General features: G+C 41.6%; 1 long non-coding RNA gene across 1 annotated transcript; it reads right to left on the reverse strand.

The window, feature by feature from the left end:
- Positions 1-2,033: 2,033 nt before the first annotated feature.
- Positions 2,034-56,530, reverse strand: LOC120100608 (uncharacterized). The gene is made up of 4 exons (XR_015678277.1): positions 56,331-56,530; positions 52,296-52,430; positions 3,214-3,394; positions 2,034-2,294 (listed from the first exon to the last, which is right to left on the reverse strand). It is a non-coding gene; the product is annotated as an uncharacterized LOC120100608 (long non-coding RNA).
- Between the last annotated feature and the right edge of the window lie 15,559 nt (positions 56,531-72,089).

The following is a 72,089-nucleotide window of genomic DNA, read 5'->3' on the forward strand; positions in this document are numbered from 1 at the left end:
TTAATAATCCCTTAACTCTAACACCTTTTACTCCACTCTGGATAATTTTCTAACTGCCAATTCTGAGCAGATATCAGCTTAAAGGGTCTTTTCTTTTGTGTGCCAGTGTTTCTTCATTCAGGGACTGTGATGGCTGGTTTTTGTCAGCTCAACACAAACCTAGGCTTATCTGGGAAGACTGGATCTTAATTGAGAAAATGCCCCCATAAGACTAGCCCATAGGCGAGTCTGCAGAGTTACCTTGATTAATGATTGATATGGAAGGGCTCTATCCATTGTGGTGAGTGGTACCATCCCTGGCAGATGATTCAGGATGGTATAAAAAAGCAGACTAAGCAAGCCTTGAGGAGCCAGTAAACAGCATTCCTCCTTGGCCTCTCACTGGTTCTTGCCTCTGGGTTGCTGCTTTGAGTTCCCGACCTGACTTCTTTGAATGATATACTATGAGTGTAGGGTGAAATAAATCCTTTCCTCCCTAAGTTGCTCTTGGTCATGGTGTTTCTCATGGCAATAGAAACTAATTAAGAGAGGAATTCAACCTTTTCCTAACACATGTGATGCCAGCCCATTTAGACGAGGAGAAAGCCACATTATGGAATCTGTGTGATTGTGATTGTTAAATCTATTTTCCAGAGTATGATCTTCCTAAACTGTTTTGATGGAAACTTCTGAATAAAGCTTGTTCTAAAATATACGAGTTATCACATATAAAGATGAGAAATGTTGGTTCTAAATAGCTCCCAACTCTGTTTGCAAAACAATCCCTGTGCCTGTTAGTCTTCATCCTTTTGCTTGATATATTTTTAGTTACAATAACAGTACACATCTATCTTCTGTTTTGTCTTTGTTTTGGCAATAGGAGATAAAAGGAATGATTGTAATCAAAACAGAAGTCTTTTGAATATAATCATATCTAAAACATCATTCATAAAGTCACACAACTTAGTGGAAAAAGAAAGAAAACATGATCTTACCTGTGGAGCTTTATTATCAAGCCACATTAGCAAGATATTTTATCCATCATATATATATATATATATATATATATGTATATATATATATATATATTTATATCTGGGTTGAAAGAGGTTAGTGTCTGTTTACACATGTTTACACAGACACTGGGGTGTCTTGCTAGTTCTGAGGAGCCCAGCTGCAGCAGCCTTGGATATCTTGTCCTCTCTGTTATTCTCTTCCCTGCTTAATTCCTTAATTTCTCAGGGACCGAATGACCAGCCAGGCCCAGGAAGGTGATTTCCTGTAACTGATGCCAGGCCCTTCATTTGCCAATATCCCCTAGGAGGCTGCAGCTCGTCTAGTGTAAGACAAAGCAGAGAGGCTCTGTTCCATGACTGTGGAATGTACGCTTTTAGGTAAGTCTTAAAGCAACTTTAGGATTCTGTCTTCCCTTTGTGTTTGTAAAAGGAACCCATTCACCTTGCAATTTCAGGGTGTCTTGTCATCATCCATCAACAGAATAGTAACATTGGTGATATGTTCATACAGTAAGGACTTACCAGCTACCCCAGAGAGCCACCTGGCAAACACACTACTTACTCTTGGGCATTGTATAGTTGTCCTTTGGCAGCAGGAAGGTTATGCTTGGTGATTGTACCAAGTTATGGTCGTCAATAGTTCATTTGGTTTCAACACAGGCCCTCTCTCTCCTTCAAGGACAGAGCACGTTTCTCAGGAGGCCACAGAACTCGTAAGAGAATACAGAACAGAGGTCTGAGAAGAAGATGAGCTAGCAGATGTCGATTTGTGAACTCACATTTAGAAGTATGTCAGATGCTTGAGTGCTTAACACACAAAACTTTCTCTCATGGGTTTTCAGAATGGCGAGGGTAGTGGGCCTCCAAGAGCTCCAGTCCTGAAGAGTTACTTTTGGCAATAACGCCATGACTTGCCTTGACTCCTTCCTCAAGTCCTTAAACTTCAAGGGGGCCTTGGATTATTGATGGAACTGGACTGACAGAGATGGTAGTGATGCTGCCACTCCTGATTTAATCCTGGAAAGATTATGTGTTTCAGTTTTGGAAAAAGAGGCCTTTATTAGGGCGAGGAAACAGACACACACAGCAGACACACAGAGAGACCCTCTGCAAAGCAGAGGGTGACTTGGGAAGCTGAAGTCTGGCCCCTTCCTTGATGGCTGAGGTCCTGAAAAAAGTCTTTTAGGAGTCTTCTTCCCATAGTTTAAGGATGGTCAGTTTAACAAAAGTCAGCATGGTTGTATAACAATTATGATCTTGCTTTGAATTTGTTGAGTCACAAAGAACCTGTGTTAGCACCTGTCAAGATGAAAAGGAATTATGTTCCCAAATATTAATATAAATATTGGGTCAAATAAATAAAATGCCCATTCATGTAACTTACACTATAAATCAGTTTACCATCACCTTTAGAAACTAATTATCTTCACATTCCCTTGGACCTTTAAATTGGGTTCTTACAAAATGGTGGTATAATACCATACTCTTTTTTCTTTTTTTACCACCTTGGTTAATTGTAAATATTGGATAACAATCATCTTAAAAACAGTCATTTAAAAAACCTAGATCTTGGGCATATAGTTTGGTATTTAGTAGGCCTGTTTAAAAAATAAAAAAAATTACTAAGGTGCATTTATTTGGGGCGTTGTAGTTCATGTTACATTTAAATTTTATTCTGTTTTTCTGTATAATCCAGCAGAAGGCTATGGGGCTAGTGGACATAGTAATAATTACATCATTGAAGCCTTGTGACTGGTCTGGGGCAGTCTTAGTGTTATGTCTATTATTTGGTGAAAATATTAACAGGCCCCCTTTGATGTTCAAGCTATCATGGTTTAGATAAGAAACTATATGGTCACCCTTGAAAGGATGTCATTAACCACTCATTCCAGTCAGATACTAACTTCACGCATGGTGCTCTTTCTATGGTACCACTTTCTGGGTGGTGCTTCTGCCATCCCCGTCTTTATGCTCTTGGCCTGGACACAGATGGTGTAACCCAGGAAAGATAGAGCATTACCCCTTGCCTGGCTTGCTCTATACCTCATTCTTCCACTTGGGGGGGGGGTCAAAAAACCTTTTCAACAAGAAGTTTTCAAGATTTAAAGTAGATATCCCAGTTTTAAACACTCTAGGAGAGGACACCCCTTCTGCCTTTTGGCAAGCTCTGAACACAGGACAAGGATAAGAAAATCCAGAGGGCATCCAAGTCTCTTACTTAGGGCATTAAGCAGGAACCTGTGATGGGCTGTGGTTGTCCCCTCTTAGTGAGGACAGAGAGTGTCCCCTCTGTCGGGCTTGGAGCCCTTGCAGATCTCCAAATAAGTGTGTAGTTATGGCTGTAACCCCTTCTTGCTCATCTCCACAGCACCATCGGGTCTCTCCAATTCCACATGTATCTGAAATGAAGCAAAGAGAGGTGCTGGATGAGAGCACAGAATCCCAATCCCCCAGTGTTAGTAAAGAACACAGCTTAAGTGGTTATCAAAGGATGACTCTAGAACCATGGTCACATCTTATAGCTAAGCACTCCAAATAACCAACCCCTATCTATTTTCCTCAAAAAGCTAAATTTTCTTTCTTATCTCTTTTGAGCTTCTCATGAGTAAAATGTGAAAGTAGTCTTAATGTCCTTTATCATCAGTTTCACTGGCGTCCACTAGTCACTGCTGAATGCGCACCTGTTTTCTTACAATACCAGGATATGGTATTGTCCCAGAAGTCACATCATTTCTGTCCTGGAGGTAGTAGTTATTCTCATAGCAAGTGCATATTGGACAAATTAGTCATTCTGGAAGGCCATCCTGCTTACTCCCATCTACAGGTTTCCAGGTTTGGTTAGCCTCATACTGATACTCAGGTTAAATTGACTCTTGAACATTACTGGTAATTAACCGGGGATCTAGCTTCCTCAGCATCTGTATTCCCCAGGATCTCGAGAATTATAGAATGCACTGCATAGGAACTGAAGTCTCCCCTTTGAGGCCATTACTGAACAAATCCCAGAATCTGGATGCTGTGGAGAACAGCCTTGAAGGTGGCAGGAAAAGACAAATGGCTTTGCCTGTGAACTGACAGTTCCAAATGCCAGTAAATATCAGCACACAGACACCTCTTCTATGACCTATGCAGTCAGTCATGAGTTTGCTGGGGATAGAATGAAGTCTCTAAGCAAGGTTGCTCATGCCAGTCGCTGAGGTAAGATGAACGTCACTACTGGTTGTGTGGAGGGTCTGGAAGCCCCTCTTGGATTCATCTCCCTTCGACTATTGCCACATTTATTCATTACTATTAAGGCCTTTATGATATCTTCTCTCCAAGAAGGAGCTGGAGGTCAAACTTTTTCTCATATACACCCATCCGTATGTAGTTGAGTTGGGAAGAGCTAGGAAGGAAATGCGTTCCGACCTAGACTGATGGTCACCTTTGATCTCTTCTTTGTTGCCCTGGTGAATCCACTGGTCATCATTCCCTCTACACATATTGTGAATTCCTTTCAGAGTTTTCTAAAATTCAGACGTAGTCAACCCTCTCACCCTCAACCCATCAGAAGTTCACAAACACTTTGGAGTCAGAAGGAGGGGTTTAGGTCTTCAGGAAGTCTTTACTCATTTATAAATTATGAATGAATACACGGTAGCCATGGGCCAAGACACATATCACACAGAATATTCTCCTTTATATCCTTATGTTTTTACCTAGCATAATTAACACTAGTTTATAAATATATGTATGTCTTGGCATTGTTTTTGAAGGTGTGTGTGTGTCTGTCTGTGTGTGTGTGTCTGTGTGTCTGTCTGTCTGTGCAGATGTGTGCATGTGTGTGAGAGAGAAAATGGTTAATGTTTTATTATATTTATCGACTACTCCCACACACTTTTGAATTGACCATCCTATACACTTTGTGTCCACTGATTAATTTCTTGAAATCATTCCCTAGAAGTGGTATTTTCTTAGTGAAATGGTCACATGACAGCAGCAGTATCTGGGCTATTCTGCAGGCTGCACAGTCTCCCTACAGTGAACGAGAATATAATCTTCCAGATTTGCCTTTAGATGGTCTCTAATGACACACAGCTGAGGCTCGGAACTGTTGAAGCATGCTTCTGAGTTTCAGAGTGTCAAGCAAGACAGGACAGCAAACTGTTTGTAGCTCCAAATTCAGTTTTCGAATTTGCTTTTCAGCAAAACATAATGCCAGCTGTGTCTCAGTAATTACCAGGAAGGGCTGTCCTTAGTCTTCTGTGTATTTGTAAGCCAAAGGAAGAGCTTTCATATATTTAAAAAGAATGATTACTATGGTTTGGTTGAGTGAGGGTGGAGACAGGGTGACATTCAAAGGGCCTCCTGTTTTGAAGAAGACCAGAGAGAGGATAAAGTAGTGACTTGTCGTGGGGGGCGTACATATTCCCCAACTACTATTGCAGTGTAGGTAACCAATGCCCTCCGTGGTGATATCTGTCCTCTTGGCCTTTCTCTTGTTGAGGGGCATCCTCTTCTTAATGTTCTTAAGGCATCTAATGACACTTCAGCTTGAGACTTGTGAAACATGTCTTCTTTCCTGCACATCAATTGTACAGACCCACTATACTTACTCTCAATGCGTGGGAGACATATATAAGCCAGGAAGCCTGTGCTGAATCCCATCCCTTCAAATGTGGAAATGTGGTACTTTCCATAGCCACAGGGCCTGTCAGGGCTCGACATTGAACGCAGGAACTTCAGACTTCATTCATAGACAGCAACGTAAGGACAGATTTGAGAACCAGTCACTTGGCCTTCTGTGCTGTGCCTCTTCGAGTCCTACTTACTAGAGATGCACATTGAGATTCAGGGCTGAAGAGGCAGAGGTGGCCACAAACATTCTCTATTAAAAATACATAGTTTTTGGTTTTGTTTAAATGGCTATTATTTTGATCCTACTGTCTCTTTCAGACATGCCTAATGACTTCACCAAGTAAAGAACTTTCTGGGCTGAGCTGTTGCTGACGGAGAGGTAATGCAGATCTGAACTGGTCAGCAGCCTGATCAGAGGTTACAGCTATCCCCTAGGTACCAGAGTGAGAGTAAGGCAAATCTGAGGTACATAATCTCACACTCAGGGCACAGATACCACAGTGAGTGGCTCTGCATTGGTGAGTTTAGTTAAACTGGAAACATGTTCCCCAAAAATTCTTTTCCCTGTTGGGTTCTGATCAGCCTTAAAATCTATTTCTACAAGCTGGGAGTGATGGTGCATGCCTTTGATTTCAGTTCTCAGGCAGCAGAGACAGGCTTGGCCTATATACTGAGTTCCAGGATAGTTGAGACCACATGGTAACTGCCTCCCTCTATCTCACCATCGGGAGGGGGACATAAATAGCCAGCCATGTTTATGCGGAAAACTGGCGTAGGCTCAGGCACTACCAAAACACACAGTCACAATCAGGGATGTGCTGGTTCTTGGCACAGTGGAGCATCTGGGACTCAGAAACCTCTGCAATTTCTCCAAGTCTTGAGCCAGATAAGGGTTTAGACTGCGGATGGAGGGTGTTGGCTCCTGTCATAGGTCACCCACACTGTGGAAGCTGACAGCTTGGTGGTGGCAACAGACTCATGCTCATTCTGGGTTGTCCTCTTGAATTCCAACTTACTCACATGAGGTTAAGCCTGTCCTTGCTCTCCACTTCCTGCCCATCTTTCCTTCCTAACGGCCCACCCTGCTGACTTCAAGCCAGTACCACACGAAGAAGCGACAGCTGTACACAAATCAGCTACCACCTCCCACAGTTGCATGAGGTCCATCTCTACTCTGAAACTCTTGTCGTTCAATGGGTCTGCTTTTCTGATTGGACGCTGTCAGATATTGATTATGGAGATGGTAAGAGCAAAATTGTAGCTTCCTGTTTATCACGTTATCTCCAGAACCTAGAACTATACTTGGGAGTTAGAAAACCACTAAATAGGTGTCTATGAATAGGAAGTTTTCAAAAGGGAGAGTTATGGGACTTGGTGATTACTCTGATATGTGTGTGTGTGTGTGTGTGTGTGTGTGTCTTACCCAGGTAAAAACATTGTTTATACCTAGATAGGGAATCTAGAAAGGGAATTATTTGAGGAGTACACTCCAAGCAAGGTTCTGCTCAGATGATTCAGAGTTGAGTGGTCACATGGTAGCTTTTGTTCATTCATGTTTGTTATTATTATTTTTTCTCACTTGTATATTACGTGGTGTGTATGCATGTTTGCATTGCGTCAGTGCACATGTGTGTTTGCATGGAGTGCATGTGCAGCCATTAAGTTTACTCTGGATGGTCTTCCTTGATCCCTTTCTACTTTATTTAATGGGGCAAGGCATGTTGCTGAATGCAAGGCTCATTAATTTCTGCTGTCTAGCCAGCAAGCTTGCCCTGGAGATCTCTGCTTCAGTTCCTTCAGTCCTGGGATTCCTGAAGACTACCTTGCCAGCCTGGTCTTTATGTAGGTTCTGGAGATCAGAACTCTGGTTCTCACTTGCAGGACAAGCACTTTGCTCTCTGAATTAATTCTGTATCCTATCAGGAGTTCTTAAAGTGACAGGTTGGAGCCTGAATCATATAACTTTTCGGAAGTGTACTGTTACTCTAAGAAGACAATTGGTTATATTTTGGATGTATTAGATTTGAGAGGACTATGAGATATTAAGTTCACCTCATATCTCAGGATAAAGGTCTGGAAATGAAGACTTAGTTCTGGAAACCATCTGCTTAAAAACAATACTTGAAGCAACACGTAGGATTACAACAGTTTAAATGCAATCAAGGGAACAGACTGGAGCCTTAGAGGCCAACACAATTTAAGTCTGGTGGCAGAGGAGAAGTCTTCAAGGAACACTGAAAAACAGTGGTCAGTGGTAGGAGAGGCAAGCTGTAGGAGTGTGACTGAGAGAGGAAATGACTTCAAGAAAGTCATACTGGGAAATATTAAAACATTCAAAGATTAGAGATATCCCCAGACAAGGTAATGCCTGTGACACACTAGGTGAGGAAATAGAGTGCTGTGGATTGAGGAGTAGACAGGAGATGGCAAAATGATGCTGGAGAATGGAAGTGTGTCTAAAGGTGGTTGTGAAAAGAAGAGATGAAGGGGCAGAAGGGGTAGAATACAAGCTTCAGTGAATGGTTGGACAACATCTAAAGAAAGATATCCTGAGTGGTAATAAAGGTTGAATGGGGACTTGAGAATGGCAAGTGAATGGCTGAGAGGAACAGTTACTGGATAAGCTAAGGAAGAAGCAGAAACCAGTAGGCAGAAACAGTCTGTGAAAGCATTCCATGTCTGTCAGGTAGCAATAAACACGGAGATAACCCTGAAGCCCCGAAGGTGAAGGATGAAAAGGAGAGGTTGTCTTTCTCCAAAGATGGACATCTTAAGGGAATCTGGGGTTGTTTATTCACTCAACATTCAATAGCAGATGTCTATGCTAACAACCCAGAGTATTGGTTAGGACATGACTAGGGGAGACATCTACTGACCCAGCATTCTCAGTTGCTTGTCTCTTTGCTGTAACCTAATTCCAGACAAGAAGTAGCTTAGGGGAAGGAGGATTTATTTTAGCTCACAGTTTCATGGAGGGGGAGGCACAGTGGCTGGCGCTCTGTAGGAACTGTTTGTATGATTCGTGGCATTTCCTGGAAGCACAGGTTGTTCAGAAAGTAGGTTGGTTGTAAATTTCACAACCTACCAGTGACCCACGTCCTTTATTGAGGATCTATCTCTGAAGGTTCCATAACGTCTCTGAACACCATCACCACCAGTGTTTAAACAACAACAGCTTGTGAGGGCTACTTTACATTTAAACCATAGTAATGTGAGAGAGAAAATGTGTTTAATGGATAAGCATACCCTCTGGATGAATCTGTATTTGCTCACTGTTTTTAGTCTTGACTGCACATGAGGATTTTTGTTGTTTGATTTCTTAAGGTGCCATGCTAGTTCTAGCCAGCCTGATTCTATCTGAGCCTCTGTGGGTAGCACATGACTGCCCGTGGTTGTCAAAGCTCCTCAGGGATCTCTAATATGCAGTCAAGTGGATAAAGAACAAATGATCGAGGAGATGTTGGCATAGGGGGATTGCTTTGCTGATGCTGACAAGAGAGATGAATGTCATTTTGGCTGGTACTAAGGGCACCTGCATTTAGCATCAGGGACCTCACGAGGCAGAATAATGCCTAGGAAGGCTGCAAGATCTAGAGCAGAGTTTCTCAATCTTCCCAGTGCTGGGCTCATTTAATACAGCCCCTCATGTTGTGGTGACTCCCAACCATAGAATTATCTCAGTAACACTTTATAACTGTAATTTTGTACTGTTAAGGACTATAATGCAAATATTTAATTTGTAGGATCTCTGATAAGCAATCCCCAAAAGGGTCAAGACCCATAGGTTAAGAGCCACTGGTCTAGAATGTTCAACTGTTTGTAGTTGAAACTCTTGGCTGGAAGTGAGGCAGGGCCTGGGAGGGAGCATCTTAACATTGTCAGCAATTGGACACCTACCTAGGAGGGTAATGGATAGGACAGGAGGCACCCTGGTATGATTTTCTACTGGGTGGTTACCATAACTTTCTGTGTGGCTTGAGAAACTGTACCTGTCTTCAATGGGAAACAGGAAAGAGGTTGAGTTTAGGAAAGCATGCTGTGTTAGGAATGAAGGAAGGAACTAGAACCTGGGAGATAAAAAAGCTTTGGGCAACTCTGATACTTGTCATGAAGTAACTAAAAGACTAACAGGTAAAATAGCAACAAGGTTCACTTTGCTTAGTTCCAGTGTATAGACCAAAGTCTTGCTATTTAAGATATTTCCTCTCCCCTGAAGGAAGACATCTTTGAAAACCCACGTCTACTAAGCATTTGAAGTAGGACGTGTTCTTTTAGAGACGATCAAAGGACTGAATAGAAAAGTTCTTAAATGCTCTTATAAAATTATATTTGCACTTTATATAATAGTATGATTATATTTAAGATTCTCTAGTTAAAATTTCTAGGAAATTCTTTGATGTAACCATTAGGATAACTAAATAAAAGAAAACTAAAGGTTCCCTTCATGTGCATTAAAACTATTTCTGGCAAAATGAACTTTTAGTTTTTTTTAAAAAAATCTAGTGTTACAGAGGGAGGTATAGAGAGCAATATTAAAGTATTCAAGCTTTGTAAGTAAAGATTTTATATAAGTAAAGATTTTATAAGTAAAGATTGAGGACTTGCTTCTTTCAATGTGTATATTTATAGTTTAGCACATTAATAAAAATGTTTATGATTTCTGACATTTTTGGAATAATCTATTAGGCAATACTCCCTGTGTGTTATAGAAGTGGGTCAGTATTTTTACCAGAGGATGAATTTAGGCATGAAGAAATCTTTGGACTGGAAGAAGGTCATAGCTGAAGTCATCACTGTAGCCAAGAATAGCCAGCTGTCAAAAGTATGCATTTGCTCAGTCATCGCAACCCAGAGCCAGGTATGAAAAATATACCTTTTTTTTCCCAGAAGTTGGGATGTAGCTGGAGGGGGATCATAAGTTCAAGATTACTTTCAGCTACAAAGTGAGTTCAAGACCATCTTGGGAGACAGAGGTTCTGTTTGGGAAACCAAACCAAACCAAACAAGCAAAATCAACAACATAGAGGTGACTATAGAAGGTTACAAGAAGGATAATCACTAGATACTTGCATGGAATTAAGTGGGAAAATACTGATAGTCCCTTCCTTCCAGAGCTGCAAAGATTGTGTGATTGTAACTGAGAGAGTTTGGTTGCTAGTAATGTTGATCTTGAATTGGGAGCGAGTAGAGAAAAGGCAGTTCATGGCACATTTCGGTACTTAAAAATGCATAACGTATCCAGCCCATGGTTGTGATGGTGGTGGTGATGGTGGTGATTGCCTATTCTAAACTTTCAGCGTAAATAGAAACCAACAAAAAGAGAAGAGAGCTAAGGGTCCCCCTGATGAGGATCTGGATGCGACCGCTGTTGCTGGTACAGAGAGCAGAGGAGGCAATGGACCCTACTCTATGAAAGTGGTAATGTGCTTTCAAGCTCTTGAGAACAATAATTGGTAAGTCACCAGGAAGTATGAGTGGAGCACACCCCAAGACATCTAAAACTTGGGAAATAGAAAATTTCTTCTTACAGTAAAGAGTAGATACAGCAATGATATCAGGGGCTGTCGAGGAAAGGTGGATTTCTTTTCAGTATACTGTTATTTATTTGTTTGGTACATAAGTATAAGCCTAATCTAAACTGAATTTTTCTAGACTTTATAGGTGGACTTACATCTATTTTTTTAATCAAAAAATCAAAATGTGTCTTGAATTATGAAACTGAAAGTAACATAGCAAATATCCTTGTCCGGGAGGATCCTGGGACGTCAGATGAGGTGCCCATAGAGACCCATGCAATCCCAGGTCATTAAACTATGGAGGCCAGTGCATCTCTAAGTTATGGCTGCAACCTGTGAGCACCCCTCCCCATGTGAAGGGATGCTTCTTTCAATAGATTATTTCTTTATTCATGTGCATTGTTGGTGGATAGGCAAATGATAGAAATCTAAAGCTGAGGAATTAGGTTATGGTGAAAGCATTCCTGCTACACTCCAATGTAGGCTTAGAGTTTTCAAAACCTACTTCATTTAGGGTCCTTTAATGCTTCAACTTCCCTTCTAGTCCACTGGCCGAAGGTAGGGGAGAAAGATGGCTAATAGGACAAAGGAGGTTGTGGACCTGTTTAGAAGTAGCTCTTTGGGGGTGATTCCAATCTCCACTATCAGCATATCAGCAGTACAGTACAAAACATGAATTAATAGCAGTCTAGTAAAACCTCATGGCTCCCCCGTTCTGCACAACCCCACAGGAGCAGCCAGAATACCACGAAATTCTTTGGTGCTTTTATCTCTAAAGTCATGACAAACTAAGATCAGCAAAGTGTTGCAAGGTGGACCAGTGCAAGAGAATTGTTCACTGTCTGTCAGGCTATACTTACACTCTTTCCAAACCTCACAGACCCTCTCAAGTGTCTGCCTTACCAAAACATCCTCTCACATGTCTGCTTCAGCAAAATATCTTCTCTTAAGATAGCATCCACAAAAACATCACATGAAATAATTGAGTCTCCAAAGAAACCAGAATTTTCCACTTGAGTCCAGGATCCTGTGGTAGGAATTGGATTGGCAAATAAAGGTGAGAAACAAGAGATGATGCCTCTAGAAAGATCTTCCCACTAAGTCTGGTTTTCAGAAGGACTGTTAAAAAGCCCACTTGCCTCCAGATATACCAAATATAATAAACACAAGGAGCTTATGTGAAGATACTGTTTTGGGGAATACTGTATATCGAAGTGATGAGATATGACTACACACATATTAGAGAAGCTGAATCTTTTAAAAAGCAAACTAGAGGACACTAAATGCTGATGAGAATGCAGAACAACAGTGACTTTTACTGGTTAATGACTTGAAAGATTTTTCAAAGTTTAAAAGCACTGGATGCTTTTCTAGAGGACCTGAGTTCAATTGCAGCATCCGTATGGAGGCACAAAACTATCTGTTACTCCAATCTCAGTGTACCCAATATTCTTATGGCCTCCTGGGGCACTTCACACACCGTGTATATAGACCTATATGCAGACAAACACTCATACACATAAAAAATATAGAACTCCTGTCCCACTCCTGTGTATCTATCCAAAGGAAATGAAATCAGTAAATCAGAGAGACATGTGTACACTCATGTTTGTTGTAGCACCAGGAAACAGAAGTGACCTAAACACTCATCAGTGACCTAATGGATGGGTAAAGAAAACGTAGTACATATGCACAATAAAATACTGCTTAGCCATGAAAGTTAATGGAATCCTGACATTTGTATGGACATGTATGGAGGTCGAGATTATTTTGTGAAGTGAAGTAAGTCAGGGATAGAAAGACAAACACCATGTGATCTTACAGTGTCATGTATATGTGAACTATGAGGTGTTGATCTCATAGGTCTGGGTAGAAGAATGGTGGTCACCATTTGCTGGGCCTGATAGAGGGGAAGAGGAGAGGTCGGTCAATGGGTACTGGGCTTCAGTTGGATAGGAATAGGGAGCTCTAGAAAGCTATTGTACCATAGGGTTACACAGATCGACATTACATACATCTCAAAAGCTATAAGAAAGGAGGTTAAGTGCTTTCCTGTTGAATACTCCAACCAGAATGGCTATGTTCAAGAAACAAGATGGTAGAATTATGTGAGGATATTACTTACTGATGGTGGGAATGTAAATGTCTGCAGTCACGATGGAAACAAGAGTGGAGGTTTCTTTAAAAAGTAAAAGTAGATTTACCATAGGATCCAGTTATACCACTCAACACGTACCCAAGGACTCTGTATCCTGTATCCTACTTCAGAGACACTTGCATGTCCACACTTGCTGATGCACTCTTCATGATAGCAAGGGAGCGGAGTTGGCAGACAAATCCACCAACAGATGAATGGGTAGCAAAAATGTGGCACATTTACACAATGGGGTATTATTCACCTGTAAAAATTGTTATGAAGTTCTCAGGAAAATGAGTAGAACCGGAAAATGTGTTTTAAGTGAGATCACTCAAGTCAGAAAGACAAAACCTGTATGCGCCCTCTTACTTGCAGATCCCACCTTCTAGGTTGTTGATACATGTAATTATGTGGGAGTGAGTGTGGTAGAGGTCATGAAACCAGAAAGGGGCTCCTGAGGTGGAAAAGAGGCTTTAAGGAAGGGGGATGGGAGGGTAATATACACAGTTGCACGATAGTGTGGGGTGGAAAGGGAAGCACTAGGGGTGAAAGGGAACACGTGGTGAGGAAATGGAGAGTTGGGCTTGGATCCAGCAGAACTAAGTCATAAGAAAACCTGGTACTATGTGCCAATTAAACAAGTAAAAGTAACTTTGAGAATAAACGATGTTTGAAGAACTATATGTTTTTAAGTGCATTAGACATGTACACATATGTATATACCAACTTAGATGGTATGCACAACTAAGATTGTACACATCACCATATACATATATCTATACATATATGTACGCATATATGGTGATATACATATATGTACATATGCATATGGTGATGTATCACACTATATCCCATTAATATGTAGAATTTTTGAAAGTTCTTCCTATGCCAACATTTTCATTAATTTACTGAAGTCAATTACACAAATATAAGACTCTGGCAAGTTTGTGTGTGTGTGTGTTGTGTGTGTTTGTGTGTGTGTGTGTGTGTGTGTGTGTGTGTGTGTGTGTTGTGTAGACTGGGTACAAAAAGTGTTCTGATGTTTATAGGTCAGGCAGAGGGCAACCTCTGAGGGGAGGAGCCAGCACTCTCCTGAGCATGCTCAGTTCAGGGTCATGCTTTGTACCATGACACATGTTCAAAGACAGTGACTGGAAGCACTTCTGGGATGGAGAATTTAGTTTTATAGGGATATTATAATGAGCAAGGACAGTAGTCATCCCTTAAAGAGGCTGGCTTCTCACATAGAAATTAAAATGTAAGGTGTACCATATCTAGGATTTGTGGGTAGGGGCACAACATTGTGTGTGATAATCTGTTCTACAGGTAATTATGATGCAGTGGAGAACCCAACCAAGGAGCTGCTGGAGGAACGAATGTTAATGCTCTCGGTAGCATAAAACTCATGTATACTGAGTACCAGAATGCTTCCAGGGGAGCCTCTGGAATGTTTTCTAAGTTGATTAGTAACTTAGGATGGTCTGCAGAAGGTTGTTGTTATTGTTGTTGTTTTGTTTTGTTTTAACCACAACATACTGAAATAACTTAGTAACATAATCAGTTTTTAGAATGTTTTGGATCTCAGAGCCTTGTCACAGCATTCTGCTGTGTCAATAGCTCCGTGACCTTGTAATGAGGGGACGAGGGATTCTGTCATAGGTGGCAACGGTTTCAAGTTAAACGGAAGTCACCACATTTCCTTGGCTGCTTACAAGTTAGTGTTTCTGAAATAAAGGTGCTCCTTGAAGTTGAGTATATACTTGATGTAATGGGTTTCTCTCCACTGTGCCAAAATGACTTGTGGGTAACATGTCTTACAATGCACAGTATGCGACAGGGGGAGTCTGGCATGAAAGGAGAGGAATGGCCTCTGAAGCTACTGAGGGCAGTAAAGGAAGCAATTTTAGTTTTTCATTAAGCTTGGAAGAGGACATAATATTTTGCTGTTATCTAAGTTCAAGTGCTTCCAAGCAACTCAATAGCACTGAATCCTGGCCCTGTCTCAGCCTGGCGTCTCAGAACCCCTGTGGGACTTAGAGATCAGAAAATTTTAAAAGGAGCTGTGGGATTTTAATGTGCATCCAACCACAAATCTGCTAAGAATGACTGGTCTATAAGTTGGCTTTAGACCTTTGAGTACAAACTCGTGTGTAAGAGTTGGCCAGTGATAACACCCTTGCCTCCCATCCTTCACTTCCATGGGCACAGCTTTCAAAGTGTCACTTTTCCTAATCATGGTCATTTATTCTGGCATCTGCAGATGTCTGTAGCTGGAATGATATGGCCACCTGAGGTCATCCTTCCTCACCTCTTAGGGACTTGCCGAATGACTGTCAGATTCTCTTTCCTGTTCTTATTCTTTCAATGAACTTCATTTAGAAATTGTGCAGCATATAGAAACAAATACCTGAAAGCCACAGCCAGAAAATATGCAGAGAGCGAGGCCTTGGAACACCCACTCTAAAAGAGTTGAGTCCATCAAATCTGTCCCCCAGCCGCAGGGAGCCTGTGCATGAGGAGTCAGAAAGGGTTTCTGAGCTGGAGGGCATGGAGGACAACTCATAAATGTAGCAGGCCCGAGATACACTTAAGAACGGAGACTGAGGCAGCGTTCACAGGGCCTGCCTGGCTTTGCACCAGATGGGGTCCCAGAACTCTAAGGAGAAGTACAAAGTTACCCAGATCCTTAGTCCAGAAGCTATCTCCAATTGATAATCACTTGCAAATAAAAGTTTATTTTCTTCCAAGGGAGTCTCACTGAAGAAACAAACCACCATTAAGGGTAGACCCCATGCCTAGCAATAGATGGCAAACACAAAATAAACTCAACTTGTTTGGATGTGCTTTGTCTGACAATGTTGAGTCAGAGCTTTTTTAAAACTGTATGTTTTTTAAAATATATATTATGGCTTCCAGTTTTGCCTTTTTATGGGATTTCCATTTATGGCAAATGTGCGTGTCCCTAAGTCTATATGTGCTTCTTGTGCTTTTCTGTTTTTGTCTCTTTGTTTTCTTCTGTTTGGTTGTTTTTGTTTTTTATTGTATTTTATTTTATTATTATTCCTTAGATGCCTGTTTGTTTTCTAAAGAGAAACAGAAAGGGTGTGGTTCTGACAGGAAGGGAGGTGGAGAGACAAGGGAAGAGTAGGGAGAGGGGAAACAAAAAATTATGTATTTTAAGCTCATATATTTTCCTACAAATTATTAACTTCATTTTACTTTAAAGTAGATTAGAGTTTATATATATATATATGTATATATATATGTGTGTGTGTGTGTGTGTGTGTGTGTGTGTGTGTATACCCATTCATCTATTGACAGACAACTAGATTGATTTTTAATTCTCCGCTATAGTAAATGAAGTATCAGCAATTAAGGGAATATATTTCTGTAGTAGAACAGAGCATTGATTATATGCCAGAAGTGGCATAGATGAGTCCTATGGTGGTTCTATTTTTTTTTTAATCTTTATTAACTTGAGTATTTCTTATTTACATTTCGATTGTTATTCCCCTTCCCGGTATCTGGGCCAACATTCCCCAACCCCTCCCCCTCCTCTTTTATATGGGCTTCCCCTCCCCAGCCTCCACCCATTACCGCCCTCCCCCAACAATCACCTTCACTGGGGGTTCAGTCTTGGCAGGACCAAGGGCTTCCCCTTCCACTGGTGCTCTTACTAGGATATGCATTGCTACCTATGAGGTCAGAGTCCAGCGTCAGTCCATGTATAGTCTTTGGGTAGTGGCTTAGTCCCTGGAAGCTCTGGTTGGTTGGTATTGTTTTACCTATGGGGTCTCGAGCCCCTTCAAGCTCTTCCAGTCCTTTCTCTGATTCCTTCAACTGGGGTCCCATTCTCAGTTCAGTGGTTTGCTGCTGGCATAAGCCTATGTATTTGCTGTATTCCAGCTGGGTCTCTCAGGAGAGATCTACATCCGGCTCCTGTCAGCCTGCACTTCTTTGCTTCATCCATCTTATCTAGTTTGATGGCTGTATATGTATGGGCCACATGTGGGACAGGCTCTGAATGGGTGTTCCTTTTGCCTCTGTTCTAAACTTTGCCTCTCTATTCCCTGCCAAGGGTATTCTTGTTCCCCTTTTAAAGAAGGAGTGAAGCATTCACATTTTGATCATCCGTCTTGAGTTTCATGTGTTCTAGGCATCTAGGGTAATTCAAGCATTTGGGCTAATAGCTACTTATCATTGAGTGCACACCATGTGTGTTTTTCTGTGATTGGGTTAGCTCACTTAGGATGATATTTTCCTGTTCCATCCATTTGCCTATGAATTTTACAAAGTCATTGTTTTTGATAGCTGAGTAATATTCCATTGTGTAGATGTGCCATGTTTTCTGTATCCATTCCTCTGTTGAAGGGCATCTGGGTTCTTTCTAGCTTCTGGCTATTATAAATAAGGCTGCGATGAACATAGTGGAGCACGTGTCTTTTTTATATGTTGAGGCATCTTTTGGGTATATGCCCAAGAGTGGTATAGCTGGGTCCTCAGGTAGTTCAATGTCCAATTTTCTGAGGAACCTCCAGACTGATTTCCAGAATGGTTGTACCAGTCTGCAATCCTACCAACAATGGAGGAGTGTTCCTCTTTCTCCACATCCTCACCAGCATCTGCTGTGGCCAGAGTTTTTGATTTTAGCCATTCTGACTGGTGTGAGGTGGAATCTCAGAGTTGTTTTGATTTGCATTTCCCTTATGACTAAAGATGTTGAACATTTCTTTAGGTGTTTTTCAGCCATATGGCATTCCTCAGCTGTGAATTCTTTGTTTATCTCTGAACCCCATTTTTAATAGGGTTATTTGTCTCCCTGCGGTCTAACTTCTTGAGTTTTTGTATATTTTGGATATGAGCCCTCTATCAGTTGTAGGGTTGATAAAGATCTTTTCCCATTCTGTTGGTTGCCGTTTTGTTCTAACAACAGTGTCCTTACAGAAGCTTTGTAGTTTTAAGAGATTCCATTTGTTGATTCAAGATCTTAGAGCATAAGCCATTGGTGTCTTGTTCAGGAAATTTTCTCCAGTGCCCATGTGTTCGAGATGCTTCCTCACTTTTTCTTCTATTAGTTTTAGTGTAACTGGTTTGATGTAGAGGTCCTTGATCCACTTAGACTTAAGCTTTGTACAAGTTGATAAGCATGGATCGATATGCATTCTTCTACATGCTGACCTCCAGTTGAACCAGCACCATTTGCTGAAAATGCTATCTTTTTTCCATTGGATGGTTTTGGCTCAAGTGCCCATAGGTGTGTGGGTTCATTTCTGGATCTTCAATTCTATTCCACTGGTCTATCTGTCTGTCTCTGTACCAATACCATACAGTTTTTATCACTATTGCTCTGTAATACTGCTTGAGGTCAGGGATAGTGATCCCCCCAGAAGTCCTTTTATTGTTGAGGATAGTTTTAGCTATCCTGGGTTTTCTGTTATTCCAGATGAATTTGCAAATTGTTCTAACTCTCTGAAGAATTGGATTGGTATTTTGATGGGGATTGCATTGAATCTGTAGATCGCTTTTGGTAAAATGGCCATTTTTACTATATTAATCCTGTCAATCCATGGCATGGGAGATCTTTCCATCTTCTGAGGTCTTCCTCAATTTCTTTCTTCAGTGTCTTGAAGTTCTTATTGTACAGATCTTTTACTTGCTTGGTTAAAGTCACACTGAGATACTTTATATTATTTGGGTCTATTATGAAGGGTGTCGTTTCCCTAATTTCTTTCTCGGCTTGTTTCTCTTTTGTGTAGAGGAAGGCTACTGATTTATTTGAGTTAATTTTATACCCAGCCACTTTGCTGAAGTTGTTTATCAGCTTTAGTAGTTCTCTGGTGGAACTTTTGGGATCACTTAAATATACTATCATATCATCTGCAAATAGTGATATTTTGACTTCTTCTTTTCCGATCTGTATCCCCTTGACCTCCTTTTGTTGTCTGATTGCTCTGGCTAGAACTTCAAGAACTATATTGAATAAGTAGGGAGAGAGTGGGCAGCCATGTCTAGTCCCTGATTTTAGTGGGATTGCTTCAAGTTTCTCTCCATTTAGTTTAATGTTAGCAACTGGTTTGCTGTATATGGCTTTTACTATGTTTAGGTATGGGCCTTGAATTCCTATTCTTTCCAGGACTTTTATCATGAAGGGGTGTTGAATTTTGTCAAATGCTTTCTCAGCATCTAATGAAATGATCATGTGGTTTTGTTCTTTCAGTCTGTTTATATAATGGATCATGTTGATGGTTTTCCGTATATTAAACCATCCCTGTATGCCTGGGATGAAGCCTACTTGATCATGGTGGATGATTGTTTTGATGTGCTCTTGGATTCGGTTTGCAGGAATTTTATTGAGTATTTTTGCGTCGATATTCATAAGGGATATTGGTCTGAAGTTCTCTTTCTTTGTTGGGTCTTTGTGTGGTTTAGGTATAAGAGTAATTGTGGCTTCCTAGAAGGAATTCGGTAGTGCTCCATCTGTTTCAATTTTGTGGAATAGTTTGGATAATATTGGTATGAGGTCTTCTATGAAGGTCTGATAGAATTCTGCACTAAACCCGTCTGGACCTGGGTGGGCTCTTTTTGGTTGGGAGACCTTTAATGACTGCTTCTATTTCCTTAGGAGTTATGGGGTTGTTTAACTGGTTTATCTGTTCCTGATTTAACTTCGGTACCTGGTATCTGTCTAGGAAATTGTCCATTTCCTGCAGATTTTCAAGTTTTGTTGAATATAGGGTTTTATAGTAAGATCTGATGATTTTTTGAATTTCCTCTGAATCTGTAGTTATGTCTCCCTTTTCATTTCTGATTTTGTTAATTTGGACACACTCTCTGGGTCCTCTCGTTAGTCTGGCTAAGGGTTTATCTATTTTGTTGATTTTCTCAAAGAACCAACTTTGGTTCTGTTGATTCTTTCTATGGTCCTTTTTGTTTCTACTTGGTTGATTTCAGCTCTGAGTTTGATTATTTCCTGTCTTCTACTCCTCCTGGGTGCATTTGCTTCTTTTTGTTCTAGGGCTTTTAGGTGTGCTGTCAAGCTGCTGACATATGCTCTTTCCTGTTTCTTTCTGCAGGCACTCAGCGCTATGAGTTTTCCTCTTAGCACAGCTTTCATTGTGTCCCATAAGTTTGGGTATGTTGTACCTTCATTTTCATTAAATTCTAAAAAGTCTTTAATTTCTTTCTTCATTTCTTCCTTGACCAGGTTATCATTGAGTAGAGCATTGTTCAATTTCCACGTATATGTGGGCATTCTTCCCTTATTGTTATTGATGACCAGTTTTAGGCTGTGGTGGTCTGATAGCAGGCATGGGATTATTTCTATCTTTCTGTACCTGTTGAGGCCCATTTTTTGACCAACTATATGGTCAATTTTGGAGAAAGTACCATGAGGAGCTGAGAAGAAGGTATATCCTTTTGCTCTAGGATAGAATGTTCTATAAATATCTGTTAAGTACATTTGGCTCATGACTTCTCTTAGTCTGTCCTCGTCTCTGTTTAATTTCTGTTTCCATGATCTGTCCATTGATGAGAGTGGGGTGTTGAAATCTCCTACTATTATTGTGTGAGGTGCAATGTGTGTTTTGAGCTTTAGTAAGGTTTCTTTTACATATGTAGGTGCCCTTGTATTTGGGGCATAGATATTTAGGATTGAGAGTTCATCTTGGTGGATTTTTCCTTTGATGAATATGAAGTGTCCTTCCTTATCTTTTTTGATGACTTTTAGTTGAAAATTGATTTTATTTGATATTAGAATGGCTACTCCAGCTTGCTTCTTCAGACCATTTGCTTGGAAAGTTGTTTTCCATCCTTTCACTCTGAGGTAGTGTCTGTCTTTATCTCTGAGGTGTGTTTCCTGTAGGCAGCAGAATGCAGGGTCCTCGTTGCGTATCCAGTTTGTTAATCTGTCTTTTTATTGGGGAGTTGAGGCCATTGATGTTGAGAGATATTAAGGAATAGTGATTATTGCTTCCCGTTATATTCATATTTGGATGTGAGGTTATGTTTGAGTGGTTTTCTTCTCTTTGTTTTGTTGCCAAGACGATTAGTTTCTTGCTTCTTCTAGGGTATAGCTTGCCTCCTTATGTTGGGCTTTACCATTTATTATCCTTTGTAGTGCTGGCTTTGTGGAAAGGTATTGTGTAAATTTGGTTTTGTCATGGAATATCTTGGTTTCTCCATCTATGTTAATTGAGAGTTTTGCAGGATACAGTAACCTGGGCTGGCATTTGTGTTCTCTTAGGGTCTGTATGACATCAGTCCAGGATCTTCTGGCCTTCATAGTTTCTGGAGAAAAGTCTGTTGTGATTCTGATAGGTCTCCCTTTATATGTTACTTGACCTTTTTCTGTTACTGCTTTTAATATTCTTTCTTTATTTTGTGCATTTGGTGTTTTGACTATTATGTGACGGGAGGTGTTTCTTTTCTGGTCCAATCTATTTGGAGTTCTGTAGGCTTCTTGTATGCGTATGGGTATCTCTCTTTTTAGGTTAGGGAAGTTTTCTTCTATGATTTTGCTGAAGATATTTACTGGTCATTTGAGCTGGGAGTCTTCACTCTCTTCTACACCTATTATCCTTAGGTTTGATCTTCTCATTGAGTCCTGGATTTCCTGTATGTTTTGGACCAGTAGCTTTTTCCGCTTTACATTATCTTTGACAGTTGAGTCAATGATTTCTATGGAATCTTCTGCTCCCGAGATTCTCTCTTCCATCTCTTGTATTCTGTTGGTGAAGCTTGTATCTATAGCTCCTTGTCTCTTCCTTTGGTTTTCTATATCCAGGGTTGTTTCCATGTGTTCTTTCTTGATTGCTTCTATTTCCATTTTAATTCCTTCAACTGTTTGATTGTGTTTTCCTGGAATATTTTCAGGGATTTTTGTGATTCCTCTCTGTAGGCTTCTACTTGTTCTCTAAGGGAGTTCTTAACGTCTTTCTTGAAGTCCTCCAGCATCATGATCAAATATGATTTTGAAAATAGATCTTGCTTTCCTGGTGTGTTTGGATATTCCATGTTTGTTTTGGTGGGAGAATTGGGCTCCGATGATGCCATGTAGTCTTGGTTTCTGTTGCTTGGGTTCCTGCGCTTGCCTCTTGCCATCAGATTATCTCTAGTGTTACTTTGTTCTGCTATTTCTGACAGTGGCTAGACTGTCCTATAAGCCTGTGTGTCACGAGTGCTGTAGACCTGTTTTCCTGTTTTCTTTCAGCCAGTTATGGGGACAGAGTGTTCTGCTTTGGGGCGTGTAGTTTTTCCTCTCTACAGGTCTTCAGCTGTTCCTGTGGGCCTGTGTCTTGAGTTCACCAGGCAGGTCACTTGCAGCAGAAAAGTTGGTCTTACCTGTGGTCCCGAGGCTCAAGTTTGCTTGTGGGGTGTTGCTTATGAGCTCTCCGCAGCGGCAGCAACCAGGAAGATCTGTGCCGCCCTTTCCGGGAGCTTCTGTGCACCAGGGTTCCAGATGGTGTTTGGTGTATTCCTCTGGCATCCGAGATGTGTGCAGAGTGCAGTCTCTTCTGGTTTCCCAGGCGTGTCTGCTTCTCTGAAGGTTTAGCTCTCCCTCCCATGGGATTTGGGTGCAGAGAACTGTTTATCCGGTCTGTTCCTTCAGATTATGGCGGTGTCTCAGGTGCAGCGGTCCTCCTGCTCCTGGGCCCTCCTCTGCGGGAACCCAGAGGCTGTATACATTTTCCTCTTGGGCCAGGGATGTGGGCAGGGGTGGGCAGTGTTGGTGGTCTCTTCCGCTCTGCAGCCTCAGGAGTGCCCACCTGATCAGGCGGTGAGGTCTCTCTCCCACGGGGTCTGGGAGCAGAGAGTTGCTGCGTGCCGGGATCCGTGGGTTTCTTCATGTCTTTCTTGAAGTCCTCCATTATCATGATCAAATGTGATTTTAAATCTAGGTGTGTTTGGATATTCAGTGTTTGCTTTGGTGGGAGTATTGGGCTCCGATGATGCCATGTAGTCTTTGTTTCTGTTGCTTGGGTTCCTGCGCTTGCCTCTCACCATCAGGTTGTCTCTGCTGTTACCTTGTTCTGCCATTTCTGATAGTGGCTAGATAATCCTATAGGCCTGTGTGTCAGGAGTGCTGTAGATCTGTTTTCCTGTTTTCTTTCAGCCAGTTATGGGAGCAGAGTGTTCTGCTTTTGGACGTGTCGTCTTTCCTGTGTACTGGTGTTCAGCTGTTCCTGTGGGCCTGTGTCCTGAGTCCTCCAGGCTGGTTGCTTGGAGCCAAAAAGTTGGTCTTACCTGTGGTCCCTTGGCTGAAGTTGCTCATGGCAGGCTGCTTTGGAGCTCTCTGTGAGGGTGGCAACCAGGATTGCCTGAGTCACCTTTTCTGGGGCCCCCGTGCATTTTGTCAGAAATGCTGGCAAAGTGTAGTCTCTTCTGGCTTCCCAGGCGTGTCTCAAGGCTGGTCTTTAAAAACAAAAACAACAGAAAGTCCACACACACATGGAAGCTGAACAATGCTCTACTCAATGACAACTTGATCAAGAATGAAAGGAAGAAAGAAAGAAAGAAATTAAAGACTTCTTAGAATTTAATGAAAATGAAGACACAAGAAATCCAAATCTATGGGATACAATGAAGCAGTACTAAGAGAAAATCTCATAGCTCTGAGGGCCTCCAAAAATAAACTGGAGAGAGCTTATACTAACAGCTTGACAACACACCTGAAAGCTCTAGACCAAAAAGAAGCAAATAACACACAAGAGGAGTGGACAGCAAGAAATAATCAAACTCAGAGCTGAAATCAACCAAGTACAAATAAAAAGGACCATAGAAAGAATCAACAGAACCAAAAGTTGGTCTTTGAGAAGATCAACAAGATAGATAAACCCTTAGCCAGAGTAACGAGAGGACACAGAGAGTGTATCCAAATTAACAAAATCAGAAATGAAAAGGGAGACATAACAACAGAAACTGAGGAAATTAAAAAAAATTATTAGATCCTACTACAAAAGCCTCTACTCAACAAAACTTGAAAATCTGGATAAAATGGACAGTTTTCTAGACAGATACCAGGTACCAAAGTTAAATCAGGAGAAGATATATGATCTAAACAGTCCCATAACTCCTAAAGAAATATAAGCAGTGATTAAAAGACTCCCAGCCAAAAGAAGCCCAGGTCCAGATGAGTTTAGTACAGAATTCTATCAGACCTTCAAAGAACAAATAATACCGGTACTCTTCAAACTATTTCACAAAATAGCAACAGAAGGAACACTACCCAATTCATTCTGTGAAACCACAATTGCACTTATACCTAAACCACACAAAGACCCTACAAAGAAAGGGAACTTCAGATCAATTTCCCTCATAAATATCGATGCAAAATACTCAATAAAATTCTCACAAACTGAATCCAAGAACACATCAAAATGATTATTCACCATGATCTAGTGGGCTTCATTCCAGGGATGCAGGGATGGCTCAATATTAGAAATATATAACATAATTCACTATATAAACACATAAAAGAAAAAATCATATAATCATCTCATTAGATGCTGAGAAAGCATTTGACAAAATTCAACACCCCTTCATAATAAAAGTCTTAGAAAGATTAGGAACTCACTACCAATACTTAAACATACTAAAAGCAATATACAACAAACCAGTAGCCAACATCAAACTAAATGGAGAAAAACTTGAAGCAATCCCATGAAAATTAGGGACTAGACAAGGCTGCCCACTCTCTCCCTACCCATTATGTATAATACTTGAAATTCTAGCCAGAGCAATTAGAGAACAAAAAGAGGCCAAAGGGAAAAAATTAAAAAGGAAGTCAAAATATCATTATTTGCAGATGATAGGATACTGTACTTAATGATCCCAAAAATTTCACCTGAGAACTACTAAGTCTGATAAACAACTTCAGCAAAGTGGCTGGGCATAAAATTAACTCAAACAAGTCAGTAGCCTTCCTCTAAAGGATAAACAGGGTGAGAAAGAAATTAAGGAAATGATACCCTTCAAAATAGTCACAAATAATGTAAAATACCTTGGTGTGACTCTACCCAAGCAAGTGAAAGATGTGTATGACAAGAACTTCAAGACTCTGAAGAAAGAAATCAAAGAAGATCTAAGAAAATGGGAACAGCACCCGTGTCCATGAATTGGCTGGATTAATACAGTGAAAATGGACGTCTTGCTGAAAGCAATCTACAGATTCAATGTACTCCCCATCAAAATTCCAACTCAATTTCTCATAGAATTAGAAAGAGCAACTTACAATTTCATTTGGAATAACAGAAAACCCAGGAGAGAGAAAAATATTCTCAACAATAAAACACTTCTGGGGAAATCACCATCCCTGACCTTAAGCTGTATTACAGAGCAATAGTGATAAAACAAACAAACAAATAAACAAAAAAAACCAAACAAACTGCATGGTATTGATACAGAGACAGGCAGCTTGATCAATGAAATAGAATTGAAGATCCAGAAATGAACCCACATACCCATGGTCACTTGATCTTTGACAAAGGAGCCAAAACCATCCAATGGAAAAAAAGATAGCATTTTCAACAAATAGTGCTGGTTCAACTGGAGGTCAGCATATAGAAGAATGCAAATCGATCCATTTTTATAGTCCTGTAAAAAGCTCAAGTCCAAGTGAATCAAGGACCTCCACATAAAACCAGTTACACTGAAACTAATAGAAAAGAAAGTGGGAAAGAGCCTCAAACACATAGGCATGGGGGAAATTTCCTGAAGAGAGCACCAATGGCTTATGCTCTAAGATGTAGAACTGGCAAATTGGACCTCATAAAATTGCAAATCTTCTGTAAGGCAAAGGACACTGACAATAGGACAAAATGGCAACCAACAGATTGGGAAAAGATTTTTGCCAATCCTACATCCAATAGAGGGCTAATATCCATAAATATAAAGAACTCAAGAAGTTAGACTCCAGAGAATCAAATAGCCCTATTAAAAATGGGGTACAGAGCTAAACAAATAATTCCCAACTGAGGAATATCAAATGGCCACAAATCACCTATAGAAAATCACCTAAAGAAATGTTCAACATCCTTAGTCAACAGGGAAATGCAAATCAAAACAACCCTGAGATTCCACCTCACACCGGTCAGAATGGCTAAGATCAAAAACTCAGGTCACAACAGGTGCTGGCAAGGATGTGGAAAAAGAGGAACACTTCTCCATTGTTGGTGGGATTACAAGCTGGTACAATCACTCTTGAAATCAGTCTGGCGGTTCCTCAGAAAATTTGATATAGTACTATCTGAGGACACAGCTGCACCACTCCTGGGCATATACCCAAAAGATGCTCTAACATATAACAAGGACACATGCTCCACTATGTTCATAGGTACTTTATATATAATAGCCAGAAGCTGGAAAGAACCCAGATGTCTTTCAAAAGAGGAATGGATACAGAAAATGTGGTACATCTACACTATGGAGTACTACCCAACTTTTAAAAACAATGACTTCATGAAAGTCATAGGCAAATGGATGGAACTAGAAAATATCATCCTGAGTGACGTAACCCAATCACAAAAGGCATACATGGTATACACTCACTGATAAGTGGATATTAGCTTGAAATATCCAAGATACAATTCACAGACCATATGAAGCTCAAGAAGAAGGACGACCAAAATGTGGATGCTTCAGTCCTTCTTAGAAGGGGGAACAAAATACTCACCAGAGGAAATAAAGGGACAATGAGTGGAGGAGAGACTGAAGGAAAGACCATCCTGAGACTGCCCCACCTGGGGATTCATCCCATATGCAGTCACCAAACCTAGTCACTGCTGCTGATGGCAAGAAGTGCTTGCTGACAGGAGCCTGATATGGATGTCTCCTGAGAGGCTCTGCCAGAGCCCTACTGATACAGATGAGGATGCTTGCAGCTAACCATTGGACTGAGCACAGGGACCCCAATGGAGGAGTTAGAGAAAGGACTGAAGGAGCTGAAGAGGTTTGCATCCCCATAGGAAAAATCACATTATCAACACACCACACCCCTCAGAGCTCCTGGGGACAAAACCATCAACTAAAGAGTACATATGGAGGGACCCATGGCTCTAGCTGCATATGTAGCAGAGGATGGCATTGTCTGGCATTAATAGGAAGAGAAGCCCTTGGTCTTGTGAAGGCTCTTTTTCCCAGTGCAGGGGAATGCCAGGGTGTTGAAGTGGGAGTGGGTGGGTGGGAGGGGGAGCATCCTCATAGAAGTAGGGGAAGGGGGTATGGGAGAGGGGGGAGCAGGGAAAAGGGATAACATTTGAAATGTAAATACCTAATTATCCAAGAAAAAAAGAAAAAAGATACATATACATAAGTAATATCAAGAAGAAAGACTAGTCAACCTTCACTAGGCAGATTGAGCTCTATGGAGTTGGTTCCTGAAAGGTCTAACTGTCAGAAGCTGGCTTTGTATGTTATAAGCTATCTCAGTAATTAACAAAGTTGCCCTTTGTTCTCATAGCATAAGGATGGAGGTCAAACTAGTGGGATGACTGAACAGTGCCATCAGTTCTTCCTGTTCCTTCTTTATTAAATTTTTATTTATTTGTTATTTATACTGTATATTTATATATATTTATATTATATTATTATTTATACTATATTTCTATTGTATTTGTTCATGCATGCAAGTGTCTATGGAGGTCAGAAAGGCACTGGGGTAACAGGAGACTGTGAGTCACCTGGTGCTGGGAACTGAACTCCAGGCCTCTGCAAGAGCAAGAAGCCCTCCTAACCACTGAGCAATTTCCCAAGACCCTCTTTTTACACACTTTTAATTTAATTTTTGTGCTTTGGCAGTTTCATAATTTCATTTGTATATATAGTGAATTTTCATCATTTTGACCCAATTATCTTCTCTCATCTACTTCCCTCTCCTGTGAAAATCATCTTCTTCCAACAAAGTCTCCCTCCTGCTTTGCTGACTGAGCGTGTGTGTGTGTGTGTGTGTGTGTGTGTGTGTGTGTACACACACCTGAATATATGCGTGAACTTGTATGTATGTATATATATATGTATATAATGTATATATATATGTATGTGAGTGTGTTTGTGTTAGTGTATGTGTGTGTGTGTTTGTGAGCATATGTGTGTGTATGAGTGTATGTGAGTATGAATGTGTGAGTGTGTGTGAGTGCATGTGTGCATGCATGTGTGCACGCACGTGTGTATATGGTGTGTGCATGTGTGTATGTGCAAGTATGTATGTGTAGCTGAGTGTGGCTGAGTATGCATGTGAATAGGTGTGTTATTATGTATGTGAGTGTGTGTGAGAGTGTATATGGTGTGTGTGCATGTGCACGTGTGTGTGAGTGTGTTGTGAGTGTGTGTGCATATGTGTGAGTGTGTTTATGTGTGTGAGTGTTTGTATGTATGTGTGTTTGTGTGTGTTTTTCTCTGTGTTTGTATCTGACTGTATGTTTGTGTGTGTTTGTGTGGGGGAATGTGTGTGTTTCTGTATGTGTGGCTGTGTTTGAGATACTGAGTATAATTGTGTTTACAATCACAGGTTATTAATTTCATCTTTGGCATGTGGTTCCCAGTCTTAGGATTGCCTATAGTCACGCGATAGTTGCTTAATCTCCAGTTTAACAATCTTTTACATTCAATAGAAAAAAGGAGGAGGGAAAGAATGGAAGGAAGGAAGGACACTAAAGAGGACATGGTGTAACTTTCATCACAAAGGCAAAAGTTTTCTAGAAATCTCCAGGAGGTAAGCCAAATCTTTGTCACATAGATATCCTGAAGGAAGAAGCTGCAATATCTAAATTAATGTCCTAAGTAGAGCTGGGATTCTGCCAAGAGTAAAGAACAGGAGACAAATATGTATCTGAGGCACGGGAAATTTTGGTTGCAGAAGCAAGCAGCATGCGAAGTGAGGAGGATGCGGACTCCTGTGTGAGCATGCTTTGAGGAAGAGGAAGAGGGCTCAGCACCGTCTGTCCTAACACTGTCTCACACAGGACTGTTGACCCGCACTGGGTATCTCTACTCTCTGTTCCCCTCCATGCCAACACTCCCTACCCTAGGCCAGGTTCAAGAATCTTCTTCCCTTCCCTTTCCCAAGCTCTGTCATCCTTCTGCCCCCAAAGACAGGAAACGCTGATGTGGGTAAGTAAATGAATAGGAATTTGTACTAGACACCTTGTGCTGCAGTCAAGACATTTTAAAAGGTTGCTCTCCTCCACTTCCCTGCATGCAAATGTGAGTATCTACGCCTATCCCGTTTTCCTTTCCCCTCGCATGACTCTACTCATAAAATGTTTTTCCTTGTGGCTTTCCTCAGGGACATCCCAATTCAGAAAGAATCTAGGCTGTCCTTTGTTTCACCCTGTCTTGGTGTCCTGATGGCAGAGACTTGGCAAGAACTGGTGCCTTGGGCCTTACATCCATTTCAGCCAAGTCAAGATTCAAAATCTGAGCAATCAAGCTGGAATTCTGGCCAATATAATAATGTTGCTGCTTTGGACACTAAGGTTTAGAACAGTTAGTCACGTAACAAGTTAACCAACCAAGTGTTTTCCTTAGAGTCAGTTTTCCCCCAACAACTGTATAATGAGATGCTAAGGTATGACAGCTAGGTGTGGGCGTGGGTGGAAACAAGTCCAGAGAGGCAGCAAGGGCTCTAATGACCGAAGACTCTGAAGGAGCTAGTGTTGAAGACATCGCCTCCCTGTGCTGGGATTGGTTGAGGAAGCAGACTGCGCCATTGTGGAACCCCAACTTTAGATCTCAGTCCAAATGCCACCACCTCAGCTGTTGGCTCTTGTGTGAAGGGGGGTTAACAGAAAACAAGATCAGCAAGACAGAGGAAAATTATGGAGAAATCTGGAAATCCAAGGCAACGAGGAGACAGACAGCCACGATACAGTATTCTGAGTTACTCTAGTATTCTGTCTGTACTTCACTGTTCTACAGAGTGTGTCTGCAGAAACATTATCACAAAGGAATGGTCTTAAACTCACCATAGACAGTGATACCTGGAGAGGAGATACAAAAGGCCACCAGAGAACTCTGAACAAGGTTTGTGTTTGCTGTAACTACGGTCACTAAATCAGCACATCTGAGACCAGCTGGCTACCTGTCAGTGCTCCCTCTCCTTCCTCCTAGGTCCACAGCTACGCTATACTTCAGCCTCCTTCCCTGTTTAATAGCACCACGTGACTGAGTTTTGGTCCATGGAATAAAGGCAAATATAACATAGTCCTATATCTGGTCCATTCAAACCTTCATGATCTTCTCCATTCTCTGTCTCTCCTAGTCAAAAAGCTGAATAGGAAAAAAAATTAATAATATACCAAGATGACAGAAGCACAAGACAGACTTAACATCTCCAAAAATCTCCACAGAAAGCTGTCAGCTGAGTACAAACTCCTTTGATGGGGTTTATAAGAGCAAGAATTAACCTTCTGCTTAATTAAATAATAGCATATATTTAGATATTATATAATATAAATAAATCATATTAAATAACTGGGATTTATTGGTATATCTGTTTACACAACAAGCATTATTTTTACCTAAATAATGCAAGCATACATCTTTCAATCTAATGGTTATTAATATTTTAGTGGTTCTCAAGCACACTAAAGTACACACAAGCCAAACAACTGTGACAGAGTTCAGCGCACGTGGGGTGAGACTCAGAAAGATGAAACAAAGTTCAAGAACGGAGACAAGAGAAATGGCAAGATCCCAGAGTACGCTGGTAAGGCCCCGCCTGTGGTTGCATAATCCCAAGAACCTGCACGGAGTAAACATGCTTAGTTGGATTAAAGAGGTTAAGAATGCAAAGGAAATAGCCCTCATCCTGTGTGTGCTTCGTGGAGCACTATGTGTGCTTCGTGGAGCACTATGTGTGCTTCGTGGAGCACTATGTGTGCTTCGTGGAGCACTAAACTGGGTTGAGAGCCACCGGCTTCTTGATGAACGCTGAAAACCATGTGGTAGAGTTGGATCGCTCCAATAACCTCAGCAGCCCCTACACACTTCCTTCTGCTAAAGACAAAGTGTCTGGCCCATTCTTCCCCTTCCTGCTAGTGACTTCATCTCTCAGAGGTGCAGGAAACCACAAGGGGACTGAAGTCCTGGGCCTGACTCTGAAAAGTAAGAATGTGGTTGGTGATCGGATGTCACAGGAAGTGACGTGTCGATTGAAGTCTGCAGCAGAAGAAAGAAACCTGTAAAGTGTTGGTCACACAAGTGTGGGCTCAGTGATTTCAGAGAAAAGTTAAAGATGGCTGGATATTCTGAAGACAACTTCAGAACTGAAGGTTTCACAGGTTTTTAAAATATGAAATTCTAGGTATCCTATTTATGGAAAGATATGTGGAGAAGCATTTGAAGAAATCAGTAATATTTCACAAAAGCCCTATATTACCTTAGACTTAAAAGTTTCCGGTGAAGAAGGGAGGGAGGAAGGAGAGAGGGAGGGAAAGAGAGAGGGGAAGAGGGAGGGAGATGCACAAAATCAAGAATCAATATCTACCTACAAGTATAGGCTTGGGAGAGTACAAGTGGCACATGTTTTCCTTAATTCTGTAAAAATTCTATCAGGAGATCCAACTTTTCCATTTACTCCACAATTCTAAGGCAATCAATGCTCAACTAAGTGCTGTTCCTATGCTATCGTGATTACTGCTCAGAACGTGGATGCATTGTTACACGGTACAAGTTAGTGCCACCTCAGTAGGTGATAGGAACAGACACTCCACTTCTGCTTCCAGAGTTTCCATCATAAAGAATAAAATATCAAGCATGGGAGGAGCGAGTTCACATGATGATAGGGAGGGAAGAGACACAGGAGAGGTTTTTGGTTGTCCTGCCGTGTGTTTGTTTCCTTGGATGGTTTGGTATAGAGTGTTTTGCTGTTTTATTTGTTTTGTTTTCTGAACCAGGAATGGAACATGGAACCCAGGGCCTTGCACTCTACCACTGAGCCAAATTAGTGTTTGGATTCAAAACTGGTTCAAGAAAGTGGACCAGCACACACTTGACAATGTCTCCCCTCGACCCCACTAAAATACAATGAGTGTCTAAAAATATAGTCCAAGTAAATTCCTGAGCCCTACTTTATAACTTCAAAATAGGGCTTGCTCATTGAAAACCTTCTGGTGAGGTTGGGAGTATGTTTCCCCTGGGCCCACAATAGCCTCTTCCCATCACCATCTGTGTTCTCTGCCTCTAAGTAATCAATTTTCTCCTCCTTTCCCTCCTCCAATCCTTTCTCCTCCTGTCTCTACTACCTCTTTCCCCTTTCTTCCCTGTTTATATGTGTCCATTACCTTTCATTCCACTATCTCCGATTTCTAATACCCCTCTACATAATAAGAAATGAACAAAATAATGATGATAATGATAATTAAAATAATAATATTTAATATAATAATAATAATAATATGAGAACAAAGAAAATCCTTCCAAGGTTTGAGGTGCAGCCATTATTCCTTAAGAGTCAGGCTTGAGGATGGCAGGTAGCACAATCACCATTGGGCGGGGCACCACCAGCAATCAGGACAGTGTAAAACACTGCAGACACTGTCAGGTAAGATCAAACTGTTTTGCTGGGCTTCGGTATTCAGCGTGGAAGGTTAAAAATCCATTTTCCAGACTGATAGCGTGTGTGACTGGCTGGATTGATTGAACACAGCAACGAGCAAACAGTAACAGCGACAGATTCAATTAGAGACGGCAGCTTGTGACGTTTATGATGACCCAAGCCATCCAAACTCCATCTGTCTCCTGCACACAGCAGACAGACAAAATAAATTAAAAAAAGAAAGAAAGAAATTCTGGCTGTGTATCCTCGAGTCTTTAATGGTAGCATTAATCTTTGCCATTCCCTTGGTGTTTGCTATTGTTTCTGGCTCATAAAATTGTCTTCCCTACCACAATAAAGAATAAACTACAGGTGCAACCGAATATGTTGCTGATTGTTCAATATATATCTCGAAATGCTCAATTCGCATCCTATGGATGGAACTGTGGCCTCACTAAGCTCACCATGACAAAGCTCCAGAGGTATCTAGTGCCTGTCAACCAAGATGGTCTATGTTACACAGCGCCGACTCCAGATGTCAGCTTCTTACTAAAACAAGGACTGCTTCCTGTTCACATTGCATGTCTGTCACAGACTGAGTATGACAGCCGTCTGCACTGCCTTCACACCAGGATTCAGGCCGCCGCCGCCATGAGGACAATCTTATGGAAAAGATCCATCAAGAATGCAGCATCTGGAGGCTCTTTCCCAGGGTGACATAGTGCACTCCTGATCCGCCCACTTATCATCAGCTACAATGACCAGAGCGGCAGCTAATGTGGCCTAGCAGAATCCTTCCATCTTGAAGATAACTGAATGAAGTTCACTGCCTTGTCTCCAGACTAGTGGAACACAGTGACATTTGGGGATCTAAGAAATTAATGTCAGCTTGGGGACAGTTATAGTACTTACAGAAGAATCTAAAGAAAAAAATATGTATATATATGTATATATATATATATATATATATATATATATATATATATATGTAGAGGACTTATAATGCATAGCTTTAAAAAATGCCAAAGGATTCTTCTCTCAGAAGCCAAGCCTCTCCTTCTAGTCAAGGGTCCCTGATGTAAGATCAGGTTCAAGTCTAGAAATGGAATGGTGTAAACCCCATCTATGACTAAGTCTCTACTAACAGACCTAGATGATTTCTATCTTTTTGTTATATAAATGTCTTGAGGGTGTTATGATCTATTAATTATCTAAGAAATATCTGCTGCCAAGCTCTTCTGATTACCACTAATTTGCATCACTTTGTCAGCGACTGCTGTCACCGCCCCCATCACTCTGAAATCGATCAGCCGCGTGTACACTGAGGACCTCATTTATGTAGCGACATCTGCAGCTGCTGACCCTAGCCTTCAAAGCTACACTGAAAAGCTTCCCAACAAAATACTGGATCCCCATCTGATGTGATTACAAGTGTAATAAAGGTCGAACACCGCTTAAAGAAATGTTCAACATCCTTAGTCATCAGGGAAATGCAAATCAAAACAACCCTGAGATTCCACCTCACACCAGTCAGAATGTCTAAGATCAAAAACTCAGGTGACAGAGGATGCTGGCGAGGATATGGAGAAAGAAGAACAATCCTCCACTGTTGGTGGGATTAAAGACTGATACAATCACTCTGGAAATCAGTCTGGAGGTTCCTCAGAAAATTGGACATAGTATTACTTGAGTACCCAGCTATACCATTCCTGGGCATATACCCAAAAGACGCTCCAACATACAACAAGGACACATGCTCCACTATATTCATAGCAGCCTTATTTATAATAGGCACAAGCCGGAAAGAACCCAGATGTCCTTCAACAGAGGAATGGATATAGAAAATGTGGTACATCTACACCATGGAGTTAGCTATTAAAAACAATGACTTCATGAAATTCACAGGCAAATGAATGGAACTGGAAAATAATCATCCTGAGTAAGGTAGTCCCATCACAAAAGAACACACAGGGTATGTACACACTGATTAGATATTGGCCAAAACGAAGCTCAGAGTACCCACAAACTCACACACCATATGAAACCCAAGACGGAAAAGAGCACACCACAGTGTGGCTGCTACAGTCCCACTCAGAAGAGGGGAGAAGAGGGGAGAAAGTAAAAGTAAAAGTAAAAGTAAAAGTAAGAGAGAGAGAGAGAGAGAGAGAGAGAGAGAGAGAGAGAGAGAGAGAGAGATCTGGGAAGAGGGGGACGGGAGGGGGATAGATGAGCCAGTTCAGATATAGGAGGAGATGGGGGAGAAGTACAGAGGGTCAGGAATTTGAAAGTAGGTGTGTAGCAGTGGGAGAGGGACAACTGGGGTTAGCCACTAGAAAGTCACAGATGCCAGGGACCCAAAAGATACCCAGAACCCAACGGGGAGGACATTAGCTGAAATGCCCAACAAAGGGGAGAAAGAACCTGTAGAGACCATATCCAGTGGATAGGCACAGCCCTCAGTTGAGGGATGAGGCCACCCACCCACCTCAAAAATATTAATCCAGAATTCCTCCTGTGAAAAGGAAATGCAGGGACAAAGAGTTGAGCAAAGACTGAAGGAAAGGCCATCCAGACACTGCCCCACCTGGGGATCCATCCCATATGCAGACACCAAACCCAGATGCTATTGCTGATGCCAAGAAATGATTACTGACAGGAGGCCAGTATAGCTGTCCCCTGAAAGGCTCTGCCAGAACTGAACCAATACAGTCATGACTGTACACAGCCAAACATCATACTGAGCACGAGGACCCCAACAGAGGAGTTAGTGAAAGGACTATAGGAGTTGAAGGGGTTTGCAACCCTGTAGGAAGGACAACAATGTCAACCAACCAGACACCCCCAAATTCCCAAGGACTAAACCACCAACCAAAGAGTACATGTACGGGAACCCATGGCTCTGGGTATGTAGCAGAGGATTGCCTTATCTGGCATCACTAGGAGGGGAGTCTGTTGATCCTGTGGAGGCTTGATGTCCCAGGGTAGCAGAATGCTAGGGTGCTGAGACAGGAGTGGGTGGATGGGTGGGGGAGCACCCGCATAGAGGCAGGGGGGTGGAGGGAATAGGGGGCTTGTGGAGGGGAAACTGGGAAGGGGATAACATTTGAAATGTAAATAAATAAAATAACCAATAAAAAGAAAAGTTGACTGGATTGAGTATACCATATCCCAAATACTTGAATCCAGAGTGTTTGGGATTTAGGATTTGGGAATATTTGAAAATGCATAGTGAACCAATTGGATTATGAGATGAAGTCTGAACACAGTATTCATTTATGGTGAATACAATTAGCCCAAACATAATTTTATGTATTCCTAGTGCTACTTAATTTTGATATAATCCATCATACTGGATCAATTGTGGAATTCTCCACTAAGGCTCATTTTTGTGCTAAAATTGTTTTGGATTCTGGAGCATTTTGGATTTGGAGGTTTTGGAATAAGAATACTTATTATCCTTTGAAACTTTGATAAGACATAAAAGGAGTGTATTGTTTTCTAGGACTGCCATAAATAATTATGAGCCAGGTGGCTAAAACAAAGAGATTTACCTTCATAATTACAGTGCCGGGATGTAGAAATGAAATTTCAACATGATTACTTTCTCCTGAGGCCTCACTCCTTGGCTTACAAGTGGATGTCTCTCATTGTGTCTCCAAGTGATCTCTCTGTATGGCCACCCTGATATTTTCCCTCTTCCACTACCAGGTCTGTTAGAACAAGGTCCCACCTTTTATGGCATTGTTTAACCTTGATGACCTATTTAGAAACTATTTAAATCAAATTAATGACCTTTAATTTAAATACTCTCAAAGGCTTTGTCTTCATGTCTAGCCACATTGAGGATTGTGAATTCAAAATATGAATGTGGGGAGGACAATCAGTTTATAATAATTGTGTTTCTTAGATAACAGCTTGACTTTCACTGACAGTCTAGTAAATTCAACCTGCTTTAGAGTTCTCCAATGTGCAAGATCCGTTATTTTGGTCACATATTTAGTTACATTTGGTACTTAGAGCTATTAAGAATTCTGTTACTCCAAAAGATACTATTTAGAAGTTAGTCACAGAAACTCTGCGGTTTTCTGATACGTTTTCAAGCTCTGAGGTCATTGTTCCCTTTTCCAAGCTTTCCAATTCATAGAAATATCCTTCCTACCCTCAGTCCCTGTAGACTTCCCTACAACAGTATCTAAATGTTAAAGCACCTCTTGTCTTTCAAACAGTTCCTTTCCACTAAGTAATAATTTTGTAACTGTTTTGCCATGAGCTGCTAACACTTCAGAAATCACCCATACTTTAGCTCTTCTCCTCACCAACAACTTAGCCTTCCTTCCATTTTTGAGACTTTGTTGAACACTCTTCTAGGTGATGTTTCCTAGAAGGAAATGATTTCATGCACTGGTGTGAAGTTGTTAAAATTGCTAAAAAGTCATACCCAGAAATCAGGAAACCATATAGATGGCCATAAAGCCTCAGCTACTTGTGATGAAAATGTAATATGAGAGGTGAAGAAGTCCATGTTAGTCTGTCACTACTTCCGATGGAAGAAGATGAATCCCTATTTCACTTCCTCCTAACCCTGCTCTGAGTGCCTTTCCATGTTCCACTCCAAATAAGGACGCTGCTGGCAAAGGATTCTGGGAAATACCTCCCTAGTCTTCCAGCCTCTCTCATACAGGAGGAGATCTTGAAAGGTACTAGAGTGGAACAGACATACAAGCATTTATTCCCAGAAATTACTGGAAGTAGCTTCCACAAAAGTGAAGGATTAAATAAAAGAAAAAGAGATCACGGAATCCTAAATCTAAGAGTTCAAAACATAAGAGAAATTAAAAGAATTTTCCAAAATGTTGACAAAAAAGAATTCCTGTTGTGGCAGATGCTCAGAGGGTACCCAGTCTGGGTTAGAAGAGAGGATGATGGGAAAGGAACATAAGATGAACAGAACACAAGTGGGTACAACCCTGAATTTCTTGGGAGGATTTTGATCCAAAGGAGATCTTAGAAAGACAAGGAAGGGGCACTCGAACAGCAGATCCCTTGCAGTCCAGTCACTGCCTGGACCTGAAGGGAACCGGTCAACACTTCTCTGCATCCAAATCACGTGGGAGGGAGAGCTAAACCTTCAAGGAGGCAGACAGGCCTGGGAAGCCAGAAGAGACTACACTCTGCCCACATTTCTGACTCCAGAGGAAAATATCTAACGCCACCTGGGACCCTAGTGCACAGGGGCCCTGTGAAAAGGCAGTACAGGCCCTCCTGGTTGCAGCCCTCATGGAGAGCACAAAAGCAGCCCCCCATGAGCAACTTGAGCTACGGGACCACAGGTAAGACCAACTTTTCTGATCCAAGCGACTTGCCTGGTGGACTCAGGACACATGCCCACAGGAACAGCTGAAGACCAGTAGACAGGAAAGACGATACGCCTGAAAGTAGAAAACTCTGTTCCCATAACTGGCTGAAAGAAAACAAGAAAACAGGTCTACAGCACTCCTGACACACAGGCCTATAGGATGATCTAGCCACTGTCAGAAATGGCAGAACAAGGTAACACCAGAGACAACCTGATGGCAAGAGGCAAGCGCAGGAACCCAAGCAATAGAAAACAAGACTACATGGAATCATCGGAGCCCAATTCTCCCACCAAAGCAAACACACCAGGAAAGCAAGACCTAGATTTAAAATCATATTTGATCATGATGATGGAGGACTTCAAGACAGACATGAAGAACTAACTCCCTTAGAGAAACACAGGAAAACATAAATAAAGAGAAGCCTATAGAGAGGAATCACAAAAACCTGAAAGAATTCCAGGAAAACACAATCAAACAGGTGAAGGAATTAAAAATGGAAATAGAAGCAATAAAGAAAGGACACAGGGAAACAACCCTGGATATAGAAAACCAAAGGAAGAGACAAGGAGCCGTAGATACAAGCATCACCAACAGAATGCAAGAGATAGAAGAGAGAAACCCAGGAGCAGAAGATTCCATAGAAATCATTGACACAACAGTCAAAGATAATGTAAAACAGAAAAAGCTACTGGTCCAAAACATACAGGAAATCCAGGACTCAATGAGAAGATCAAACCTAAGGATAATAGGTATAGAAGAAAGTGAAGACTCCCAGCTCAAAGGACCAGTAAATATCTTCAACAAAATCATAGAAGAAAACTTCCCTAACCTAAAGAAAGAGATGCCCGTAAACATACAAGAAGCCTACAGAACTCCAAATAGATTGGACCAGAAAAGAAACTCCTCCTGTCACATAATAGTCAAAACACCAAATGCACAAAATAAAGAAAGAATATTAAAAGCAGTAACAGAAAAAGGTCAAGTAACATATAAAGGCAGACCTAGCAGAATCACACCAGACTTCTCACCAGAGATTATGAAAGCCAGAAGATCCTGGACAGATGTCATACAGACCCTAAGAGAACACAAATGCCAGCCCAGGTTACTGTATACTGCAAAAATCTCAATTAACATAGATGGAGAAACCAAGATATTCCATGACAAAACCAAATTTACACAATATCTTTCTACAAATCCAGCACTACAAAGGATAATAAATGGTAAAGCCCAACATAAGGAGGCAAGCTACACCCTAGGAAAAGCAAGAAACTAATCATCTTGGCAACAAAACAAAGAGAAGAAAAGCAAACATAATCTCACACCCAAACATGAATATAACAGGAAGCAATAATCACTATTCCTTAATATCTCTCAATATCAATGGTCTCAACTCCCCAATAAGAAGACATAGATTAACAAACTGGATATGCAACGAGGACCCTGCATTCTGCTGCTTACAGGAAACACACCTCAGAGACAAAGACAGACACTACCTCAGAGTGAAAGGCTGGAAAACAACTTTCCAAGCAAATGGTCTGAAGAAGCAAGCTGGAGTAGCCATTCTAATAGCGAATAAAATCGATTTCCAACTAAAAGTCATCAAAAAAAGATAAGGAAGGACACTTCATATTCATCAAAGGAAAAATACACCAAGATGAACTTTCAATCCTAAATATTTATGCTCCAAATACAAGGGCACCTACATACATGAAAGAAACCTTACTAAAGTTCAAAACACACATTGCACCTCACACAATAATAATAGGCGATTTCAACACCCCACTCTCATCAATGGACAGATCATGGAAACAGAAATTAAACAGAGACATAGAAAGACTAAGAGAAGTCATGAACCAAATGGATTTAACAGATATTTATAGAACATTCTATCCTAAAACAAAGGGATATAACTTCTTCTCACCACCTCATGGTACTTTTTCCAAAATTGACCATATAATTGGTAATAAAACAGGCCTCAACAGATGCAGAAAGATAGAAATAATCCCATGTGTCCTTTCAGACCACCACAGGGTAAAGCTGGTCTTCAATAACAATAAGGGAAGAACACCCACATATACATGGAAGTTGAACAATGCTCTACTCAATGATAACCTGGTCAAGGAAGAGATAAAGAAATAAATTAAAGACTTCTTAGAATTTAATGAAAATGAAGATACAACATACCCAAACTTATGGGACACAATGAAAGCGGTGCTAAGAGGAAAACTCATAGCTCTGAGTGCCTGCAGAAAGAAACAGGAGAGAGCACATGTTACCAGCTTGACAGCACACCTAAAAGCTCTAGAAAAAAAGAAGTAAATACACCGAGGAGGAGTAGAAGGCAGGAAATAATCAAACTCAGAGCTGAAATCAACCAAGTAGAAACAAAAAGGACCATACAAAGAATCAACAGAACCAAAAGTTGATTCTGTGAATTACCCTAGATGCCTAGAACAAATGAAACTCAAGACGGATGATCAAAATGTGAATGTTTCACGCCTTCTTTAAAAGGGGAACAAGAATACCCTTGGCAGGGAAGAGAGAGGCAAAGATTAAAACAGAGACTGAAGTAACACCCATTCAGAGCCTGCCCCACATGTGGCCCATACATATACAGCCACCCAATTAGACAAGATGGATGAAGAAAAGAAGTGCAGGCCGACAGGAGACGGATGTAGATCGCTCCTGAGAGACACAGCCAGAATACAGCAAATACAGAGTCGAATGCCAGCAGCACTGAACTGAGAATAGGACCCCCCTTGAAGGAATCAGAGAAAGAACTGGAAGAGCTTGAAGGGGCTCGAGACCCCATATGTACAACAATGCCAAGCAACCAGAGCTTCCAGGGACTAAGCCACTACCTAAAGACTATACATGGACTGACCCTGGACTCTGACCTCATAGGTAGCAATGAATATCCTAGTAAGAGCACCAGTGGAAGGGAAAGCCCTGGGTCCTGCTAAGACTGAACCCCCAGTGAACTAGACTGTTGGGGGGAGGGCGGCAATGGGGGTAGGGTTGGGAGGGGAATACCCATAAGGAAGGGAGGGGGGAGGGGGATGTTTGCCTGGAAACCGGGAAAGGGAATAACACTCGAAATGTATATAAGAAATACTCAAGTTAATAAAAAAAAAAAAGAGAAAATCAACAAGATAGATAAACCCTTAGCCAGACTAATGGGAGGACACAAAGAGTGTATCCAAATTAACAAAATCAGAAATGAAAAGGGAGATATAACTATAGAATCACAGGGAATTAAAAAAATCAGATCCTACTACAAAAGCCTATATTCAACAAAACTTGAAAATCTGCAGGAAATGGACAATTTCCTAGACAGATACCAGGTACCGAAGTTAAATCAGGAACAGATAAACCATTTAAACAACCCCATAACTACTAAAGAAATAGAAGCAGTCATTTAAGGTCTCCCAACCAAAAAGAGCCCAGGTCCAGACGGGTTCAGTGCAGAATTCTATCAGACCTTCATAGAAGACCTCATACGAGTACTATTCAAACTATTCCACAAAATTGAAACAGATAGAGCACTACCGAATTCCTTCTATGAAGCCACAATTACTCTTATACCTAAACCACAGAAATACCTAACAAAGGAAGAGAACTTCAGACCAATTTCCGTTATGAATATCAACGCAAAAATACTCAATAAAATTCTGGCAAATGGAATCCAAGAGCACATCAAAACAATCATCCACCATGATCAAGTAAGCTTCATCCCAGGCATGCAGGGATGGTTTAATATACCGAAAACCATCAACATGATCCATTATATAAACAAACTTATAAAAACCACATGATCATTTCATTAGATGTTAAGAAAGCATTTGACAAAATTCAACACCCCTTCATGATAAAAGTCCTGGAAAGAATAGGAATTCAAGGCCCATACCTAAACATAGTAAAAGTCATATACAGCAAACCAATAGCTAACATTAAACTACATGGAGAGAAACTTGAAGCAATCCCACTAAAATCAGGGACTGTACAAGGCTGCCCACTCTCTCCCTACTCATTCAATACAGTTCTTGAAGTTCTAGCCAGAGCAATCAGATAACAAAAGGAGATCAAGGGGATACAGTTTGGAAAGGAAGAAGTCAAAATATCACTATTTGCAGATGATATGATAGTATATTTAAGTGATCCCAAAAGTTCCAACAGAGCTGATAAACACCTTCAGCAAAGTGGCTGGGTATAACATTAACTCAAATAAATCAGTATCCTTCCTTTCCACAAAAGAGAAACAAGCCAAGAAAGAAATTAGGGAAACGACACCCTTCATAGTAGTCCCAAATAATATAAAATACCTCAGTGTGACTTTAACCAAGCAAGTGAAAGATCTGTATGATAAGGTGTTCAAGCCTCTGAAGAAAGAAATTGAAGAAGACCTCAGAAGATCGAATGATCTCCCGTGCTCATGGATTGGCAGGATTGACATATTAAATGGCCATTGTATGAAAAGCAATCTACAGATTCAATGCAATCCCCATCAAAATACCAATCCAATTCTTCAAAGAGTTAGACAGAACAATTTGCAAATTCATCTGGAATAACAAAAAACTTAGGATAGCTAAAACTATCCTCAACAATAAAAGGACTTCTGGGGGGATCACTATCCTTGACCTCAAGCAGTATTACAGAGCAATAGTGATAAAAACTGCAGGGTATTGGTACAGAGACAGACAAATAGACCAATGGAATAGAATTGAAGAATCAGAAATGAACCCATACACCTATGGGCACTTGATTTTTGACAAAGGAGCCAAAACCATCCAACGGAAAAAAGATAGCATTTTCAGCAAATGGTGCTGGTTCAACTGGAGGTCAACATGTAGAAGAATGCAGATCGATCCATGCTTATCACCCTGTACAAAGCTTAAGTCCAAGTGGATCAAGGACCTCCACATCAAACCAGATACACTAAAACTAAGAGAAGAAAAAGTGGGGAAGCATCTTGAACACATGGGCACTGGAGAAAATTTCCTGAACAAGACACCAATGGCTTATGCTCTAAGATCTAGAATCAACAAATGGGATCTCATAAAACTACAAAGCTTCTGTAAGGCAAAGGACACTGTTGTTAGGACAAAACGGCAACCAACAGAATGGGAAAAGATCTTTACCAATCCTACAACTGATAGAGGGCTTATATCTGAAGTATACAAAGAACTCAGGAAGTTAGACTGCAGGGAGACAAATAACCCTATTAAAAAATGGAGTTCAGGGGTTGGGGATTTGGCTCAGTGGTAGAGCGCTTGCCTAGCAAGCGCAAGGCCCTGGGTTCGATCCCCAGCTCCGAAAAAAAAAAAAGAATAGAGAAAAAAATGGAGTTCAGAGCTAAACAAAGAATTCACACCTGAGGAATGCCGAATAGCTGAGAAACACCCAGAGAAATGTTCAACATCTTTAGTCATAAGTCAAAACAACCCTGAGATTTCACCTCACACCAGTGAGAATGGCTAAGATCATAAACTCAGGTGACAGCAAATGCTGGCGAGGATATGGAGAAAGACGAACACTCTTCCATTGTTGGTGGGGTTGCAGTTGTACTAGTCTGCAAATCAGTTCTGGAAATCAGTCTTGAGGTTCCTCTGAAAATTGGACATTGAACTACCTGAGGATCCAGCTATACCTCTCTTGGGCATATACCCAAAAGATGCCCCAATATATAACAAAGACACATGCTCCACTATGTTCATAGCAGCCTTATTTATAACAGCCAGAACCTGAAAAGAACCCAGATGCCCTTCAACAGAGGAATGGATACAGAAAATGTGGTACATCTACACAATGGAATATTACTCAGCTATTAAAAACAATGACTTTATGAAATTCATAGGCAAATGGATGGAACTGGAAAATATCATCCTGAGTGAGGTCACCCAATCACAGAAAAACATACATGGTATGCACTCATTGATAAGTGGATGTTAGCCCAAATGCTTGAATTACCGTAGATACACAGAATACATGAAACTCAAGAAGGATGACCAAAATGCAAATGTTTCACTCCTTCTTTAAAAGGAGAACAGGAATACCCTTGGCAGGGAATAGGGAGACAAAGTTTTGAACAGAGGCAGAAGGAACACCCATTCAGAGCCTGCCCCACATGTCGCCCATACATATACAGCCGCCCAATTAGATAAGATGGACGAAGCAAAGAAGTGCAGGCTGACAGGAACTGGATGTAGATCTCTCATGAGAGACACAGCCAGAATACAGCAAATTCATAGGCGAATGCTAGAAGCAAACCACTGAACTGAGAATGGAACCCCCGTTGAAGGAATCTTAGAAAGGACTGGAAGAGCTTGAAGGGACTCAAGACCCCATATGAACAACAATGCCAACCAACCAGAGCTTCCAGGGACCAAGCCACTACCCAAAGACTATACATGGACTGACCCTGGTCTCCAACCTCAGAGGTAGCAATGAATATCCTAGTAAGAGCACCAGTGGAAGGGGAAGCTCTTGGTCCTTCAAAGACTGAACCCCCAGTGAACGTGATTGTTGCGGGGGAGGGTGGTAATGGGGGGAGGATGGGGAGAGGAACACCCATAGAGAAGGGGAGGGGAAGGTGTTAGGGGGATGTTGGCAGTGAAACCGGGAAGGGGAATAAGAATGGGAATGTAAATAAGAAATACTCAAGTTAATAAAGATGGAAAAAAAATAAAGACCAGCTTCAGTCAATCGTGATCTGGGAGAATGCATGGGATTATTTCAATCTTCTTGTATCGTTGAGGTCTGTTTTGTGACCAATTATATGGTCAGTTTTGGAGAAGGCACCTTGAAGTGCTGAGAAGAAGGTATATTCTTTTGTTTTATGATGAAATATCATATAAATGTCTCTTAAATCCATTTTGTTCATAACTTCTGTTAGTTTCACGTGTCTCTGTTCAGTTTCTGTTTCCCTGATCTGTCCATTGATGAGATTGGGGTGTTGAAGTCTCCCACTATTATTGTGGGAGGTGCAATGTATGCTTTGAGCTTCAGTAAGGTTTCTTTTGTGACTGTGGGTGCTTTTGCATTTAGAGCATAGATGTTCAGAATTGAACATTCATCTTGGTAGATTTTTCCTTTGATGAGTATGAAGTGTCCTATCTTATCTTTTTTGATAACTTTTAGCTGAAATTCCATTTTATTTGATATTGGAATGGCTATTCCAGCTTGTTTCTTGGGACTAATTGCTTGGAAAAATTTTTTTTACAGCCTTTTACTCCGAGGTAGTGTCTACCTCTTTTACTGACAGAGCAAAATGCTGGGTTGTGTTTATGCATCTATTCTGTTAGTCTATGTGTTTTTTTTTGGGGGAAATTGAGTCCATCGATATTAAGAGATATTACAGAATAGTGATTGTTGTTTCCGGTTATTTTTGTTGTTAGAGGTGAGTTTATGTTTGTGTGACTATCTTCTTTTGTGTTTGTTGAACGAAGATTAATCTCTTGCTTTTTCCAGGGTGTAGTTTCCCTCCTTCTGTTGGAATTTTCTATTATACTTTGTAGTGCTGGATTTGTGGAAAAATATTATGTAACTTGTGTTTTCTCATGAATATCTTGGTTTCTCCATCTAGAGTGATGAAGAGTTTTGCTACATATATTAGCCTTGCCTGGCATTTGTGTTCTGTTAGGGTCTGTATGACATCTGTCCAGAATCTTTTAGCTCTCAAAGTCTCTGTTGAGAAGTCTGATGTAATTTTGACAGGTCTGCCTTTATATGTTACTTGACCTTACTGATTTTAATATTCTTTCTTTGTTTTGTGCATTTGGTGTTTTGATGGGAGGAATTTCTTTTCTGACCCAATCTATTTGGAGTTCTTTAGGCTTCCTGAATGTTATGCGCATCTCTTTCTTTTGGTTAGGGAAGTTTTCTTCTATAATTTTGTTGAAGATATTTACTGGCCCTTTACGTTGGGGATCTTAGCTCTCCTATACCTATTATCCTTAGGTTTGGTCTTCTCATTGTGTCCTGGAATTCCTAGATGTTTTGGGTTAGGAGCTTTTTGCGTTTTACATTTTCTTTGACTGTTGTGTCAATGTTTTCTATGGTACCTTCTGCCCCTGAGATTCTCTCTTCTATCCCTTGTATTCTGTTGGTGATTCTTGTGTCTATGACTCCTGATCTCTTTCCTAGGTTTCCTATCTCCAGGGTTGTCTCTCTTTGTGATTTCTTTATTGTTTCTAGTCCCATTTTTAGATCCTGGATGGTTTTGTTCAATTCTTTCACCAGTTTGGTTGTGTTTTCATGTAACTCTTTGGGGTACCCAGAATTCGCTGTGGTGGGAGAACTGGGTTCTGATGGTGCCAAGTAGTCTTGGTTTCTGTTGCTTGGGTTCTTGTGCTTGCCTCTCACCACCTGGTTATCTCTGATATTAGTTGATCTTGTTGTCTCTGACTGGAGCTTTTCCCTCCTGTGGGCCTGTGAGCCTATGATTTTAGGAGTGAGAGCGCTCCTGGGAGACTTGCTCTTTCTGAGCAGCTTTTGAGTTAGGAGGACTGTGCTACAGCCTTAGCTCTGGGCTGCTATGTATCTTTTAATCCTGTTGTAATATATTACTCCATGTTCAATGGTTTAAAATAAGTCCTGTTTTGTAGCAGTGGTTCTCAACCTGTGGATCATAACCTTTTTGGAGGTTGAATGAACCCTTCACAGGGGTCGCATTTAAGATATTTTACATATCAGATATTTACACAGTGATTCATACTAGTAGCAAAATTATAAGTAGCAATGAAAATAATATAATGGTTGGGTGTTAGCACAGCTTGGGGAACTAAATTAAAAGGATGCAGTATTAGGAAGATTGAGACCCACTGCTTTATAGACTTACCAGTCTATAATAGCTCACAAGGGCTCTACAAGCCTGTGGAAGCTACAGGGAAAACCCATTTCTTTGATTTTTCTAGTGGCTTCTCACCTGTTTGGCTTGTGGCTTCACACCAGAACAGCTTTCCTCTGACACTTTACCTTTCCTAACACTGCTTCCCTCTTCTAACTCTCCCTTTGAGTACCATGAGCATGCTGGGATGAGTAATCCAAGGGACCCTTCAATCTAAAGAGTCTTAGTCACATTCAGACAAAAGTGCCATTTGCCATGGAAGGTGTCTGAGTTAGGGTTTTATTGCTGTGAAGAGACACCATGACCAAAGGGCTGGCTTATAGATTCAGAAGTTTAGTTCATTATCGTCATGGTGGGAAGCAAGGCAGTGTTCAGGTAGACAGACATGGTACTGGAGAGTTCTATTTCAATCCAAAGGCAGCCAGGAAGAAATTATCTTCCACATGGAGCAGAGCTTTAGAATATATATAAGACTTCAAATCCCACCTCTATAATGATGCACTTCCTCCAACAAGGCTACACCCACTTCAGTAAGGCCACATCTCCTAATGGTGCCACTCTTCATTGGCCAAGCATTAAACACACGAGTCTATAGGGGTAAAACCCATTTAAACCACCACAGAAGGCAACATAGTTACAGATTCTGAGCAGGAGGACATGGATATCTTTGTGTTACCACTATTGTACTAACTGAATTGTCCATAGAGTACTTGGGCTTTTAATTTAGCTTTGTAGTTTATGCAATTATAATTTTCATAGATATGTTTTAAGTACTGCTTTTTTTCAACTATAAATCTCCTGGACACATTCATGTGATGGAGAGCTAACCAAACATCAGTTGCTTCTAGAATTTTATTCACCAATATTGGCTATTTGGGAATAAACATGAACATGAAAGTGATTTTGCTTACTTGACTACAGTGAAGATGTATTCATGTCTCTCATTTTCCAGCTCTCTTACTCCTCAACAGGAACTTAAAATATATAAGTCCAAGGCAGATCAGTCTCATTGTTGACTTTCAGTCAAGTGTTAGGAAGACCTTAGTGACACAGGTTCCCTTTGGGCACCAGCTAACGGGTATTGAATTTGTTAGTCTTTGTACATTTTGATTTCAAGTGAATTTCATTTATTAATGAACTTTAGACTTTATCACACATTTTAATATGCAGAAAGGCAGAGTTTGTTTATTGAATATTTATGTATTTTAAACAGTGGTTCTCAACCAGGCTACTTTTGTGACCCTTTGATATAGTTCCTCATGTTTTGGTGAGTCCAGACATAAAATGACTTTCATTGCTACTTCATAACTGTAATTTAGCTATTGTTATGAATTGTCATGTAAGTACCTGTGTTGTTTTCTAATGGTATTAGGTGATCCCTGTGAAAGGGTCACTTGACCCTCTTACCCCAAAGGGTTGAACCCACAGGTTGAGAACCATTTTCCACCAAATTATTTTATTATTTTATTCTCTTTCTTCCTCTCTCTCTGTTTGGTGTCTCTACCCTCTCCCTCTCCCTCTTCCTCTTTCCCTTTCCCTACTTCCCACCCCCTCTTGCTCTCTCTCTCTCTCTCTCTCTCTCTCTCTCTCTCTCTCTCTCTCTGTGTGTGTGTGTGTGTGTGTGTGTGTGTGTGTGTGTGTGTGATGCACCAGTCATCCTGGGTTGTTGGCCCTTACCTTCTACCTTGTTTGATGTGTCTTTTGGTCCCCTGTGTAAACCAGGGTCTCCAAGCTTACTTGGTTCTCCCGTCTCTAGCTCCCACTTTGCAGTAGGGGCATGGATGTTCTGGATATACCACAGCATCTGACTTTCTGTGGGTTCTGGGGATTGAGCTTTCTACTCATTGAGCCATCACTTCAGCCCAGCCTTGCCAGCTTACTTTTAAATAAATTATAGTTAAATAATTTTTAATCAGGGCCATAAAAGTCAGATTTTATGTCCACTTTCTGTTTCTTGAGATTCTTCAAGGGATGGTTGAAGTTGAAAGCATCCAACTGTGTCATAGGTTTGCCTTTCAAAACATCTAACTGAGTCACGCAGACTCCAGTCTTTCACCCACCAAAACATCTGCAAGCAATTTCTTTTCTGTTTTAAACATATGATCAACTTGGACTACATTTTTAAACTAGCCATGTTGTTCTGATTCTTCTTAATCACTTAGCTAGTTTTCTGGAGAAAAGGTCATTCCATTTCTATTTTGTTTGGTGTTGAGTCTCATTTCAACATACACCCAATGCTTTCTACTGTCACAATAGCATCAGTTTGGGGCTTCATTTTTATGATTTAATGTGCATTCATTCATTGATTCTGCTCTTTTATTCTTTGTGCTTTCCACCCCCCCTAACTTCTTCAAGAACTTTTGGCATTATTAGAACAATCTAGTGCCAGCATTATGAATGGAAAAGGTTGAGCTGTGTTTAAGTGATGAAAGCTGGGAAATTTTGCTATACTCTACCATCTTAATAGCAACAAATTATCTCTCAAACATGGAAATGTAAATCCAGCCCGTGTCTCAGAGGGTTGGAGATGCTGTCATTTTTTAATGTTTGGTGGTTGTTAACAAAAATTTACTTTTAACAAAAAAGAACACCTCTCAGGAAAATATTAAGGAGACAGAACAGAGTCAATATTCTTCTTCTTTCTGATTTTTAAATTTTTGATTTATACACTTGCTTCTAGCAAAGAAGGTTATTATTTAATGGTGGCCCTTGATGCTAAGCCTGGCTGAAAACTCAATCTTTGTTATGTGAATGAAATGGCTTACCTTTCTGGCTATAAAATCTTTCTATGTTTTCACCAAATACATTATCCACCTCTATTTCTCCTTTCCTCTAAAGACACAAAAGTTATTCTAACCAATGATTACACAAATCCCATCAGAGGTTGTTATTTCTGTAAAAAGTGCATGGGTGTCATATTGTCTCAAGGCATCTTTCCTCTTTTCAGCACAGTTTCTGGTTTTGCTTAGTCTAAACAAGCCTATTGATTCTTCCTAAAATATTTGTCCTCACATCTTATTTCAATGCCTCCTTTCACTCATGTGGAAAAAAAATCATCCCAGGATGGAACTGGAAAAGGGACATAGTCACTAAAAGGTGCAGGATCATTTTAAGGCTTTTGTTCCCTCTATAAGTCATGTTGAGTCAGGATCTATCAAAACTTCTTAAGTTCATGCCAGCACTCAAGTTCACCTTGCCAAAGTTCAAGTGTCACATTTTGGCAATAAATAGATCCACGTTGCTTACAAAAAACTGAGAATTTTGTTTAGGCATAGTCTTCCTTTGAGCTGTTGGGACTTTTGATTTGTGAGGGATGTGGGAAATGAGAAAGAGAAGAAGGCAGGACTGGAGTTTGGGTTGGAACTCTTCTCTTGATAGTCTCCTGTATTGAGATGGGAGACTGAGATAGCTTAAGGCACATCATGGATCCTTCCACATTGGAATTGGAGAGCATCACCATTTAGGTCTTGAATGTACCTCAATGTTGTCTGTTTGGTCTGGATACTGTCTCATTATTGGTTAAGTGATAGTACAGCTAGTAACAAAAGCAAGGCCACTGAGGGCATGACCCTGAGGGGATATTGGGATGTTGCATGTTCCTTCCTTTCTCTTTTGCTACTGACTTCAGTGAGGTAAGTGGCTTCCTTTGCCACTGCCCCATTATAGACCAGAGAACTTTAGAACAAAGACTGGCAGTCTATGGACAGTAATCTCAGAAACCATGAGCCCAAACAATCCTCTCCTTTTTTTGACTGGTTTAATGCACTTTGCTAGTGCACTAGAAAACTGACCACACAGAGGGGTGGGACAGAAAATTTCTCCAGTGATTGGGTAGAAGGATTTGGTGGAGGAAGACAGCTTTCTATATGGTTAATTAACATATATTCATGTGTTTAGAGGAAGGCTCAAGCACAGATTTAGTGTAATTATTTCAGTTTATGTGAAGGAGTGGTTTTATACTGATGATAATTCCAAGGCATGGTAGCCTGGGATATCAACCTACGATCTCTTTTCATATTGACATCTGGATTCAATAGGGAAGTCAGACAACTTCATGTTTTGCATGCATGAGTTGATTTCTTCCATATCACTCAATAAACATTTGCAAAGAGAATTCGACATGCTAGGAACCTGGTAGAAAGAAGCTGTCATTTAAAAGTAGATGGTCTAATGGCTATTGAGGAAACTATTTCAAAATAAAAAAGTGAAAATTTTGTTCATCTTATGAATCTTATTTATGATCAGGCAACTTCTTTTCTTGTCTATATATTAAAATGTTTTGGCTAGAGGATTTTTGCCTTTTTCTGGCTCTGATTTCTACCATGATTTCTGTTCCCTGAGAATGAGGTTCATATATTGTTCATAGCTATGGGATGAACTTCCTACTGAAAGGCTGTTACAAAGTAGAGAAACCTGGTTTTCTGGGGGTGGTGCTGGGTTTTAAGGTGCTGAGGTTGCCAACAGCACTTAACCATATCTCCATTATTTTTTTGGTGTGCGTTGTGTGTGAGAGTCATGCATCTTTGTGCACATGGAAATGCCCACAGCCATGTAAGGAAATGTGGAGGCCAGACGAAGACATTGGTGCTGTTAATAAGACTAGGCCTCACTCACTGAAAGCACAGCCTCTCACTGAACCTGGAGGTCACTGTTTTGGACTACATTGGCTGGCCAATAGCTCCTGAGACCCTGTGTCTGTACCCAGCTCTGGGGTTATGGGCATGCATGGCCAAGGCTGCCTTTTGTGTGAGGGCCTGAACCCAGGTCCTCATGCTTGTACAGGAGCACTCTTGTCTACTGAACCATCTTTTTGTCCTCTGCAATTATTATTTATTAACACAGCTATTGGGAAATTTTGTCCATTTTTGCAGGTCATTGAAGGGTGCTGCTTAAAGGATAATTTTCCCCACCCTCCCAACCAAACATCCATATATGCCATGAACCACAAGTGCCACTTTAGAGATGTGTTCCTGTCACTTAAGCCCTGTCCTCTGTGAAAGACACTGGAGGGAAGAATGAATAACAGACTGGAAGTTGAGTTTTTCTCTAAATAATTCAATATCTTGCTAAAAAAATAACTTCACTATTAAATAATTTAGTTCCTCATTATGGACAAGGATAAGCTAATTGCACTCCAGGTCAGCTTCCTTCATATTTTTTTGGCTCTACCTTCATGGGCACAAAAATGTTGTAGCAGTTACAAGGATTGTATCCTTCAAAGACAATGTTCAAAGATTGAAAGGGCAGTTTTTCCTATGCACTTGGTGTTAGTCAGCTTCCATTACTATGACAAATACCTGGGAGGATCCATTCATAAAGAGAAGAAAGGTTTACTTTGGCCCATAGTCATGATGCTCTCATCTATGCTTTAGGCCCCTGGCTGGATGGCAATGTTGAAAAATATGCAGCAGAACAAATGATCCATCCTGTGCCTGTGATGCAAAAAAAAGAAGAGGAAAGGATTTGGGATTTACTCCCCCCTTCCAGGGCATACATTTAATGACCTGAAGACACATTGGGTTCTACCCTTTTTTTTTCTTTTTTCTTTTTTTTTTCCGGAGCTGGGGACTGAACCCAGAGCAAGCGCTCTACCACTGAGCTAAATCCCCAACCCCGGGTTCTACCTCTTAAAGATAGGTTTTATATTTCCCCTTTATAGTGGAGACTCTGCCACATGGACCCCTGGGGAACATTAAAGAGCTAGCATCATATATACACCTTTTTGTTAGGGAGGAAACCTTTCCTTGAAGCCCCCAGTAGTCCTCCTTTTGTTGGTAGTACTGTCTCTATATCCCTGACTCCATGTTGCATGAACATCCTATTAGCAAAAGTGCATGGGCAACAGACAAGATGCAGTTCATTACACCTGCTTCCTCCTCTGTTCTGTCCCCAAATTAGGCATCTCTAACTGGGTGGGAAGGAATGGGTGGCATTTTGTTCCCGCAATCATTTGGAGGGATCCTTTCTCTTCCTAGTCTAGTCTATTACTTTTGGGGGTCTCTAAGATAACCACTGGTAAAGGGGAACTTGAGATCATGTGACAAAACAGCAAAGGACAGAAGTGCATTGAAAATATGACATACTAACAGGTGAAAGCCCAGGTGGCCATTGAGTGAGAGACTGAGGCTTGAGTGGAAACTCTTTGGTCCTTCTGGGCATCAGGGAAATTTGTAACAGATTCTTGTGGTAACTTGCACCAAGGTGTAAAACTGACATGTTACAGGTATGTAGACTGTTTCAACACAGATAATTATTCAATGGCATATAATTATCTCAATTCTCTAAGCTACTGCCCAGGCATGGATGACCTTGATATGAATAATGGGCTTTTGACTTCTGCTGTTGAAATTTGCCCTCTTGGGATAAGACGTTGCCAGACTGGGTGCTACACTATTTTAGGATTATTTTGTCATCCTCATAATAAATGTGATTAGCTTGCTCATATCATTTGTTCAAGCTCAGTCAAGTTTCTCATGTAGTCAGAGTGGGTGCATGAATGGGAAGCAGGCTTTAGGAAAGGAGGGATGGGAGGAGTGCATGAGATGCAGACAAGGCGGACTGGAGTTTTCCTGACACAGAGCAGACACCTGTAAGTATTTATTTCCTTCCCATATCTGACCTAATTATTATTTCACAAAGTTTTCATCAGAATAGTCCTTTTCTTTTGGAACACTACTTACTCCCACTCTAGAGGAGAAAGGAGAGAATAACCAGAATTTCAAGATGAAGTCAAAGAAACAGAAAGGCAGTCTGTGTGTGTGATGCATGTGTTTAAGGTGAGTGACTGCTTCTGGCCGAATGAGGTTACTGTGTGTGGAGAGAGCTAGTGAAACAATGAAGCCATACCGAGATTGCATGAGTCCTTAGAGAGTGCGTGCTGTTGAGCAGAAAAGATAGATCGTTGGGAAGCTTTCCTTGGGATGGCTTCTATCTTTGAGGCACATCCCTCATCCTTGTTGAGGTATAGTTCCCAGGGAAGCTGATAACCTTTAGGTGGGCTGGCATAGAAGGTATCTTTCTTTCTCCTCAGAAGTCTTAAAAAGATTCAAAGAATGGCCGTACTCATAGTTATGAACTCATAGTTATTTGTGCAGATAATAAATATCAAAAGATTTTCAGGATTACCGCCATCCTTACATGAGTTCCTCGATTTTTCTGGAAATAGTTGGCAAAGTCATTGATACCTTAGAGAAACAGAAAATATCTTACTAGTATTTTGTTTCATTCTGCCCCATTGTTGTTTGTTATTCTATTTAGTTGGTAATGTTTTCCAAGCTAAGTTTAGGTTCATGTCCTTTGATGAGCTTACTCATCAATTTGGACCTCGAGAGTAGGGAGATCTGGAAAGCCTTGGGAAGAATTCAACCTAAAACTTGGCTTTGAAACTAATAAATTATGTTTGTGGGCAAGTTTTAGAATATCTGGTGGCTTCAGGAGCATAAATTATGTGTGCCTCACTTATGTAAAGAGTTAGTGCCTAATAAATGACAGAAGGGTGAGGAACTGTTGGCAGAGGGTTTCATAGCACCCACAACTCTGAACTGGGGCAGAGAGCAGCTTCCAGGCCCAAGTGCTGTCTGGGTCCATAAGTCCGTTTAGTTTCCTGCTTTCTGTCCCTGTCATACTTGCCCCCCACCCCCCAATGAAAACCAAGTGAGCTCACATCCTTCTGTGGACTCTCACTCCCAGGTCGTTTCCTTTATTTCCACCCCTGACTCATCCTCCCACTTCTGCGCTCTCTGCCAGCCATTCCAGGAGGTCCTCTGGAATCCCCATCCATGAGACCCACCCTCTTCCACTCTTGTTTGTCACAGATCATATGTTCCATGTCCTTACCCTACTGAAACCCAGCTCTTCCTTAGGGACAAGATTCTCTTTCTCCCAAGTCCCCCCAAATCAAAGGCTTTGGAAGGTTTGGAGTTTTCAAGAGACTTTAGATTTTTAGTGACTGTGGTTTTAAAGTGTTTGATTTTGTAAAGACTATAGGACTTTAAGTCTGTAGCATGTTTCCTATTTGTGATATTTAAATCTTGGGGATGAACAAAGGAAGAAGTTATTGAATCAATGGTTTGCTGCTTTGTTATGTCAAGCGTCTTGGCTAGTTCTATGTCAACTTTAAATAAGCTAGAGTCATTTTGGAAGAGGGAGTTTCAACTGAGAAAATTGTCTGTGAGCAACACTATGTTGTATTATTTTGGTTGATAATTTATGTAAGGGCCCCACTCACAGAGCAGTACCACCCCTGGACTGGTGGTCTTGGATGCTATAAGAAAGTAGGCTGAGAAAACTATGAGGTCGCAAGTCAGTAAGAACACTACTCCACGACCTCTGCATCAGCTCCTGTCTCCAAGTTCCTGCCCTGATTGAGTTCCTGCTTTGGAGTTCCCCAGTAGACTGTGACCCTGGATATATGAACCAAATCAATGCTTTCCTCCCGATCGCTTTGGTCCTGGTGTTTTATCACAGTTGTAGAAACCCTAACTAAGATGAGAGGCAACAGGAGCATTCTCTCCCTTCCCCTTTGCTGTTTCCTATGTCCCATTGGTGTTTGCCTATAAAACCCTCCTTCACATACCCTCATAATAAGACGAAAATTAAATAAGAATTGCCAGAATAATTTCAATTCTAGGCCTGCCTCAGAAACATAGAGATACATAAAAGGGAAGTGTCTCATTGTCTTAAATGGATCCGCCCCTTACTTTACTGCAGAAGTTTCATGGTGGTGAATTCATCAGGTTGCCTGTTCCACCCTTTGTGGCCATTTAGTCTCAACTTCTGAAAGGTGTATTAGGGAAAATGAATGAAGTCCTGCCTACAGAGAGCTCAGGACAGTGCCTGGAGCATGGGCAGCACTCAGGGTGGCTGTCACTGTTAATATCTTTGCTGTGCCACAATCACTTCCTAACTGGTCTCACTCATTATTTCTGCTCCCCTTCCCCCACTTAAAGAGAGAGCATGCCATCTCCTGTTTAAGGCCTTCTGTCCACCACTGCTCCTCCATCACATGGAGGATAATATCAAACCCATGACACCAGAATGAGGCCAGCTTTGTACCAGGAGGCCCTGCAGAGTTTGACCCTGCATGGGCCTGAGAGCCTCTCTTCGGTGCTCTCTGTGTTCACACCCTGCTGGTCTCCTTGCTGTTCCTTGGACTTGCCATGCTTGCTACTGCCTCATAGCCTTTGGACTTGTTCCCTACCAGGAACGTTCGTAGTCCTGCATGGCCTCAGTCTTCCTTCCCTCTATATCTGGTCCAACAGATCTGCCTGGAATTTGTGAAGTGTGTTCCCTTCTTTCCTTTTTTTAATGACGCTTTCCTTCTGGTCACTTACTCGGTTTCATGTTCATGGTCCACCTCCTCCTATTTGTTCCTAATCTCCCAAGAGTAGAACTTTGGTGTCTTCCTGAGCACTAGAGATAAGCATCCTTGGTGTTCAGAGCAGAAAGCCCAACTTGGTTTAAGAACTCTAGAAGTATCCTAACGGCGAGGGAAGACATGACCAGGAAGGGCTTTAACCTTTGCACCCAGTTCAAAGACATAACACTTTCCACCCAGATGCTGCCACCCTCCCACTATCCTTAAAAGAACCCTGGAGTACCAGTTAGAATGTAGAATTGTTAGGCTCTGTGACCTGCAAACTTCTGAGTGATTTTCTCTATACAGAAAAGATCTTAAGTTAGTTTCAACTTCTCCTATGCCCGTGGGTCATCAAATAAGCACCCAAACAAACATCGCAGGGACCATAGCTTAGGGAGACATCAACCTTGATTGAGGTGATGTGTGGATGGTGGTTGGGGACACTGGAAGAGACGTGGAGTGATGCAGGGACTAAGTTAATTCTTCCTCTGTACCTTGCTGCTAGAGAAAGCCATACTTGCGTGTCACCAGGAAACCAGATTCTCCAGGAGCCCCAATCCTGGCTTCCCTGGCAGCCGGTATTTTTGCTTCTCAATTCAATTAAATCAGCCCCAATGAGTGGGTCAACAGAATGGGAGCTCCTGTTTGCAGAGCTCAGGGAATAATAACAAGCCAGCATTAATGAGGATGGTCACTGGCGATGAGAAAGCTTGCTTCTCCCACCCAGGCAGCAGGTAGGTTTCTGCTTCCAGGCATCAGGGTTCAGACTTCCACCTCATATTCCCTCTTGCAGTGGGAGACGTTTAGCAACAGAGTCCCTGGGCTTTTCCTGTGTCCCAACTCCTCTCTGTTCAACCATTCCTGATCCGTGATTCCTCTGGCTGCCGTCACTACAGAAGTTTCTTTCTTTTTTTTTTTTTTTGTCATTGATAAAAAGCTGTTTATTGTCCCCATAAGTCCCTATTGAATGAACAAGGTGAAGAAACTTGCTCCTAAAGATAGTGCTGAACAAAACAGAAAACTGGAGAGATTTGCATACATTTTTGGGGTGGAGTGCTCCATGATGTCTACATAAAGTTGAGGTCTCTACATAAAGTATGATTTGGGGTGTTTTAATCTAGTTAATTGTCCAATAGAGCTCAATGTTTTTTTTTTTTTTTGACTACAGAAGTTTCTTAATAAACAGAAGCAGCCGGATTTTAATGGTCAAATACCTTTTCTGATTCCGCAGGCAAGGGGTGAGGGCAGGGGTCAGAGGGTCTGACAGGCAGCTCATGTTTACCCTTTGATCATGTGTCATTTTTGTTAGAAGACAGCATATGCCATCCTTTGCTGTGTTTTTAAAATAGATTTAGAGGAAGTGCGGAATTAATCTTAACCTTAAACACATTGAGCCCAGTACTTCCTATCCAACTGGAGAATGCACTATCTAGTTTCCTACACCTCGCCCTTGCTAAGTTTAGGCCCCTTGGGTCAGCTGTTAAGAAGGAAAAGAAGTGGGAGGTGGCAGGGCTTCAGGAGGATAAGGCATAGCACAGCCCAGAACATCCAACTTACTTCCCCACTCCCCCGTTCCCCCTCGCTGCTCGCTGTAAACATAATCAGGCTAGATAGGAGGGCAGGGCCCTTGTGATTTTTCAGCATTTCACAGAGGGATTGGGACATTTCTCTTTTTCATTGTGTTTCACTTTATTGATGTTTCTCTATGAGGGCTGAAAACCAGATCATTAACAGCACATATCTTGATGGTCTTGCTATTTTCTAGAAAGTACAGCTTAGCCTTGCTTTTTAAAACCTGGCTCTAGGAAAGTAACCACATAAAAATCTACATTTTACCTGCTCTCCGTGGCAGAGGGAGGAGGTGCTGAGTAACAATGCTTGGGGAATTTGTCTTTTTTGGATTTTTCTCTTTATTTGTTGGTTTGTTTATTCATTAATTCACTCACTTTATATCCCAATTGTAGCCCCCTTTCCCTCTCCTCCTAGTCTCACCCTGACAACCCCTACCCCGAATTATATCCTCTCCATCTCTTCAGAGAAGAGGGAGCTCCCCTTGGGTACCACCCTGCCCTGGAACATGAAGTTGCAGCAAAACTGGGTACATCCTATGCCACTGAAACCCAACCATGCAGGCCAGCCACGGGAAGGGGATCTAATGGCAGTCCACAGAGTCAGAGACAGCTCCTGTTCCAATTGTTAGGAGACCCACCTGATGACCAAGATGTCCCTCTGCTACAAATGTGTAGGGAGCCTAGGTCCAGCCCCTGCCATGCTCTTTGGTTGGTGGTTCATGGGCCCTGGTTAGTTGACTCTGTTATCTTGTGGTATCCTTGACCCCTCCAGCTCACTCGATCCCATCCCCCACTCTTCTACAGGACTACGGAGCTCTTCCTGATGTTTGTCTGTGAATCTCTGTTCTTTTTTTTTCATTTAGTTAAAGTTGTTGAAATGACCCAGTTGTAGCCAAGTCAGTCTTCCATTTTTAAAGATATTTATACTTTATCTCAGGAGGACAGCACTCAGAGGCTATTGTATCTTCTGCCTGATTTTCCCAGAGCTGAGCCCTGTGCTGTGGCTTCAGCTGCGTGTTCAACTGATGCTGCTTGGAGTGATGCTGCGTTAGGGTCTGGGTATCCTTAGGTGCCAGGAGCCATCTAGTGCAGGTGAGCTGATCCCATGAAGTGGATCCAGTATCGTGTTTTAGTGGAGGCTGAGACTGCACAGATTTTCTCTCTCCTTCAGCTGTCCCTAGTTTCCCAGGCCCCAGCCTGAATGCCACCACCCTTCCCCTCAGAGACCAGCCATCTACTTTTTACAGAAGCACAGAAAACCACAGAGAGTAGAGTTTCTGGCTTCCCAGATAAAGAGCACCAGTGAAACCTGGAGAGTAGTTTGTAAAGCAAACAGCGGGGAGCAAATCTTGCCATCAGTGAGAGCAACATGAGCTGTTTTGTGGAAATTTTAAAAACACAGAGTCAAAATGTAAAGGAGACTAGAACATGAGTTCTTACGGGTCCATCATCCAACTTCCATAACCACCAGTTCTCTCCTAGCTTGCTTATGAATACCCCCTCCCCATGTGGGGTGTGTGTGTGTGTGTCTGTGTGTGTGTGTGTGTGTGTGTCCTATAGAATTTTACCTTCACAGCATGTGAGCCTTACCTATTCCCCCATATCACGTAGGCAAAAATAAAATTTCATAAGTGAATACTTGTTGAGTTTTTTGTTGAGATCCCTTCCCATGTTTTGTAAAGGCTCTGGGACTGGAGGTGGCAGAATGTTTCAATTAAATGCTAGTAAATGCAGAAAATTACCCCTCCCCAGTCCTCATGTCCTCACAAGTGGCTTTCAGCCATTTCCTTCTGTCTAGTTGGATTCTTAACAGTGTTCCTGGCGGGCTGCTAGTGACGTCTGTGCTGCTTCTCGGGTCTGTCTGCCTCTGGCACCCATACACTTCAAGGACAAGCTTCCTTTGGGCATTTGAGACCACTGGGGCTCAAACTTATCTTAATTGTGTATTTTTATTGACTGTCCTTTTGTCATGGTGCAATGACCCATTTATTTTTTTTTCAACCACATGGCTGATGGGATCTGAAGAGCTGCCAAGTCACATTGGTGGGATATAACTCAGAGAACGGAGCCACACACATGATAGCTCGGTGGCATTTGTCTTGATGAAACACTTTGATTTTATAGACGCTTTGATTACTGTTGTCACTGTGAAAGATGAGCTAATGGCACCTGTTTTGATTCATACAATAATAAAATAGGAAAAATAAAACAAATCTATAAAATTATATGACTATTTCATGCAGATATTTCTTGGCCAGATGCCATTCTTGATTCTAAGGCACAAGCAATGAAGTTTAAATGAATCAGGAGAGAGTGAATGCTGTACACATGTTCCTGTCACTGTAAAGTGTTTTAATTTGTCATTCTTTCCCCCACTTGCCCTCCCCTTCACTTAAATTGTAATACACTTAGGAGAAAGATGCATGTAAAGGATTTGAAAATAGACCTGAGGAAAATGGGCTTCGTAAATGTGAACATGCCAGGTTCAACGGCATGATAAAGGGGTCCCAGTGGGCAGAGCACATTTGCCTGAATCCTTTCCTGATCCTTCTGCTTCTCAGCCAGTTGGCTTCCTGTTGGCTTCAGGTAATGGAAAGATTATGGAGTGGGAAGAGAGGATAAGCCTGATATGTTGGTTTCCTGTGGTTAGTATTGCAAATTGCTACACGCACGCGCGCGTGCGCGCGCGCGCGCACACACACACACACACACACACACACACACACACACACCCCTAGTGGCTTAAGCTACACAAAGTTATCATTTTATGGTTTAGGAGGCCAAAAGTCAGAAATTTATCTTCAGAGACTGAACTCAGTAGGACTTCCGTCCTGCAGGCTCTAGAGATCCCCCTCCCTGAATACCCACATTCTTCCGCTTGTGACCACAAAACTCCAGTACCGCCTTGACTGACCTCCCTGCCTCTCTCTTATCAGGTCCTTTGTGATGACAGTGGGTTTCTGAAAAACTCTGCACGCCACCCAGGATGGCTCACTAGCCTCTTTTGTCACACGTCTTTTTCTTTCTCAGCCTCTTTGGTAGCAGATCCCCTCCTCGTTACTGTTTGACAAGCTGAAGTGGTTTCCTGGTTTTTGAACAAGGGGAAGTGATGGTGCTTGGATAGTCTTTGTGGGGACAGGGCCCGGAGATACAGGAATGTGTTAGGCCCTTGCGTAATTATGAGCAGAGGCTTAGTTTTCCATTTGCCAAGAGTTTTGTCCCTCCCCCTCTCGGGCGAACATGCATGAGCATGGAGGAACTATCTGGAGGACAGCAGTAGTTCAGAAGTAGAGGTAGACATACTGGGCCTATGACTCGGAGCAGTTCAGTTTCTGGGTGCAATTAGTGGGTGCTCCTGATAGAGGTTTTGAACAATACAGGACTAGGAGAGGTTGGTAAAAGCACCTGTGAAAGGGGCTTGATTTCCAGCCGTTCTTAGCCTTCAATTTCCCCACTCACTGTCCTTATGATTTTTTTTTTTTTTTTGGTTCTTTTTTTCGGAGCTGGGGACCGAACCCAGGGCCTTGCGCTTCCTAGGCAAGCGCTCTACCACTGAGCTAAATCCCCAGCCCCTGTCCTTATGATTTTTGACACATAGCTGTGCTACCTAGCATGTGCCCACAAAAGTGGGACAAGGTCACACAACATTAAGGCTGGCATCAAGGCTAAATGAGGTAATGCTTAGACAAGTATTAAACATATGTCTGTCTTCAGTTCAATAAAGAATTCTAGAAATCCTGAGCCCGTAACCATGGGCTACGTACTGACCTAAGTCACTGCTCTCCTGGATCTTTAGCCTACAGAAATATAGAGCCATCAAAGTGTATCTAATTACAACTTGGCTTAGAAAGAAAACAAGGGGTGGGAAGACAGAGAGTACACAAGTTTTCTAGGGTGGATGGCTTGAGTTGTGCTGAACGACTGAAATTAAGCTGATGTGTCTGAACTCAAAAGAGCAAGGAGACAGTGGAAAATGGGGCTGAGGAGGCCTGCGGGGCCAGGCACATAGGGCTTGGTAAGGTCATTAGGTTTTATGCTAGGAGTCTGGGGGAAGCTGCTGAAGGATTTTTGGCATCAAACATGTATGTGTGGGATGAAGACTTAGGAAGCACCACTCTTAATGGCTCATGGAGACCAGATTGGAGAGGTACTGGGCGAGGTGGTGAGAGGAGGGCCTACGTTGCTTTAGTAAAAACTCACATGGATGCCTGGAACAGGCAAGGTGCAGTGAGGGAGAAGCTGGGGTCCAAGAAGACAGAGAGCACTGGGGAGCACCTGGATTGATTGACTGGGGATCATTGCAACTTGTCCCTTTGTGTTCTGGACAGAGAGTGATAGAGGAGCTTTGGAGAAGTCTCAGAAAAGCTGTTCCCTGCCACTTGGGAGAGGCTAGAAATGTTGAACACACTAACTTATAAATAAGGAAACTCTCTGACTGGACAAGCTAACACACATCAGAGTGTTAGACTGCACTGGATAAGGCTTTGTTACTGTACTAATTCCTTTAATATCTGGAATAGCCTTGAGAGATGCTTTCTTTACTTTACAAATGAGGAAATAGAGACACCAGAGCTATCCTAGGCCTTGCTCAAGGTCAAACAATTACCAAGACTTAAAACCAGTATCCAAGCCCTGGCGGGTACTAGTGCAGTGCGTGATCACGTCAGTCAGCACACTGTCTCCTGGTGAGCGAATCGACACATTTTCAGGACCTACCTCGGTTCTATTACAGGACTGGGCTCTCTCACATGGTCTTGGCTGCCAACACTACCCGATCAGTTTTGAGGGTACAGGAGATGTTGGTGTTTCTGGTTGCCATGGTTTGCATAATACACATTCCTCACCTGCTGGAATTCCCTGCACTGAGCAGCAGCTGCCGGTGGCTGCAGAGTGACACATGCCAGAGCCCCAGAGAGGCATGTGCAGGAGAGGCTGCAGTGGACAGCCGCAGGCGGCGATTAGCTTTTCAGGCAAAAACATGTTTGAAATGTGGGGGGTTACAACAGCGCTCTGCCTCTTTCCACAGGCGGGAGGCTGATCCTCACCCTAAACAAGGTAACCTCTGCCTGTAGTAAAACTTGGGTCATTGTTTGTAAGCTAGAGAAACTTGGCTCCACCCACCTTCATTACACCCAGAAAGTGAAAGAGATGTGTTGCCATGGCAAAAGGTCTACCAACTTCCTCTGCAATCCTAGCAGTGGCTTAGCCTGGTAGGATGCCTAGAATGAGCATCCCCTCCTGCAGCCTGGGTGCTGCCCCATGCTTAGAGTGGGTGGGGCCCTGGGGTAATGATATAAACGTCAAACCAGAGCTATGTGTAGACAGCTCTGTCTATTGTCTTGTGTTTTACTATAGCAAGGGTCATGTCCTTTCCTGGAGCGTTGTCACAGCTGGTAACTGCTTCAGCCCAGTAGCTTAAAGCCCCGTAAAATGATTAGATGAGTGTGAGGGTGGGATCGGGTTTGCCAGTCTGGTGGCACAGCTGAAGCACATGAAAGGCAGTGAGCCGAGTCCCACACCCGCGGATCCCGGCCCGCAGCAGCTCTCTGCTCCCAGACCCGGTGAGAGAGAGACCCAACCGCCTGGTCAGGTGGGCACTCCTGAGGCTGCAGAGCGGAAGAGACCACCAACACTGCTCACCCCTGCCCACATCCCTGGCCCAAGAGGAAACTGTATAAGGCCTCTGGGCTCCCGTGGGGGAGGGCCCAGGAGCGGCAGGACCCCTGCCGGAGACACCGCCGGACCCTGAAGGAAACAGACCGGATAAACAGTTCTCTGCACCCAAATCCCGTGGGAGGGAGAGCTAAACCTTCAGAGAGGCAGACAGGCCTGGGAAACCAGAAGAGACTGCTCCCTGCACACACATCTCGGACGCCAGAGGAAAAAGCCAAAGACCATCTGGAACCCTGGTGCACTGAAGCTCCCGGAAGGGGCGGCACAGGTCTTCCTGGTTGCTGCCGCTGCAGAGAGCCCCTGGACAGCACCCCACGAGCAAACCTGAGCCTCGGGACCACAGGTAAGACCAAATTTTCTGCTGCAAGAAAGCTGCCTGGTGAACTCAAGACACAGGCCCACAGGAACAGCTGAAGACCTGTAGAGAGGAAAAACTACACGCCCGAAAGCAGAACACTCTGTCCCCATAACTGACTGAAAGAGAGGAAAACAGGTATACAGCACTCCTGACACACAGGCTTATAGGACAGTCTAGCCACTGTCAGAAATAGCAGAACAAAGTAACACTAGAGATAATCTGATGGCGAGAGGCAAGCGCAGGAACCCAAGCAACAGAAACCAAGACTACATGCCATCATCGGAGCCCAATTCTCCCACCAAAACAAACATGGAATATCCAAACACACCAGAAAAGCAAGATCTAGTTTCAAAATCATATTTGATCATGATGCTGGAGGACTTCAGGAAAGACCTGAACACACTTAGGGAAGCACAGGAAAACATTAATAAACAAGTAAAAGCCTACAGAGAGGAATCGCAAAAATCCCTGAAAGAATTCCAGGAAAACACAATCAAACAGTTGAAGGAATTAAAAATGGAAATAGAAGCAATCAAGAAAGAACACATGGAAACAACCCTGGATATAGAAAACCAAAAGAAGAGACAAGGAGCTGTAGATACAAGCTTCACCAACAGAATACAAGAGATGGAAGAGAGAATCTCAGGAGCAGAAGATTCCATAGAAATCATTGACTCAACTGTCAAAGATAATGTAAAGCGGAAAAAGCTACTGGTCCAAAACATACAGGAAATCCAGGACTCAATGAGAAGATCAAACCTAAGGATAATAGGTATAGAAGAGAGTGAAGACTCCCAGCTCAAAGGACCAGTAAATATCTTCAACAAAATCATAGAAGAAAACTTCCCTAACCTAAAAAAAGAGATACCCATAGACATACAGGAAGCCTACAGAACTCCAAATAGATTGGACCAGAAAAGAAACACCTCCCGTCACATAATTGTCAAAACACCAAACGCACAAAATAAAGAAAGAATATTAAAAGCAGTAAGGGAAAAAGGTCAAGTAACATATAAAGGGAGACCTATCAGAATCACACCAGACTTCTCGCCAGAAACTATGAAGGCCAGAAGATCCTGGACTGATGTTATACAGACCCTAAGAGAACACAAATGCCAGCCCAGATTACTGTATCCAGCAAAACTCTCAATTAACATTGATGGAGAAACCAAGATATTCCATGACAAAACCAAATTTACACAATATCTTTCTACAAATCCAGCACTACAAAGGATAATAAATGGTAAAGCCCAACATAAGGAGGCAAGCTATACCCTAGAAGAAGCAAGAAACTAATCGTCTTGGCAACAAAACAAAGAGAATGAAAGCACACAAACATAACCTCACATCAAATATGAATATAACGGGAAGCAATAATCACTATTCCTTAATATCTCTCAACATCAATGGCCTCAACTCCCCAATAAAAAGACATAGATTAACAAACTGGATACGCAACGAGGACCCTGCATTCTGCTGCCTACAGGAAACACACCTCAGAGACAAAGACAGACACTACCTCAGAGTGAAAGGCTGGAAAACAACTTTCCAAGCAAATGGTCAGAAGAAGCAAGCTGGAGTAGCCATTCTAATATCAAATAAAATCAATTTCCAACTAAAAGTCATCAAAAAAGATAAGGAAGGTCACTTCATATTCATCAAAGGAAAAATCAACCAAGATGAACTCTCAATCCTAAATATCTATGCCCCAAATACAAGGGCACCTACATATGTAAAAGAAACCTTACTAAAGCTCAAAACACACATTGCACCTCACACAATAATAGTGGGAGATTTCAACACCCCACTCTCATCAATGGACAGATCATGGAAACAGAAATTAAACAGTGATGTAGACAGACTAAGAGAAGTCATGAGCCAAATGGACTTAACGGATATTTATAGAACATTCTATCCTAAAGCAAAAGGATATACCTTCTTCTCAGCTCCTCATGGTACTTTCTCCAAAATTGACCATATAATTGGTCAAAAAACGGGCCTCAACAGGTACAGAAAGATAGAAATAATCCCATGCGTGCTATCGGACCACCACGGCCTAAAACTGGTCTTCAATAACAATAAGGGAAGAATGCCCACATATACGTGGAAATTGAACAATGCTCTACTCAATGATAACCTGGTCAAGGAAGAAATAAAGAAAGAAATTAAAAACTTTTTAGAATTTAATGAAAATGAAGATACAACATACTCAAACTTATGGGACACAATGAAAGCTGTGCTAAGAGGAAAACTCATAGCGCTGAGTGCCTGCAGAAAGAAACAGGAAAGAGCATATGTCAGCAGCTTGACAGCACACCTAAAAGCTCTAGAACAAAAAGAAGCAAATACACCCAGGAGGAGTAGAAGGCAGGAAATAATCAAACTCAGAGCTGAAATCAACCAAGTAGAAACAAAAAGGACCATAGAAAGAATCAACAGAACCAAAAGTTGGTTCTTTGAGAAAATCAACAAGATAGATAAACCCTTAGCCAGACTAACGAGAGGACACAGAGAGTGTGTCCAAATTAACAAAATCAGAAATGAAAAGGGAGACATAACTACAGATTCGGAGGAAATTCAAAAAATCATCAGATCTTACTATAAAAACCTATATTCAACAAAATTTGAAAATCTTCAGGAAATGGACAATTTCCTAGACAGATACCAGGTATCGAAGTTAAATCAGGAACAGATAAACCAGTTAAACAACCCCATAACTCCTAAGGAAATAGAAGCAGTCATTAAAGGTCTCCCAACCAAAAAGAGCCCAGGTCCAGACGGGTTTAGTGCAGAATTCTATCAAACCTTCATAGAAGACCTCATACCAATATTATCCAAACTATTCCACAAAATTGAAACAGATGGAGCCCTACCGAATTCCTTCTACGAAGCCACAATTACTCTTATACCTAAACCACACAAAGACACAACAAAGAAAGAGAACTTCAGACCAATTTCCCTTATGAATATCGACGTAAAAATACTCAATAAAATTCTGGCAAACCGAATTCAAGAGCACATCAAAACAATCATCCACCATGATCAAGTAGGCTTCATCCCAGGCATGCAGGGATGGTTTAATATACGGAAAACCATCAACGTGATCCATTATATAAACAAACTGAAAGAACAGAACCACATGATCATTTCATTAGATGCTGAGAAAGCATTTGACAAAATTCAACACCCCTTCATGATAAAAGTCCTGGAAAGAATAGGAATTCAAGGCCCATACCTAAACATAGTAAAAGCCATATACAGCAAACCAGTTGCTAACATTAAACTAAATGGAGAGAAACTTGAAGCAATCCCACTAAAATCAGGGACTAGACAAGGCTGCCCACTCTCTCCCTACTTATTCAATATAGTTCTTGAAGTTCTAGCCAGAGCAATCAGACAACAAAAGGAGATCAAAGGGATACAGATCGGAAAAGAAGAGGTCAAAATATCACTATTTGCAGATGACATGATAGTATATTTAAGTGATCCCAAAAGTTCCACCAGAGAACTACTAAAGCTGATAAACAACTTCAGCAAAGTGGCTGGGTATAAAATTAACTCAAATAAATCAGTTGCCTTCCTCTATACAAAAGAGAAACAAGCCGAGAAAGAAATTAGGGAAACGACACCCTTCATCATAGACCCAAATAATATAAAGTACCTCGGTGTGACTTTAACCAAGCAAGTAAAAGATCTGTACAATAAGAACTTCAAGACACTGAGGAAAGAAATTGAAGAAGACCTCAGAAGATGGAAAGATCTCCCATGCTCATGGATTGGCAGGATTAATATGGTAAAAATGGCCATTTTACCAAAAGCAATCTACAGATTCAATGCAATCCCCATCAAAATACCAATCCAATTCTTCAAAGAGTTAGACAGAACAATTTGCAAATTCATCTGGAATAACAAAAAACCCAGGATAGCTAAAGCTATCCTCAACAATAAAAGGACTTCAGGGGGAATCACTATCCCTGAACTCAAGCAGTATTACAGAGCAATAGTGATAAAAACTGCATGGTATTGGTACAGAGACAGACAGATAGACCAATGGAATAGAATTGAAGACCCAGAAATGAACCCACACACCTATGGTCACTTGATTTTTGACAAAGGAGCCAAAACCATCCAATGGAAAAAAGATAGCATTTTCAGCAAATGGTGCTGGTTCAACTGGAGGGCAACATGTAGAAGAATGCAGATCGATCCATGCTTATCACCCTGTACAAAGCTTAAGTCCAAGTGGATCAAGGACCTCCACATCAAACCAGACACACTCAAACTAATAGAAGAAAAACTAGGGAAGCATCTGGAACACATGGGCACTGGAAAAAATTTCCTGAACAAAACACCAATGGCTTATGCTCTAAGATCAAGAATCGACAAATGGGATCTCATAAAACTGCAAAGCTTCTGTAAGGCAAAGGACACTGTGGTTAGGACAAAACGGCAACCAACGGATTGGGAAAAGATCTTTACCAATCCTACAACAGATAGAGGCCTTATTTCCAAAATATACAAAGAACTCAAGAAGTTAGACCGCAGGGAAACAAATAACCCTATTAAAAAATGGGGTTCAGAGCTAAACAAAGAATTCACAGCTGAGGAATGCCGAATGGCTGAGAAACACCTAAAGAAATGTTCAACATCTTTAGTCATAAGGGAAATGCAAATCAAAACAACCCTGAGATTTCACCTCACACCAGTGCGATTGGCTAAGATCAAAAACTCAGGTGACAGCAGATGCTGGCGAGGATGTGGAGAAAGAGGAACACTCCTCCATTGTTGGTGGGATTGCAGACTGGTAAAACCATTCTGGAAATCAGTCTGGAGGTTCCTCAGAAAATTGGACATTGAACTGCCTGATGATCCAGCTATACCTCTCTTGGGCATATACCCAAAAGATGCCTCAACATATAAAAGAGACACGTGCTCCACTATGTTCATCGCAGCCTTATTTATAATAGCCAGAAGCTGGAAAGAACCCAGATGCCCTTCAACAGAGGAATGGATACAGAAAATGTGGTACATCTACACAATGGAATACTACTCAGCTATCAAAAACAATGAGTTTATGAAATTCGTAGGCAAATGGTTGGAACTGGAAAATATCATCCTGAGTGAGCTAACCCAATCACAGAAAGACATACATGGTATGCACTCATTGATAAGTGGCTATTAGCCCAAATGCTTGAATTACCCTAGATCCCTAGAACAAACGAAACTCAAGACGGATGATCAAAATGTGAATGCTTCACTCCTTCTTTAAATGAGGAAAAAGAATACCCTTGGCAGGGAAGGGAGAGGCAAAGATTAAAACAGAGACTGAAGGAACACCCATTCAGAGCCTGCCCCACATGTGGCCCATACATATACAGCCACCCAATTAGACAAGATGGATGAAGCAAAGAAGTGCAGACCGACAGGAGCCGGATGTAGATCGCTCCTGAGAGACACAGCCAGAATACAGCAAATATAGAGGCGAATGCCAGCAGCAAACCACTGAACTGAGAATAGGTCCCCTATTGAAGGAATCAGAGAAAGAACTGGAAGAGCTTGAAGGGGCTCGAGACCCCAAAAGTACAACAATGCCAAGCAACCAGAGCTTCCAGGGACTAAGCCACTACCTAAAGACTATACATGGACTGACCCTGGACTCTGACCCCATAGGTAGCAATGAATATCCTAGTAAGAGCACCAGTGGAAGGGGAAGCCCTGGGTCCTGCTAAGACTGAACCCCCAGTGAACTAGTCTATGGGGGGAGGGCGGCAATGGGGGGAGGGTTGGGAGGGGAACACCCATAAGGAAGGGGAGGGGGGAGGGGGATGTTTGCCCGGAAACCGGGAAAGGGAATAACACTCGAAATGTATATAAGAAATACTCAAGTTAATAAAAAGAAAAAAAAAAACAAAAAAACAAAAAAACAAAAAAAAAAAAAAAAAAGAAAGGCAGTGAGCCTGCAGGCAGAGGGAGGAAGCATCCTCGTATTCATCACCCCTGCCAACCAAGAGGTGCTCAGAGCCTTCACAAGGAAGAAGAGGGTGGAAGTGCCTCAGCCATCCTTGTCCCTTGCATGTCCTAACACCTCCAACGATCTTTCACTGTCCACAGCTGGGCCACCTGATGAAAAATGACATCAGGGTTGGGGCAGGGCTCAGTTGATGAAGTGGTGTCCAGCATGCTTGAAACCCCAGGGTGGATCCACAGCATGGTATAAAACTGGGTATGGTAGTGCACTCCTGTCAGAGGTAGAGGCCTGAGGGCCAACAGTTCTAGGTCAGGCTTAGTTGTGGGTCTAGCTTGGGCTACATGAGTCCCTATCTCAAAAGAACATAGAGACAAACAAAAAACAGCAAGGAAAAGAAAGAATGAAGTCGGGGTTCAGAGGGCATATGAAACAACTCTTTGAGTACAAAAACAGTTGAACATTTATGTGAGCTCGTTTTGTGGACAACTTCAAAGAAAAGGGAAGTACAGGCCTTCCCAGCCCTTCCTCAGGAGGATTATAGTGATAAATCCAAGGCAAACTGACTGGAGAGCAGCATACTGAGCTGCTGTCTGTAAGGAGCTTCCAGAAAACCTGCTAGAGCTGTAAAAGAGGAGAGGGGAAGACATATGGCCGGTAATAGCCCTCCACCTAGGGTCTGACCTCCACAGATCTTTCCAGGTAGCCTAAGTTGTCTCTGGGAGGAGGAAGGCATCAATAGGATACATCTATTAGCAAAAAGGAGATCACATGTTAAAGGAGATGTCGCTTTGAAAATTGGACTTATCAACAGTGGGGAGTTTTATTTTTCAAACTCATGGTGTTCTCTCTCTCTCTCTCTCTCTCTCTCTCTCACACACACACACACACACACACACACACAGACACACCTATAGCTTATTAAGTACTTGCTGAGTAAAAGATATGTAAAGACAATTTGATTCTAAGTTTTCTGTGTTGGGGGACTAGATGCTGAACATTCCCTAAATATAGCATAGTATAAAAATTGCCACTTTTCGTAACAATAGTAATAGAAGTGAAAGGAGGGCAATGGGGACAAGTGTGAGAAAGTACAAGATACATAGGAAAACGTCAGAAAATGTGGGCCACACTACATGGTAGACATAACTTTTTAGATGTATGTTTCTCTTTTTAAAAGTTTTTAAATTGTTTTTATTGGCATTGTTTTCATTGTACATGGTGTAGGGTTTGATAAAGACAATTTATTTCAGATGCTTACCCCCATATCCTTCCCTCTCCTCTCTTCCCTCCTAACATCCACCAGACTTTTCCATCCTCCAGCTTCACTTCTGCGTCCATGTATACACATATATGTAAATGGTTTAAAATCATCCTATAAAATTTAGGATTTATGGATGAGAGAGCATATGGTATTTGTTTTCCTGAGTCTGGAAAACAAATATGATGATTCAAGTTAAACCCATTTCCCTGAAAATAGTAAGATTTTTCCTTTATAATTGAGTAAAATAATATTATCCATATACACTTAATATTTAAAATATGTTTTAATGGAAATATAATGACTCCACTTCTCTTCCTTTCTTTCCTCAACCCCTTTACAGGTACCCTCCCCTAGATCTCCTCCTGTTCTCTTTATTATTGTTACATACGTACATTTATAAGATTTTGTAAGAGATATATATATATATGTACATATATATATATATATCTTGCTGAAACCATTTTTGCTGTCTCAGAAATGACCATTCTAAATTAGATAATCCAAGGCTTGTCCCTGGGAAAAGCTAATTCTCCATCTTTTATAGTCAAGAGTTGACTGTAGTTCTTTGTCTAGGTGAAGGACCCCATGGAATTTTTGCCCTTCCACATTAAATCCATCGATATTGCTGCTGTTCAGGTCTTGTCTATGCAGCCATTTCTAGGAGAGACTATCTCATGTCAGAGTTCATGCTGACTGGCTCTGACACTCTTTCCCCTCCTCCTTCAGTGCTGTCTGGGACAGATACAGGAGGTGTAGTGGTAGGTGTATCTACTGGGGTCAGGCTTCCCACAGTCAGTTCATCTCTGCATTTTTCCAGCTACAATTTTTTGTGATGGTCTTCAATTGCTATAAAAGTAGAGGTGGTAGCTATACTTTGGTTATAAGAATAAGATTAGATAGAA

Source organism: Rattus norvegicus, chromosome 2 (assembly GCF_021556685.1).
Source record: "Rattus norvegicus strain SHRSP/BbbUtx chromosome 2, alternate assembly SHRSP_T2T, whole genome shotgun sequence".
Taxonomy (NCBI): domain Eukaryota; kingdom Metazoa; phylum Chordata; class Mammalia; order Rodentia; family Muridae; genus Rattus; species Rattus norvegicus.